A 70,369-nucleotide genomic window follows, 5' to 3' on the forward strand; every position below is an offset into this window, starting at 1 on the left:
GACAGATTAGAAGTTCCTGCTCATGAGAAAACAAACAGCGAACTGGGAATTAGGAATGAATAGAGGGGCGGAGGGCAGGGGTGTGTGGCAAAGGGAAAGTAGACCACCCAGAACAAACTTGAGATTTTGAATAATTCTTGGAAATCACCCATAAAGGGCATCTTTTCATTAGAAAACCTAAAGCCTTTGGCAGCACCATCCAGCCCTTTGTGAAACTATTGATTGTCCCTATAGCTGTTTTTTCTCCCTTATTTTTCTTCTACCACAAGGGTCTCCAAGTTTGACCGTTGTAAGACTTTGTGGACTTCCCCAGTACGGCTGGGGAATTCTGGGAGTGGAAGTCCACAAGTTGAATTCTAGGAATTGAAAGTCCACAAAAGTCTTAAAGTTGCCAAGTTTGGAGATCCCTTTTCTACAACCAAGTGTCAAATGTTTATGGGCTATTTAAAAAAAAAACAAACGCACATACACTTGTCCCTTCTACTTGCTTGGGAAAACAGTCCAATGTTTACATCAGGAATTTTTGCTCCTTTGATACGGAATTATGAATGTGATTTTGTTATTTTCGTACGGTATTTTGGGGAGAGGGGGTACATTTTTGTCTTAAGGCGCTTATGTCCTTGCATAAGGACCCTCAACTGGCTGACACTTATTAGGTTTTCTCCCTATCAAGGGAGATCTTGATTCAGACCTCAGTTTTTCCTTAAAAAGGAAGTGGGGGATATAGCTCTTAAAACATTGGACTAAAGATTCCTTCATTTGTCTACGTTGGTGCTCAGGTGGGATACTGGGTAATCTTTCCAGATTTGTAAATCTGGTTGGTAATCCCTTGAAGATTGAGCAGGAAATTTAGCATTTTCTTTCTTGGATTCCCCTAGGGCAGGGGTAGGCAACCTTGCCTTTTTTATGACTCGTGGACTTCAACTCCCAGGATTCCTGAGCCAGCATGAGGGAAACTTTGGCCCCTTCATGATTCGTAGACTTCAACTCCCAGAATTCCTGAGCCAGCATGGCTCAGCTTGGAAACCTCTCCCTTTCCCCTCAGCATGGCTGGCTCAGGAATTCTGGGAGTTGAAGTCCACGAGTCATAAAAGAGCCAAGGTTGCCTAGCCCTGGACTAGATGACCTACAACAGGGGTCTTCAAACTTGGCTCTTTTATGACTTGTGGACTTCAACTCCCAGAATTCCTGAGCCAGCCTGGCTCAGCTTGGAAACCTCTCCCTTTCCCCTCAGCATGGCTAGCTCAGGAATTCTGGGAGTTGAAGTCCACGAGTCATAAAAGAGCCAAGGTGGCCTACCCCTGTCCTAGGCCAGTATTTTTCAACCTTGATAGTTTTACATTATGTGGGCCTCAACTCCCAGAATTCCCCAGCAGGGCTGGCTGGGGAATTCTGGGAATTGAAGTCCACACAACGTAAAATTGCCAAGGTTGAAAAACACTGCTCTAGGACCCTTTATGTGATAAATCTTAAAAGAGATTTCCTGTTTACAATCAACAATATATAGGAATGATATAGTACCTGGCTTCTACTTTATCTACACAATGTGATTTTTTTTTCCTGGAAGTACTTAATTAAGTTATTAGGAAGGCCAAAATAAGGCATTTAAAATCTATTGTTTAAAACCGAGCGTTCATGGTTTTCTGTTCTGCTCAAATGATGGTTTCTAATTACCTTCTGTACTTTTATTTTGAACACTGTGAGAAAATTTTTTTCCTTTAAGTGCACGGTCTGTCCCAGCTTGCCACTTGCTTCCCCCCCCCTTTCTTTTATAATTATATGTTTTGAACAATTAACTGAGTAAAATGCATTAAAGAGCTGTTTCTGACATTGATGCTGTTATTTAAATCATAATTTCCCATATAAAAAAAAAAAACCGAGATGATCTATGGAGATACTCAGTCATCTGGGTCGTTGTCCCAAAGGTGCTTTTTTCAAGAGGCAATTGGATTTTCTTGTTTTTTCTTTGAAGACATTTCGCTTCTCATCCAAGTAGCTTCTTCAGCTCTGACTGGATGGTGGGGAATGGAAGGATTTATACTCCTTGCAGACAGCTAGTCATTTGCCTTCTTTTAGAGAGTCGTTGAGACTACCTGGAGGTACTCAAATGGTAATAATAATAATAATAATGATGATGAAAAAAAGTTGGAAGGGACCTTGGAGGTCATCTAGTCCAACCCCCTGCTCAGGCAGGAAACCCTATACCATTTCGGACAAATGGCTGTCCAGTCTCTTCATAAAAATGTCCAGTGTTGGACCATTCACTGCTTCTGGAGGCAGGTTGTTCCACTGGTTAATTGTCCTAACTATCAGGAAGTTTCTCCTTAGCTCTAGGTTGCTTATCTCCTTGATCAATTTCCATCCATTGCTTCTTGTCCTGCCTTCAGGCGCTTTGGAAAATAGCTTGACTCCCTCTTCTTTGTGGCAGCCCCTGAGATACTGGAACACTGCTATCATGTCCCCCCTCGTCCTTCTCTTTATTAAACTAGACATACCCAATTCCAGAAGCCGTTCCTTATATGTTTTAGCCTCCAGTCCCCTAATCATCTTTGTTGCTCTTCTCTGTACTCTTTCTAGAGTCTTTGACCAGCAAAGTCAATGGGGAAGCCCGATTCATTTAACAACTATGTTGCTAAATTAATAGCAGCAGTGATTCACTTAATAACTGTGGCAGAAATGGTCGTAAAATGGGGCAAAATTCACTTAACAACTGGCTTGCTTGGCAATAGAAATTTTGGGATCAATTCTGGCCGTAAATTGAGGACTACCTGAATTGAATTCTTCCCATGGATGTCTTATCAGTATAAGCTTTGGCAACCCTCTGGGAGTCCCCTGGGATTTGGCGGTATATTATACTAAGGAATAGAATTAGAATCTTTATTGTCACTTTAAATGTACACTAATCAGCATACATTAAAATGAAATGTCATTGCATTCAGCTCTCCAAAAAATACCATTAGACATATACTCACACGCTCAAGCACACATGCATGACACAGAGAAGCATTATCGTCTACTTCGAGTGTATACATATGGATGGCAGAAAAAAGACGAATAAGAGTTGGAAGGGACCTTAGAGGTCATCTAGTCTAGCCCAACCCCCTGCTCACGCAGGAGACCTGTACCATTCCAGACAAGCGTCTGTCCGGCCTCTTCTTAAAAGCCTCCAGTGATGGAGCATGGATGGATGAATGAATGACTGAATGAATGAGCGAATGAATGAAACAACTAACTACACCGACGTGCCTGGAAAATCTCCAGGAATCAGACCCGGGACTGGAAGGGTTAAATATCCGAGTCGGGAGTCCTAGAGAAGCCGGGGAGCGGGAGCTCAGCCTCCGAGTCTCTAAGCAACTTCCTGGCTCCGCCCACGGCATTGATCGCTCCTTCGGGGCACGCGAGCGCCCGGTTGCAAATGTGGCGCGCATGCGGCGTTCCCGGTATCGGCGATCGCGTACCCTCTTTTTGTGGGGCGGGAGGGGAAGCGGTGGAAGGTTCGTCTTTTCTGCATTTCCCAGCAGTGTGAAAAGGTTGGCGGGGCGACCCTCCCTCTGGAGTCCCGGGACGAGTTCATGCGGGACTGCAGCTCTGCTGGTTGGTTCTGGTAGTTGGGAGAGCACCGGCGCTGATTCCCAGGGGTGAATCAACCGTGGTTTATACTATAGCTTAGCCCGAGTGAATCCACCGACTGGGATTTGTAAATACAGTTTATAGCTCAGCTGGTGATGGGAATGCAGTCACTTGTCTGAGATGGTATATAGGTTCTCCTGCTTGAGCAGGGGCTGGACTAGAAAACCTCCAAGGTCCCTTATAACTTCTATTCTATTCTATTCTATTCTATTCTATTCTATTCTATTCTATTCTATTCTATTCTATTCTATTATTATTATTCTATAGTCAAGCTATTCTCCAAAGTGCCTGAAGGCAGGACAAGAAGCAATGGGTGGAAACTAATCAAGGAGAGAAGCAACCTAGAACTCAGGAGAAACTTCCTGACAGTTAGAACAATTAACCAGTGGAACGACCTGCCTCCAGAAGCAGTGATGGTCCAATACTGAAAGTTTTTAAGAAGAGACTGGACAGCCATTTGTCTGAAATGGTATAGGGATTCCTACCTGAGCAGGGGGTTGGACTAGAAGACCTCCAAGGTCCCTTCCAACTTTATTATTATTATTATTATTATTATTATTATTATTATTATTATTATTATTATTATTATTATTATTGATCATCGCACAGTCAGCCAGATGTTCAGACTGGATTTGGCATTTTGTCTACCTATCGAGTCCTTACCCAGGACCTGGGATAGGCAGATGTGGATGTTTGATGGTATTACAGATATCGTCGCAGGATGGAAGCAGTTCCTAGTAAATTGACTAATAGCGAATTTGTCAATGCCAATGGTGTTCAAGTGGTGCTCCAGTTGTTTTGGGATTGTACCCAAGGCGCCTATGACTATTGGTACTACCCTTGCTTGCTTTTGCCACAGTCTTTCTATTTCTATTTGTAGGTCTTTGTATTTTGTTATCTTCTCCAGTTCTTTCTCGTCTATTCTGCTGTCTCCAGGCACTGCCACGTCCACTATCCAGACTTTTTTGTCTTTCTTATCGACAATTGTTAAGTCTGGGGTGTTATGTTGCAGGTGCTTGTCTGTTTGAATTCTGAAGTCCCAGAGCAGTTTAATTTTATCATTTTCTATGACTTTCTCTATTTTATGATCCCACCAGTTTTTGCTTACAGGCAAATGATATTTTTTGCAGATCTTCCAATGCACCATTGTTGCTACTTTGTCATGCCGCTGCTTGTAGTCAGTCTGTGCAATCTTCTTGCAACAGCTTACCAAGTGGTCCACTGTTTCTTCAGCTTCTTTGCATAGGCGGCACTTACTGTCTGTTGCTGTCTTCTCAATTTTGACTTTGTATGCATTTGTCCTTAAGGCTTGGTCTTGTGCAGCCAGAATTAGTCCCTCGGTCTCTTTCTTCAATTTTCCTGCTCTTAGCCATTGCCAGGTCTTGTTATTATCTGCTTTCCCAACTATTTTTTTAATGTATTGGCCATGTAGTGCTTTGTCTTCCCATGCCTCTATTCTGTTCTTCATTTGGTCTTTCTTGTAGGCCAGTTTGGTCTCTCCAGTAGTTAGTAAGCCTTCCTGATATACTAATTTCAGTGCATCTTCATCATTGTTCTTCAGATACTCTTCCAAAGCCATTTTTTCTTCTTCAACCATCTGATGTACTTGTAGCATTCCACGCCCACCTATTTGCCTTGGTAGATAAAGTCTATCAATGTCACTGCGTGGATGAAGGGCATGATTCATTGTCATTATTTTTCTGGTCTGCCTATCCATTGCTTTTAGTTCTGCTTGAGTCCAGTCCACTATTCCAGCTGTGTATTATTATTATTATTATCATTCATCGCACAGTCAGCCAGATGTTCAGACTGGATTTGGCATTTTGTCTACCTATCGAGTCCTTACCCAGGACCTGGGATAGGCAGATGTGGATGTTTGATGGTATTACAGGTATCGTCGCAGGATGGAAGCAGTTCCTAATAAGGCCGCCTTTTGCAATTGACTAATAGCGAATTTGTCAATGCCAATGGTGTTCAAGTGGTGCTCCAGTTGTTTTGGGATTGCACCCAAGGAGCCTATGACTATTGGTACTACCCTTGCTTGCTTTTGCCACAGTCTTTCTATTTCTATTTGTAGGTCTTTGTATTTTGTTATCTTCTCCAGTTCTTTCTCTTCTATTCTGCTATCTCCAGGCACTGCCACGTCCACTATCCAGACTTTTTTGTCTTTCTTATCGACAATTGTTAAGTCTGGGGTGTTATGTTGCAGGTGCTTGTCTGTTTGAATTCTGAAGTCCCAGAGCAGTTTAATTTTATCATTTTCTATGACTTTCTCTATTTTATGATCCCACCAGTTTTTGCTTACAGGCAAATGATATTTTTTGCAGATCTTCCAATGCACCATTGTTGCTACTTTGTCATGCCGCTGCTTGTAATCAGTCTGTGCAATCTTCTTGCAACAGCTTACCAAGTGGTCCACTGTTTCTTCAGCTTCTTTGCATAGGCGGCACTTACTGTCTGTTGCTGTCTTCTCAATTTTGACTTTGTATGCATTTGTCCTTAAGGCTTGGTCTTGTGCAGCCAGAATTAGTCCCTCGGTCTCTTTCTTCAATTTTCCTGCTCTTAGCCATTGCCAGGTTTTATTATTATCTGCTTTCCCAGCTATTTTTTTCATGTATTGGCCATGTAGTGCTTTGTCTTCCCATGCCTCTATTCTGTTCTTCATTTGGTCTTTCTTGTAGGCCAGTTTGGTCTCTCCAGTAGTTAGTAAGCCTTCCTGATATACTAATTTCAGTGCATCTTCATCATTGTTCTTCAGATATTCTTCCAAAGCCATTTTTTCTTCTTCAACCATCTGATGTACTTGTAGCATTCCACGCCCACCTATTTGCCTTGGTAGATAAAGTCTATCAATGTCACTGCGTGGATGAAGGGCATGATTCATTGTCATTATTTTTCTGGTCTGCCTATCCATTGCTTTTAGTTCTGCTTGAGTCCAGTCCACTATTCCAGCTGTGTACCTAATGACTGGGATTGCCCAGGTGTTGATTGCCTTTATGGTATTTCCTCCATTGAGTTTGGATTTTAAGATCTTCTTCACTCTCTTGATGTATTCACCTCTAATCTTTTTCTTGACTTCAGTGTGCTTGATGTTGTCAGCTTGAAGGATACCCAAGTATTTGTAGTATCTTCCTCATCCAGACTCTTAATGTTATTTTCGTGGGGCATCTTGATTCCTTCAGTTTTCACTATTTTTCCTTGTTTGATAGTAAGTGTGGCACATTTGTCCAAGCCAAACTCCATTACAATATCTTGGCTATATATACGGACAGTGTTGAGCAGCGATTCTATTTCAGATGATGTTTTTCCATACAGCTTCAGATCATCCATATAAAGGAGGTGGGATAGTCTAGCAGATGTTTTTGATGTTTGATAGCCATGTCCTGAGTTATTCAGTATTGTTGACAGAGGAAACAGTGCAATAACAAATAGTAATGGTGATAATGAATCTCCTTGAAATATTCCTCTCTTGATATTAACCTCTCCCAGCTTCTCACCATTGATCTGCAACTGTGTCTTCCATTGTGCCATCGATCTTTGCACAAATTTTCTGATGTTTCTACTGACTCCTGTTATTTCTAGGCACTTGATTATCCAATCATGTGGCAGAGAGTCAAATGCCTTTTTGTAGTCAATCCATGCCACATTCAGGTTGGTCTTCCTTCTCTTGCAGTTTTCCAAGATCATTTTGTCTATTAGGAGTTGATCTTTTGTTCCTCTGCTATTGGGGCGGTTTCCTTTCTGCTCAGGTGGAAAGAGATTGTTTTCAACTAGATGCTGTTGTACTGCATCAGCTACCACACCAGTTAGTAATTTGAATGTTGTTGGTAAGCAGGTAATTGGCCTGTAGTTACCTGGTGTTGCCCCTTTTGCTGGATTTTTCATTATTAGGTAGGTTTTCCCAGTTGTTAGCCACTTTTCAATTTCTCCTCCTTGTAGTATATTGTTGAACTGTTTGGCAATGAGTGGGTGTATAACAGTTAGATGTTTCAACCAAAACCCATGCAGTTCATCTTCACCTGGTGCTGACCAATTTTTGATTTTCTTTGCTCTTTTTTTTACCATTTTTGTTGTTATTACTAGTTCTTTCATTTCAACTTCTGTTTTATTTGCATCCACCTCTTTTAACCAAGCTGCATCCTTGTTGTATTTCTTTGGGTTATCCCATATCTGCTTCCAGAACTGCACTGTTTCTTCCTTGTCAGGTACTGACTGATTCCTTGCAGTTTCTCCATTGATGGATTGGTAGAAACGTTTCTGATTGGATTGAAATTGGAGGTTCTGCCTATAGTTTGCAATTCGAGCTTCATATCTACTGATTTTCCTGGCTATAGCTGTTATTTGTTGCTTTATTATTTCCAGTGGCTGCTATTATTATTATTATTATTATTATTATTATTATTATTATTATTATTATTATTATTATTCTGTTTTCTATTTTCTATGCTATATTCTATTCTGTTCTGTTCTATTCTATTCTATACTCTTATTCTATTCTATTCTATATTCTATATATTCTATATTCTATTCTGTTCTATTCTGTTCCTATTCCTATTCTACGTGTAAGCCAGGATTTGGGGTTTGATATGTGATGGGATCTTGGTTGGGGAGTGTGAACTAGGATTTATAGATTTTGGCTGTGGCATGTCCTCCAAGTTTGTTTCAATATAGTTTCTGAATGTTTCGCTGCCAAACTAGATAACATCACCAGCAGGATTTAATTGTACTATCCTCCTTAACTCATAAGCATCTCGTGTGCCAGTGTGGTCAGTTGTTTGGAGCTATATGACCACATCCCTTAAAAATTTTGGTTATGAGGCTGGGCCTTGTTGTCACACAGAACGACGCTGCTCTGAGGTTGAATGGTGAATCTCGAACTCTTCTGGGTGACTGGGCTCCGAAATGTAACATTGCCAGATTTGAGGAAATGACTTTTTCTGTCCTTGATTTCTTAGTATGCAGCAATGGCTGCGGAAGAGATGGAAGTCCCTTTGGATCCTTTGTCCCAGGATGCTAGCACACAACGCTGGATCAAAGAGGAACCGGCTGAGGAGACGCACAACTGCTGGAGTCCCCTGGGACTTATCAAAGTGGAGCAGGGTTTTCTCCTGCCCCATGAATGCCCACAAACAGAGAGAGATGTTGCGAACTCTCTCGTTGGGGAACCGCCTGCTGGTGGTCAGTGGTCTTCAAGAGAGCAAAGGATGCTGGTTCTGCCCAGCCCCCCAAGAGAGATCCAGCTGGCGTCTCCTGATCCCAGGTCTGCAACATCGCAGGTGCACGAGAGCCTTGGATCCTATGGAGCATCCAGGCCGGTGAAGGAGGAGGTCCTCAGCCCGGAAGGACAGCGCCAGCTTTTCCGCGGATTCCTCTTCCACGAGGCCAAGGAACCGAAAGAGGTTTACCAGCGACTCTCCGGACTTTGCAGGCGTTGGTTGCAGCCCAAGAGGAGCACCAAGGAGCAGATGCTGGAGCTGGTGGTGCTGGAGCAGTTTGTGGCCATTCTGCCCCCGGGGCTCCAGGGCTGGGTGAGAAGCGGTGAGCCGGACACCTGCCTCCAAGCGGTGGCCTTAGCCGAGGAGTTCTTACGGAGGCCGGAGCAGGTGAGGACATCAGGCTGCCTTTGAGGGGGGGGGGTTTGAAGGAGTAGGGAGGAGTCAGCCTCGGGATGCAGATCTCGTATTGAATGCCGAGGGTCCTGGGTTCAGCCCCTGGCAGGCAGGCAGGGGAAAGAAAAGAATCCGGGTGCCGGGTGGGTGTGGCCCATTGGCTGGGTGTGGCCCATTGGCTGGGCGTGGCTGCGGTGGTAACGGCAGACTGGGTGGGACTAAAAAGTTCAATCAATCAATGCCAACTTTGCAAGATCTTTTTTTTTCCCCACGAGAAGTTAAAATTGATTGATTGAACCTTTTTTTTTTTTTTTTTTGCACACGGCGGCAGAGGCCTAAAGCGAAAAGGTTTTATAAAACCCAGCTGAAGGCCTAGGACTGGGGCGACGGGGCGCGTGCCCACAGAGAGGGCTCTGAGTGCCGCCTCTGGTACCCGTGCCATAGGTTCGCCACCACTGGAGTATGGTCTACTCCTGCTTCCCATGCTCCTAGTCCTCTTGAGGTTTGGGTTCCTGTTATTTTGTGTGAATTCCATTTACCTGTAAACCACAGGTTCTCTGTTTAACCCTGGCCTGCCACTGAGAAGCTCTATCCTTAGTATAGGCAATCCTTGACTTACGACCACAGTATTCCTGTTAGTGAGCTAAGACAGCTGTTTTGACCCATTTTACGACCTTTCTTGTCACGCTTGTTAAGTGAATCCCTGCGGTGGTTAAGTTAGTAACACGGCTGTTAAGTGAATCTGGCTTCCCCATAGACGTGGCTTGACTGAAGGTTAGTAAAGGAGATCAGGGGACACCAGGACACTGCGACCGTCATAAATATGAGTCAATTGCCAAGGGTCTGAATTTTAGTGACCACGGGGGGGAATGCTGCAACGGTCGTTGAGTATGAAAAATGGTCATACGTCCCTTTTTTCAGTACCGTTGTAACTTCGAACAGTCACTGAATGAACTGTTGTAAGTTGAGGACCACCTGTATGCCGTACAGAGACCAAGGAGACTTGGCAAAAATGGTGCACCTGACAGGCAATGCATCTTTCCTCCTTTCCTTACTAAGGGATAAAGCCTGCATCCTTCCCATCAGTTTTAAGAGGTGGGCCAGACAGGAAGCGCCACCCGGATAAACTAACCCTACTTTATTTTAAACCTACATGAATAAAAAATTTTCAAGACTGAAAGTACAATTTTTGTGCCATCTCCTTTATAGCCGTCCCCCAAGGTCAGAGGTAGGCCACCTCGGCTCTTTTATGACTCGTGGACTTCAACTCCCAGAATTCCCGAGCCAGGCTGGCTCAGTTTGGAAACCTCTCTTCCCCTCAGCGTGGCTGGCTCAGGAATTCTGGGAGTTGAAGTCCACGAGTCATGAAGGGGCCATAGTTCCCCCATGCTGGCTCAGGAATTCTGGGAGTTGAAGTCCACGAGTCATAAAAGAGCTAAGGTTGCCTACCTCTGCGCCAAGGTCATTTCCAAATAGTGTTGCACTTCTGAATACAATATGGCAACGATCCCCAACCTTTGTGGCTTGGTGGCCTGGCTGGGGGGGGGAGTGGAGAAGAGAACTGGGCCATGCAAGCAGCGGGCCGGTGCACACACACATGCACACATAGTTCGACTGCAAGTTGAGCTACATGGGCACGCGCACCTGCACACTGGCCTGCCTCTCTTTTGGCCCAGTTCTGAATAGACCATGGCTTGGGGTTTAGGAACCCCTGCAATATGGGCTGGACCAGGGGTAGGCAACCTTGGCTCTTTTATGACTCGTGGACTTCAACTCCCAGAATTCCTGAGCCAGCATGGCTCAGCTTGGAAACTTCTCCCTTTCCCCTCAGCATGGCCGGCTCAGGAATTCTGGGAGTTGAAGTCCACAAGTCATAAAAGAGCCAAGGTTGCCTACCCCTGGGCTGGACTTTTGGCTGGGTCAAGAGATGCCTTTTGGACACAGCCACAGCTTGGCTCTGGGGAGATCCTATGATCTGATCATAAATTAGGACTGAAGCTGGAAAGCTTATAACAGCCTCCCTGCTTATCCTTCTACCCCCGTCCCTTTCCAGAAGCTGTTCTCTGAAGTATCCAGTAACCTTGCAGAAGGGCCAAGTGACCTGCTGGATACCAGTCCGCAACAATTGTACAACCAGCCCACACAAGAGGATACCATGGACGTTGGCATTATGGGTGAGACTTTGTTTTTTGCACTGTTCACATTCTTTTTTATATAAGATTTTTATTGATTTTTTTCATACATTCAATACCACTTGTTCAACAAACGTGCTGTATGAGTTTACATTCACTAATACAAATTTAATTCCTAATCCTTTATTCTTTCCTCTAGCCATTGATAAAATAAGTCCCACGTTTGATAATATTCCGTTTCTTCTTTTTCTTTCAACCTCAAAGTCGGTCTATCCATCTCCGTACATTCTAGTATTTTTTTTTTTAGTTATTTCTTCCTCTGATGGTACTTCTTCATTTTTCCAATACTGTGAGAATATAACTCTTGCCGCTGTTTTACATGTAAAATCAAATATATGCTTTGTTTATCAGTTTTTTCTGGCATTATACCTAATAAAAAAAAGTTCAGGTTTAAAATCTACATATTTTCCCAACATCTTTTCTAGCCACGTATGTATTTTTTTCCAATAACTCTTTGCTTTGGCACATGTCCACCAAACATGGTAATAAGCACCTGACTTACGTTTGCGTTTCCAACATCTGTCTGACATGTTTTTAAACATTTTTGCTAATCTTGCTGGCAGTTTTCTTTCTTTATTAGTCATATCTCTGTGCCACCAGCATCCATGGCTGTTCTTTGCAAACAGCTGTACACAGGCACTGTGATGTCCCACTTTTTCATCTCTAGGACAGTTCTGCAGTCTTACAAATTACAGGTACAGGTAATCCTCGAGTTACGAATGTAATGGAGCCTGCCAATTACATTTGTAACCCGAGGATTTGTAGGAGTGAATCATGTAAATTGAGGAAAGGCTTTTGCTGCCGTGAACAGAGGCCCAGAGGGACGCCCGTGCCCCTCCCGGCCTCCGTTCTTGGTGGCGAAGCCTTTTTTGCAAAGATGGCAAAAGGCTCTGCAAATGGAGGCAAGGCTTTGGTGCTTCAGGCCTTCCCTCTTTTGCTGCAAATCTCATCCAGGCCTCCGTTTGCACAGAACAGTGGCCTAAAGTACCGTGAGATCAGACGAGATCAGTAGCATGAGGTCTCGCGCTACTGATCTCGTCTGATCTCGCGGTACTTTAGGCCTCTGTTCCATGCGAACGCACTGAAGGCCAAGAAATGGAAGGTTTGCAAGGTGCGTTTGACAGGCTCGGTGCCTGTCGCTAAGTGAACCTTCGCAACTCGAGGATTGCCTGTAGTCCTTGACTTAAGATGGTAATTGCGCCTGGAATGACAGTCGTAGTCACGGCATTCGTTAAGCGACAGTTGGGCCTGTCAGACTGGCCACAGCCCGCTCCCTGAGAAAGAACGGCCCCTGACTCCATAGGACGGTGTTAGAGAAAAGGTACTTTTACTAGAGATGGTGAGTGCAGGGTGAGTGGGGCAAGTTCTGAAGAAAAACCGGGCGAACGTCATATATTGAAAGCGATTCCCAATGTCCAAAACCCTCCCCCCTGTGGAAATCGTCCAATCAAGCTCTGTTCCGATGTTATGGGAAACCGGGGCCTCAGACGCCGCCGTCCGTTCCTTTCCCAGGGCCAGCTTCCTTGAAGGCAGGCAGATGGCTCGGTTCAATATCCGGTCTGGTTCCCGTTAGTGTCCGTACTCCCCCAAATTCCCACAGCGTCCTTTCACACCTCGAGCACTCCTCCTCCTCCTCTCCCAAATGCGCCCTCCCCCTTGGTGATGGCAGTCGCTAGCGAGCTCAAAGAAAGCAACAATGGACATCTGACAGGGCCCAGTTTTATGACCTCTTTTGGCGGTTGTTAAGCAAATCCATTGTCCACAGTGGGTGTCTTTTGCCATAAACTGGAAATAAACACTGGTTTCCAGCAAAAAAAACCCACCAAATATTGTAAATTGTGGTCAGGTGACTGCAGGACACAGCAAATGTGACTGTGGGGAGGAGGGGGGGAGCCATTGAAAGTTTATGTTGGGTTGCAAGTAATCCTGGGGAGGACCATCGTAACTTCAAATCGTCATTAAGCGACTGATCTTAAATCAAGGACTTCCTCTAAACCAGTGGCTCCCAACCTTGTCTATACCCCGCACCCCTAGAACGCTTCTGATATATTCTCGCACCCTTTACAAAAGTTGGAAATAACAGCAATTATGCATATACACTATAATTTTGAAAAACCCAAGTTTTCGCGCCCCCTGGAATATAGTCTCACGCCCCCGGTTGGGAACCCCTGTGTCAACGCTGTTAATATAGGATATTATTGCTTTGACAAGATATACAGAACTGTCTGGTATTTTTAGAGTTAATTCAGATGACAGAGTGAGGGAGGAGATTCATAAGGAAAGCCCGGGAAAAAGGAACGGAAGTGAATCTTTGCCCTCCGGGCTAATTGGAAGATGTGACTTATGACTGCAAAATAAGGGAGGGGTTTAGAAAGAAAAGCTAGACGCAAGCAAGAGATTCTGGCATACATCCATGATGTGCCGTCGATTTGTTACACTGTTAATAAAGACTTTAGGATAAACATGCCTGGAAGTTCTTTGAAGTGTTTCATTAGTCGGAACCATGACACCCTGCTGTAAACAATTCAGCAATTAGTCTTGTCTTCTCAATTTCTTGCTGTTATTGTTATCATTTTTTTGCTTTCCGAGTGTGATGCTTTGTTGTATATTTCCAGCTGGGTGCCTTCAGGATGTGGGAGAAAGGAACCCATGCGTGGAACTGGCTGATCCCGTCGAACACCAAGGACTGGATGCTGAAAACCCTTCCTCGTGTCAGCCCAGCGGAGAGATTTCCGTAAATCAGCCTGAAACGAAGCAACAAGAAGGCGACGCCGTTCCTTCTTGGAGAAATGATTCCTGTAAAAGAAAAGACGGAGTCCGCAGGGGCAAAGAACCCAATTTACATCCTCTGGATGGGAAGTCCTTGAGCTGGATCCCAGATTCTATTTCCCCAAAAAGAAAGCAGCCAGGAAAAAAAGGACACAAAGGTTTGGGGTATATTTTGAGATCCAGCCTCGTAACTCACAGAGGCCTCATCCAGACGACTGGAAAACTCCATTCCTGCTCGTATGGCGGTCAAAAAGGTGGTGAGAGCTCGGGCTTTGGTCTTCCTTTCAAAAGCCACTCCAGAGAGAAGCCTTACAGATGCTCCGAGTGCGGGAAACGCTTCCAACACCCCAGCGGTTTCAACAGTCACCTCAGAAGCCATAGGGAAGAAAAGCTGCCTCAGGACGTGTGCAAGGGGAAGAGCATCAGTACCCACTCGGACCCGCGCAGGGCTGGTCTATCCCCAGCTGCCGAAAAATGTGGGACATCGTTCTGCCAGAACTCCCAGCTCCTGGCCCACCAGAGGGTGCGCTCGGGTGAGCAGCCCTTCCGGTGCTTTGAGTGTGGGAAGATCTTCAGCTCAAGCGCGCACCTCAACGGGCACCAGTGTGTCCACATGCATGTGAAAGCCTTGATCTGTTCCGATTGTGGAAAGACCTTCAGTGGGAAGTCACATCTCAGCCGGCACCAACGGATCCACACCGGAGAGAATCTGTTTAAATGCCCGGAATGTGGCAAAAACTTTTGTGTTACTTCGGACCTCGCTGCGCACATGCGAATCCACACCGGCCACAAACCCTACAAATGCCTAGACTGTGGGAAGAGTTTCACCCAGAAGCAGCACCTGACCAGCCACCGGCGGACTCACACGGGCGAAAAACCCTACGTGTGTGCGCACTGCGGCAAAGGCTTCAGTGTGAGCTCCAACCTCAACACCCACGAGCGGACCCACACGGGAGTCAGGCCTTTTCAGTGCTCCGAATGTGAGAAACGCTTCAAACAAAAATCACATCTCATCGTCCACCAGAGACACCACACAGGGGAGAGGCCTTATTTGTGTGTTGATTGTGGGAAAGGTTTCGGATCCAGCTCAAATCTTGTGGCCCACATGTGGACCCACATTGGAGACAAAGTTTAGATACCCTCTGATAATTTGATGGGAGAGAAAAATGCAAAGCTCATCTGTCTCTTACTCTCTTCAGTTCAATATTTATCTGCAGAGTTTCAACTTTAGCTTGACACATTGATACAGATATCAATGTGAGTGAAAGTTAAGGAACTGTAAAAAAAAAAAACAACTTTGCATGTAGGAGAGATTGGTGTTTTGTATAGAAATATTTGTATTAAAAGACCTGTAAAATTTGTCAAGCTAAAGTATTAGAAATCAGCGTAGATTGCTTACCTGAAAACCATGTTTTATTAACAATAAAACATCATTGTACTAGTTTAGAGAAGTGTAGATTTGTGTTTGAAATGTTCCTTTTCCCATCTCTCCAACAACTTCACCACTCATTTTGGTCACAGATGTGCTCCTAAATTGTACTACCCTGGAAAATGGATTCATTCAATAGAATCCTATATAAGCGGGTGGAGAAACAATATTTTGAGGAAGTTTTATCCTTTTTTTTATTGCTCCATTCCTCTTCATTTTTTCCCTAAGAGGATATGCTTGAATGACTCTTCTTATTCCACTCTTTTCAGAGAGTCAAACACATTCTGTGTCTTTTTTCACACAGCAGGCTAACACCTATTGTGACTGGCTTGGTTTTAAGTTGATGTTAGAGTAACTGTGCGAAATCCAGCCGCTTTAGGTGTAAACCAACATCATGGCTCAATATGTTGTGTGAATCCAGGCAATAATGGTTTATTAGAATAATTGTTGGCTGGGAACTGCCCAAAATTTGATATAAAATGGGCAGCTGTGCAAATAGCCCTCGACTTACAACTGGTTGCTTAAAAACTGTTCAAAATTACAATGGACCTCCCCAGAGCTACTTACGATCCATTTTCGGAGTTATCATGGCTATAACCCACGTCCTGCAGTCCACGATTGCATTTTGCGTGCCTGGCAACTGACACATCTTTATGGCTGTTTGCAGTGTCCCATAGTCAAATAACCATAATTTGCAACATTTTCTGCTGGTTTCTGGTGTTTTATTTCTGGTTTTTGGCAAAAAACCCCAAACCACCCTAGGAGAAAATAGATTTGCACGATAGCCATGACAATTGCTTAACAACTGTCATAAGAATCATAAACAGATTTAATAGTTTAGTAGTTTAACATTCGTTTGGCCTGTTTCACAAGTGGTGGGAAACTAACGTATAATATTAATCAGAACTAGGGAAGACGTGCATATGTGTTAGTCTTTTTTTAAGACACTTTAATGTTTGCTGTGTTTTTTTTCTTCTTTTGTCCACTTTTTAAAAAAATACGTTGGTATTTTCTATTTTAACTTTCGCTGAATAAACTTTGAGGAAAAAACAACTGTTGTAAAAAGTTGTAACTTCAGAGTTAATCCTATAATGCAGACATGTCAAACACAAGGCCCGGGGGGCCGGATGCGGCCCGCGAAGTAGTTTCATGTGGCCTGCGAAGCCATCCTGGAAACAGTGAGGAAATGGCCCCCGCTGCCTTGGCCCTGGCTCAAGCCGGCCAGGAATCAATGTACAATTTTGTGGTGGCCATCTATGCTAAAACACATTCAGTCTTAGCTCCAGAAGGCCATCTGGAAACAGCAAGGAACCAGCCCCTGCCACATCAGCCGCCGGGTGCATGATGGGGAGGTGTCACCCTTTGTGAGGAATGAAGAAATGCACCATCGCCTGGAAGTGGCCAGCAAATGGCCCTCGCGTACTTCACAGATCCGGCTTGATGGGCTCTGCCCTGGTCCCCCCCCCCTTTCTGCCAGAGACCCTCAGATCTGTCCCACTCCTGCCCAGGCCCCCACAGGCCCCCTTGACTCCAATGATGTAGAGCTGGCCATGCCCACCCAGTAGGCCACACCCATTCCATCCACGCCCACCCAGTAGGATGCACCCCCCCTGGCCACCCCCCCTGAGGGCAACCACAATGCTGATGTGGCCCTCAATGAAATTGACTTTGACACCCCTGCTATAATGCCTCAATGTATGACAGTGATGACTTACAACCATAATCCCAGGCTCAGTTCCCATCATACATTGAGGAATACCAGTATAAATGTTTTGAAACAAAATAATCAGTAGATGAAAGTGGACAACCTGAGGAAATTTATGCCTGAATTTAGGTTTCAATCCTGATTCAGTTCTCTATAAAGATATTAAAACCTTGACAACCATCTCAGGGGGCTGAATGGCATTTGAAAAGTTCTACTTTGGCTTTCCTGAAATAAATTTGGATGAAATTTCTTCCAAACGATGGGCAAGGTCTCAAGCACTCAACACTTAACTTTTTGTATAGATATATATTTTATTATCATTTTTCATACTTACAAGAAATGTACGAAGAAGTTACACTTCTTTAATTTTGGCAAAGTGTAAAGAGATTTTTCTTTCCTATTCAAGGGGCATGGCAAGGAGAGTCTGGTTTTAGTTGCATATCGTTCTTCCTTTGCAGAAAGATAAGGCGATATAACGTAATACCGAATCTTCGGGAGCATCCATAAAACTGTCAGTTTTCTGAGTCTCCCTCTTCTACAGCTGCCCCATTCTTGTTCCATACAGCATTTTAGAAACACTTTATTCAAAGTAACGGACGCAAAACAGCCCATCTTAAACTGTGTCCAATGTTCAGGAAAGGTAAACAATTCTAATGGAGAAACAGTCCAGTCTGAACTGCACTTCCTATACTTTTACGGTATTTTTCAGTATTTCTTTGAATTCTCCTTCACAGTCACTTCCTTCCAGCGCCCATTTTGTTCTTAAACAGAGCAATTTGTTTCCATTTCAAATGTCTACTCCAGGGGTAGGCCACCTTGGCTCTTTTAGGACTCGTGGACTTCAAATCCCAGAATTCCTGAGCCAGCCACGCTGAGGGGAAAGGAAGGGGTTTCCATGCTGACCCATGCTGGCTCAGGAATTCTGGGAATTGAAGTCCACGAGTCATAAAAGAGCCAAGGTTGCCTACCCTGGACTCTAAGCAGACCAAAAATTGCCCAGAGATCTATTTCTAGATCTTGATCACCTTTGGCCTATCTTTTTTTCCTATTCCAGGGCTAGGCCACCTTGGCTCTTTTGTGACTCGTGGACTTCAACTCCCAGAATTCCTGAGCCAGCCATGCTGAGGGGAAAGGGAGAGGTTTCCAAGCTGAGCCATGCTGGCTCAGGAATTCTGGGAGTTGAAGTCCACGAGTCATAAAAGAGCCAAGGTGGCCTAGCCCTGGTCTACTTCAAAGGCATTTCAAAATCGCAAGCAATTCCTACTCTTAATTTTCCCTTCCTTTTTACCAATTCCCTCCCCCTCTATTATTTAACATTTTGCTCCCTACGGTGACCTTATTAACAATAGTCATTTCTCTTTGGTTGTTGCCTGGTGGACAGGAGAGGGTGTTGCCGTTACCAAGACATGGCCCACCTTTGCATCTCAAAGGTTTTTAATATCCTAGAAAGGACCAAAAAAAAAAAAAAGGCTTGGTAGTGATGCTACTTACATGTCCCAAGTGGAAGACCTCTTTCCCCATTTATAAAGGAGGAAAGACATTTCCCCAATATATGCCTTGTCTCAAAAAGTCCTTTTCCTAACCATTGTTCCAATTCGTGCCTTCTCTCTCTCTCTCTCGAAACCATCACAACGCAACTCCGAATTCGTAAGCTTTGTCTAGGCCTGGGAGAAACGTTTATATAAAGGGACCTGTCTTAAGATTTCCCCAGATGTCACCCACAGTGATGATTCCTTGCCCCTTTTTTGAAACCAAAATTCTAAGACAGAACAGAGCTGGAAGGGACCCTTGGAGGTCTTCTAGACCAGCCCCCTGCTCAAGCAGGAGAACCTATACCAGTGATGGCGGACCTTTTAGAGACCGAGTGCCTGAACTGCAACCCAAAACCCATTTATGTATCGCCAAGTACCCCACTGGGTAGGCGTGGCTGTGGTGGTCATGGCAGACTGGGTGGGTGTGGCCAAGGTGGGCATGGTCACCTCGATGTTGCTCGTGGGGAGGGATGCCTGTGGGGGCCGGGCAGGGTTGGGGGAGATCCAGGGGGTTTCTGGCAGGTGGGGTGGTGGGCAGGAGGCTCGTGCTGCGGGGTGAGGCGAGGCGAGGCAAGGCAGGGGTGCCACTGTCACAGGGCAAGGTGAGGCAGGGCCTGGGGTGGCTGCTGCCTGACACCATCAGCCCCCGCACACAGAGGCCAGCAAGCGCATGGGGGCCGACAGTGTCCGTCAGCAGCCACAGCCTGCCGGCCCCTCGACCGGCGCACTCTGGGGGTCCACAGCCCGCCACCAGTTCAGAGAAGTGCCCACAGAGAGGGCTCTGAGTGCCGCCTCTGGCACACCTGCCATAGGTTCGCCACCACTGACCTATATCATTTCAGACAAGAGACTATCTAGTCTCTTTCTTAAAAATATCCATTGATGGAACATCCACGATTTCTGAAGGCAAAGCTCTTCCACTGGTTAGTTGTCCTCATTGTCAGGAAGTTTCTCCTTAGTTCCAGGTTGCTTCTCTCCTTGATCAGTTTCCAACCATTGTTTCTTGTCCTGCCCTCTGGTGCTTTGGTGAATAATGTGATTCCTCTCTTCTTTGTGGCAGCCCCTCAAATACTGGAATCACCCCTATTTCTTCTTTTCTTTAGATTAGCCCAGGGGTAGGCAACCTTGGCTCTTTTATGACGCGTGGACTTCAACTCCCAGAATTCCTGAGCCAGCCATGCTGAGGGGAAAGGGAGAGGTTTCCAAGCTGAGCCATGGCTGGCTCAGGAATTCTGGGAGTTGAAGTCCACGAGTCATAAAAGAGCCAAGGTTGCCTACCCCTGGACCAGCCAAACCCAAGTCCTGCAGCAGTTCTTCATATGTTTTGGTCTCCGGGCTTTTGATCATCTTAGTTGCTCTTCTCTGAATTTTTTTCCAAAGTCTCAACATCTTTTTTGTAGCATGGTGACCAAAACTGGTTGCGGTATTGGTTGATGTGACATCCTGCAGGGGTTACAAGAGAACCAGGCCTAGACAAAGCTCACTATCTCTTATTGGACGGTGCCTTTGTGACATCACATCTGGGTGTGTCCAGCCCCCACACGATTTCTCTCTGTATATGTGCCTTAAGATTTCACCACTTCCAATTAAAACCCGGCATTTTTGGCTGCCTCCATTTTATAGGAACAAAAGAGGATATTACATGGCTGAACTCCACCCCACCCCTACCCCTATCCCCCCCAAAATACAAGAATACGTTGTTTGCTAAGACTTATTTTCTGTTCTTTGGGAGGCAGTGAACACAGAAGGCTGGATGATCATGTCAAAACGCACAAAATCAAGAATTTCGCCTCCTTGCTTATGAAAGCAGCTTGGTGACCTACACACATTTCCAGAAGATAAGCAGGAACCGGGGTTGGGGCGGTCTTCTTCAATTAGCCCCAAGTCACTCATCTCGCAACCATTTTCTTAACTGCAGAGTCCAGGTGGTGTTGGTTGGCTCAACAGGACTCTGATTTCGTTAATGTATTGAAAAATAAATAATTTTGGGGAAAACACTCAAGAGGCTGAAAACCTTCAGCTGGTCAGTGGGCTGGTGTTTAAACCAAAGACCATTTTAAAAATCCAGTTTCTTGCGCTCTGCACCAATTCTAAGACATCTGGCCAAAAACACTAGGCCTTGTGGCACCTGAAAATCCACCAAGAACCGCCAACGATTTGTGGCTTTTCTCCTGGGCTGATCCTACCACCTTCTATAGAGGAGCTTAGGAAGTCCCATGCTTCCATTTTTCAAACTTGTGAAAAAAGAAATCTCCTCAGAGCTTGGGATAAGAATGTCTCCGTGAAGATGACCCAAACTGAATCCATTTTTTTAAATAACAAAAGGCGGCAGATAGACTTGGTCAACCTACGATCTAGAGAGTGATGCTAGTCAGAAGGAATCAAGGCTAGGCTCCAGCCCCCCCCATCTTTGATGTGATTTAAACCACCACCCACCATCTTTGCACATATGGAGAACGCTGGATTGCCTCTCTTTAAGATAAACAAAGACGAACGAAAATTTCTAGCTTGCAGAAGAGACTCCCAAGATCAACGCAGGGTGGTGATTATGGAGGCAGAGCAGGACAATGGGGATCCAGCTAGTCTTGAAAACTCGGAAGGCCCTTGAAGGCCCTGGACTTTCTCTCAGTTGAACCTTCCTGGCAGAGTCATCGTTTGTGGAGATAAAATAAAAAGAAATCCCTTCACAGGCCTGAAGAAAAAGTCGGAGATTAGTCTAATTAAAAGAAACTCATCTGGAGTGACTACTTAACGGACGTGACCTGGAAGCTTTTGTCAAGAGATGGCTTGGCTGGTGGTCCTTAAGAATCATTCTGAAGCCGGCTGACGGATGCAGAACAACATTCTCTGGCCACTCTTAGCTCCTCAGTTTAGAAACAGTACTGAGTTCAAATTCTGAGTAAAGGCTTCCAAATACATGGGAGAATCGCCCTCCCCCCGGGAGACTTTCTCCATTCCTCTGCCTTGACATGATTCATCTCTTCCACTGATGCTCGGATAAGCAGCAAATTCTCGTGTCGTGACAGCAAAACGGCAATGTGGCCTTCTGTTGTAGTGTAGTCTCCCCAACGGACACTTGGCTAATACAATGCAATGGTCCATAACATTGTTTCTCGACCTTGGGGATTTTAAGATGCACGAACTTCAACTCCCAGAATTCCCCAAGGTTGGGAAACACTGGTCCATAACCTCTTATCAACAGCTCGTTCAGGGTTTTAGGTGTGGATTCTCTGGTGTTTAATCAGATTCTCGTGCGAACAGAAGCTTTTCCCGCAGTCCGAACATTTGTAGGGGTTCTCCCCCGAGTGAATCCTCTGATGCCGTATAAGATTGGAGCTCTGGCTGAACCCTTTCCCACAGTCCAAGCACTTGTACGGCCTCTCCCCTGTGTGGCTTCTCTGATGGATGATGAGTTGCGATTTGGTGACAAACGATTTCCCGCAATCCAAGCACTGGAAGGGATTTCCTTTCATGTGGATCCTCTGGTGCTTCAACAGCTTCATGTGGGAATTGAAACTCTCCTCGCATTCGGAGCACTGGAACATCTTCACGCGGCGGTGCGTCTTCTGATGGACCGTCAGGTGCGAACTCTGGCTGAAGCATTTCCCACACACCAGGCATTTATAGGGTCTCTCGCCGGTGTGGATCCTCTGATGGATGATCAGGTAGGACTTGGAAATAAACGTTTTCCCGCAATCCAGGCATTTATTGCTATTGCTGTTGTTGTTACTACTATTGGTATTGCTGTTGCTCGTCGGGCTGGCATAAGACTTTTTGGCCACGTGCATGGTTTTGTGGGCCAGGAGCTGGGAACTCACACGGAAACTTTTCCCGCATTCGGAACACTGGAACGGCTTCTTCCCCAAGTGCGTCCTTTTGTGAACGTTCAGGTGGGAACTCTGACTAAAACTTTTCCCGCACGCCAGACACTTGAACGGTCGCTCACCCGTGTGCATCCGTTCGTGGATGATCAGATACGACTTGAAGACGAAGGACTTGTGGCAGTACGAGCACTTGTGCGGCTTCTTGGTTTCGTGGATTTTCTTGTGCGCAAGCAGGTGCGAACTCACCTTGAAGCTTTTCCCACAGTCCGAGCACTGGAACGGGTTCTTGCCCGTGTGGGTGCGCTCGTGCACCGTCAGGTTGGAGCTCTGCGTGAAGCTCTTGCCACAAGCCAAGCATTTGTAGGGCCGCTCCCCGGTGTGGATCCTCTGGTGGATGATGAGGTAGGACTTGGCGAAGAACGACTTCCCGCAATAGGAGCACTTGTGGGGCTTTTTGGCGGCGTGCATCCGCTTATGCGCAATCAGGTGGGAATGCACCTTAAAGCTTTTCCCACAGTCGGAGCAGATGTACAGGTTTTCCCCTGTGTGGATCCTCTGATGCTTGAGCAGGTTGGTGCTCGAGCTGAAACTCTGCCCGCAGTGAGAACACGGGAACGGCTTCACCCCGGTGTGGGTGCGCTTGTGGACGTTCAGGTGGGAGCTTTGGCTGAAACATTTCCCGCACGTCAAGCACTTGAACGGCCTCTCCCCGGTGTGGATCCTCTGGTGGATGATGAAGTAGGATTTGGTAAAGAAAGCTTTTCCGCAATAGGAGCACTTGTGCGGCTTTTTGGCGGCGTGATTCCGCTTGTGAGCCATCAGGTGAGAGTTGAGGCGGAAGGACTTCTCGCATTCGGTGCACTTGTAGGGGTTATCGGCGAAGTGGAGGGTTTGATGCTGGCTGAGGTTCAACCTGGAGAGGAAGCTTTCTCCGCAGTCAGCGCACTGAAACCTCTTCCCCTTTTTGTGGATTTTCTGGTGCACTTTGAGGTGAGCGTTCTGGCTGAAGCTTTTCCCACACTCTAAGCATTTATAGGGTTTCTCTCCGGTATGAATTCGCTGGTGGATGATGAGATGCAAGGCGGCGAGGAAGGATTTCCCGCAGTCCGGACAGGAGTGGAGTTTCCGCCGGGCGTGGATTCTCTTGTGCGCGATAAAATGGGCGTGGATCTTGAAGCTTTTCCCGCAGGCTAAGCATTTGTACGGGGCCCCTTTCACATGGACGCTCTGGTGTTTGCTGAGGTTGGTGCTGGAGCAGAAACTTTTCCCGCAGTCTGCGCACTGGAAGGGTTTCACACCCGTGTGGATGCGCTGATGGACAGTGAGGTTTGAGCGCTGGGTGAAGGTCTTCCCACAGGACAGGCATTTAAAGGGCCTCTCTCCGGTGTGGATCCGCTGATGGATGATCAGGTGTGCTTTGGCAATAAAGGACTTGCCACACTCGGGGCACTGGTGCGGCTTTTTCTCCTCGTCGTTCTCGTTGCTTGAAGCGCACGGGGAAATCGCTTTGAAGCTCCTCCCACCGTCGGAGAATTTGTAAAGATCGTTTTTCTCGAGTTTAATCAGATCGGCTCTCTGCCTGAAGCTCCACCCGCCCACCAGATAGGCGTCTTTTCCTTCGTGGAACTGCTCGTCATCGCCGGGACCATCCAGCAATTCCTCGCCCTCCCAGAAGGGGGAGCCTTCCTCCCTGTCTTGCAAGCCACTTCCTTTCTTCCTCTCAGCTCGGTACCACCCGTGCAAAATGTCATCCTGCTCCCCAAAGTGGGAAACCTTGTTTTCCAGTCTCCCCCGTTTCAGGGTCCTGTTGAAAACTTGGTCAAAACTTTCGGCGTGGGCCATCTTCTCATTAATGCACGTCCATCCTGTGCCCACAAAAAAGCCAAGAGGACAAATTGAATATGGCATCCACATAAAAAATAATAAAAAGAGGAGCAGTGTTAGCTTGGCTCCTTGTCTATCATCCCTCTATCTCTCTATCTCTCTATCTACCTACCTATCTACCTACCTTCCTACCTACCTACCTATCTATCATCTTACTATATCTATCTATATCATCTATCTCTATATCTATCATCATTCTATCATCTATCTATAATCTATCTATCTATCTATCATCTATCTATTTCCATCTATCCATTCTATCATCTATCTCTGTCTCTCTCTCATCTATATCTATCTATCTATCTATCTATCTATCTATCTATCTATCTATCTATCTATCATCTATATTTCCATCTATCATTCTATCTATCATCTATTTATTTATTTATTTATGAGATTTATATACTGCTTTAAGTGCAAGCACTCTCTAAGCGGTGTACACCAGTAAGCAATGTATACATTGCCCCCAACAATCTGGGTCCTCATTTTACCTACCCCGGAAGGATGGAAGGCTGAGTCAACCTTGAGCCGGTGAGATTTGAACTGCTGACCTGCTGAACACAGTCAGCTAAAGTGGCCTGCAGTACTGCACCCTAACTGCTGCGCCACCTCGGCTCTTATATCTATCTATCTATCTATCTATCTATCTTTCATCTATCTCTATCTATCATCTGTCCTATCATCTATTTCTATTTCCATCTATCATTCTATCTATCATCATTCTATCTATCATCTATCATTTCTATCTATCTATCTATCTATCTATCTATCTATCTATCTCTATATGTATCTCTATCATCTATCATCTATCTATAATCTCTCTATTTCCATCTATCATCATTCTATATCTATCTATCTATCTATCTATCTATCTATCTATCTATCTATCTATCTATCTATCTATCTATGTATCTACCTACCTACCTACCTACCTACCTACCTACCTACCTATCTATCTATCTATTTCCATCTATCACAATTCTCTCTCTCTCTCTCTGTCTGTCATCTATCTATCATCTTACTCTATCTATCTATCTATCTATCTATCTATCTATCTATCTATCTATCTATCTATCTATCTCTATCATCTTTCTCTATTTCCATCATCTCTCTCTCTCTCTCTCTCTCTCTCTCTCTCTCTCTCTATATATATATATATATATATATATATATATATATATATATATATATATATATATATATATATATCAAAAGATAAAGACGAGCACCAGGAGATAAAACAATTAAATGTTTAATAAATAAATAACCTAGCTTTCGATGGCTGTATTGCTGCCATCATCATCAGGGTGTTAAAAGCCAGAGGGTGGGGGAGCTCGTTTATAGGCACAAACGCGCCTGCACACGGCTCATAGACCTCGTTATGGAGCCCGGTCGATTAATCCTCCCATCACTCATATCAGATGTATTTCTGAGTTCTAAGTTCTTGCAGCTGATTACTTCTCTATTGCGCGCGGCTCCTAAGCTGGGAGGCGAGCATTCCATGTTATTTCGCACCAGAGTAACCTGTGTAACTGCAGACCGATCCTGCGATGAAATCCCAGATCCGGCTGTCTCCCTCCCCCAGACAGCCGGATCTGGGATTTCATCGCAGGATCGGTCTGTCGTAAATGTATCTCTATCATCTATCTATAATCTATTTCCATCTATCATCATTCTATATCTGTCTGTCTGTCTGTCTGTCTATCTCTCTCTATCTATTTATATCTATCTATCTATTTATTTCCATCTATCACAATTCTATCATCTATCTATCTGTCTCTCTCTCATCTATTTCTATTTCCATCATCATTCTATCATCATTCTATCTATCATATCTATCTATCTATCTATCTATCTATCTATCTATCTATCTATCTATCTATCTATCTATCATCTATCATCTATATTTCCATCTATCATCATTCTATCATCTATCATCTATCAATCAATCTATCTCTCATCTATCTCTATCTATCATCTATCCTATCTGTATTTATATCTATCATTCTATCATCATTCTATCTATCATCTATCATCTCTATGTATCTATCTATCTCTATATGTATCTCTATCATCTATCATCTATCTATAATCTATCTCTATTTCCATCTATCATCATTCTATATCTATCTATCTATCTATCTATCTATCTATCTATCTATGTATCTACCTACCTACCTACCTACCTACCTACCTACCTACCTACCTATCTATCTATCTATTTCCATCTATCACAATTCTCTCTCTCTCTCTCTGTCTGTCATCTATCTATCATCTTACTCTATCTATCTATCTATCTATCTATCTATCTATCTATCTATCTATCTATCTCTATCATCTTTCTCTATTTCCATCATCTCTCTCTCTCTCTCTCTCTCTCTCTCTCTCTCTCTCTCTCTCTATATATATATATATATATATATATATATATATATATATATATATATATATATATATTCAAAAGATAAAGACGAGCACCAGGAGATAAAACAATTAAATGTTTAATAAATAAATAACCTAGCTTTCGATGGCTGTATTGCTGCCATCATCATCAGGGTGTTAAAAGCCAGAGGGTGGGGGAGCTCGTTTATAGGCACAAACGCGCCTGCACACGGCTCATAGACCTCGTTATGGAGCCCGGTCGATTAATCCTCCCATCACTCATATCAGATGTATTTCTGAGTTCTAAGTTCTTGCAGCTGATTACTTCTCTATTGCGCGCGGCTCCTAAGCTGGGAGGCGAGCATTCCATGTTATTTCGCACCAGAGTAACCTGTGTAACTGCAGACCGATCCTGCGATGAAATCCCAGATCCGGCTGTCTCCCTCCCCCAGACAGCCGGATCTGGGATTTCATCGCAGGATCGGTCTGTCGTAAATGTATCTCTATCATCTATCTATAATCTATTTCCATCTATCAGCATTCTATATCTGTCTGTCTGTCTGTCTGTCTATCTCTCTCTATCTATTTATATCTATCTATCTATTTATTTCCATCTATCACAATTCTATCATCTATCTATCTGTCTCTCTCTCATCTATTTCTATTTCCATCATCATTCTATCATCATTCTATCTATCATATCTATCTATCTATCTATCTATCTATCTATCTATCTATCTATCATCTATCATCTATATTTCCATCTATCATCATTCTATCATCTATCATCTATCAATCAATCTATCTCTCATCTATCTCTATCTATCATCTATCCTATCTGTATTTATATCTATCATTCTATCATCATTCTATCTATCATCTATCATCTCTATGTATCTATCTATCTCTATATGTATCTCTATCATCTATCATCTATCTATAATCTATCTCTATTTCCATCTATCATCATTCTATATCTATCTATCTATCTATCTATCTATCTATCTATCTATCTATCTATCTATCTATTTCCATCTATCACAATTCTCTCTCTTTTTGTCTGTCTGTCATCTATCATTTTACTGTATCTATCTATCTCTCTATCTATCTATCTATCTATCTATCTATCTCTATCATTTTCTCTATTTCCATCTATCATCATTCTCTCTCTCTATATATATATATATATCATCTATCTATCTCTCACCTATCTCTCATCTATCTCTATCTCTCTATCATCTATCTATTTCCATCTATCATCATTCTCTATCATCATCTATTTCTCTCTATCTCTATGTCTATCTATATCATCTATCATCTATCTATAATTTATCTATTTCCATCTACCATCATTCTATCTCTATCTCTCTATCTCTCTATCTATCTACCACCTATCATCTATTTCCATCTATCATAATTCTGTCTGTCTGTCTGTCTGTCTGTCTGTCATCCATCTATCTATCTATCTATCTATCTATCTATCTATCTATCTATCTATCTATCTATCTATCTATCTATCTTTAATTAATGTACAGGTTATCCTTGACTTACGGTCAGAATGTCTGTTGCCAAGCAAGGTGCTTGTTAAATGAGTCAGGCCAGATTTTATGATCTCTTTTATCACTGTTGTTAAGCAAATATTGCAGTTGTTAAGTGAACTAAATGGTCGTTAAACAAATCCAACTTCTCTCATCGACTGTGCTTGTTGGAAGCCAGCTGAGAAGGTAAAAAATGGGGATCACATGACCCCCAGAATGCTGCAACTGTCGTAAATGGATGCCAATTGTCAGAGTGGTCATAAATTGAGGACTACCTTCATGGTAGATAAGAGTATATGGTTCTTTCCTCTTCCCCGGTTACCTAACCGACAGGTCTCTGGCTCAGATTCTTCTAAGCAGCTTTGCACTGAGCAGAGAACTGAATCTGGATTTCCCACATTTGAGTCTACTACTCTAACTACTATACCATACTGTTCCAGTAGCTGGATAGGTAGCTCAGCAGGCAGCAACACTAAACTTCATTTCTCTAGATCAGGGGTAGGCAACCTTGGCTCTTTTATGACTCGTGGACTTCAACTCCCAGAATTCCTGAGCCAGCATGGCTCAGTTTGGAAACCTCTCCCTTTCCCCTCAGCATGGCTGGCACAGGAATTCTGGGAGTTGAAGTCCACGAGTCATAAAAGAGCCAAGATGGCCTACACCTGCCCTAGGCTATATAAATAACACTTAGAATAGCCCTTAGACCAGGGGTAGGCAACCTTGGCTCTTTTATGACTCGTGGACTTCAACTCCAAGAATTCCTGGGTGAGCATGGCTCTTCTTGGAAACCTCTCCCTTTCCCCTCAGCATGGCTGGCTCAGGAATTCTGGGAGTTGAAGTCCACGAGTAATAAAAGGGCAAAGATGGCCTACCCCTGGTCTAGGATCAAATTTTAAATGGCAAACCACACAGGGAAATCCCAGGAGTGTATATAGATTGTCTACTCTGCGTGCTAGATTATGCTAGTTCACCGCTCTAACTACAGGTAGTCCTTGACTTACAACAATTCATTTAGTGACCGTTTGAAGGTTCAACGGCATGAAAAAAGTGACTTATGACCATTTTTCACACTTGTGACCGTTGCAGCTTCTCCAGGGTCACATGATCAAAATCAGCTACTTGGCAACCAACTCAGATTTGTGACGATTGCAGAGTTCTGGTGTCACTTTTTGTGAGCTCCTGAAGGGCAAAGCCAATGGGCAAGCTGGATTCACTTAACGACTCTGCTACTAACTCAACAACTGTAGTGATTCACTTAACAACTGTGGCAAGAAAGGTCGTAACATGGGGCAAAATTCACTGAACCGCTCTCGCTTAGCAACGGAATTCTTGGGCTCAATTATGGTCGTAAGATGAGGACTACTGTATATTATGATTATATGATGACCTGCTTAACAACCAGCACCTCTTACAACTGTAATTTCTGGGCTCATTTATGGTCATAAGTTGAGGGTCTGTATCCCTGTAAAGTTTATGGGTTACTACAGAAAAAAAGTTTTTTTTTCTTTTCGAAGGGAAGGTAAAATTCATTTATTCTCACCCAAGGATCCAACATCTTTCTCCTGAATGTCCCCATCGGCCTCATTTGATGGTGACTCTTCTCCCTCGGAGAAGTCCAGCGCAATTTCTTCAATGGGTCCCAGCTCCTGGAAGGAAAGGGGAGACGTCACTTCGAGGAAAGATCTGGAAGCAGAGGCACTGAGGGGAAAGAGAAGAAAATGGAGGCTCCAAGCAGGGCGTCAAAGGACAGGAACTGAAGCTATCTTTGACCCCTGAGTCTTAGCTGGGCCACAAATCCATTTTATGATGAGCAATTCCAAGAAGCAACGGATGGAAACTAATCAAGGAGAGAAGCAACCTAGAACTAAGGAGAAACTTCCTGACAGTTAGAACAATTAACCAGTGGAACAACCTGCCTCCAGAGGTGGTGAATGCTCCAACACTGGAAGTCTTTAAGAAGAGACTGGATGGCCACTTGTCTGAAATGGTATAGGGTTTCTTGCCTGAGCAGGGGGTTGGACCAGATGAGCTCCAAGGTCCCTTCCAACTTTATTATTATTATGGATCATTGCACAGTCAGCCAGATGTTCAGACTGGATTTGGCATTTTGTCTACCTATCGAGTCCTTACCCAGGACCTGGGACAGGCAGATGTGGATGTTTGATGGTATTACAGATATCGTTGCAGGATGGAAGCAGTTCCTAGTAAGGCCGCCTTTTGCAATTGACTAATGGCAAATTTGTCAATGCCAGTGGTGTTCAAGTGGTGCTCCAGTTGTTTTGGGATTGCACCCAAGGCACCTATGACTATTGGTACTACCCTGGCTTGCTTTTGCCACAGTCTTTCTATTTCTATTTGTAGGTCTTTGTATTTTGTTATCTTCTCCAGTTCTTTCTCGTCTATTCTGCTGTCTCCAGGCACTGCCATGTCCACTATCCAGACTGTTTTGTCATTATTATTATATTATTATTATTACATGACAGGAGAAGTGATGAAACTGGGGTGCAGACTAAGATGGAGCAGGGTTGACATCTGAAGGACACCCCCACAAGTCTTTCTCCCTGAAAGTAGGGCTATATACACCAATAATTAGTAACCTAATTAAAACAGGCACCACCGTTCAGTGACCAGTTAGACCAGCTCAATCTCTATGGAGGTTCTCAATCATCCAGGTCATGGTTGTCCCAAAGGTGCTTTTTCAGGAAGCAAGTGGATTTTCTTATTTTTCTTTGAAGATGTTTCGCTTCTCATCCAAGAAGCTTCCTCAGCTCTGACTGGATGGTGGGGAATGGAAGGATTTATACTCCTTGCAGAGAGCTGGTCATTTGCATTCTTACAGAGTCGTTGAGGCCACTTGGAGGTTTATCTGTGTCCTCAGGGTCATCTGAGTGGTACAAATGGATGTGGAGCCTTCTTGGAACTTCTGAAAGGACTGTGTTGTAGACGGGAGATAGATGTTGTCATACCCTCCCTTCCCCTCATTGAGAGAAAGCTGTTCAGTCCTTCCATCTCCCCACCATCCAGTCAAGAGCTGAAGAAGCTTCTTGGATGAGAAGCGGAACGTCTTCAAAGAAAAACAAGGAAGTCCAGTTGCCGTCACTGATGCAGTTGTGTGATGTCATGCTTTATGACTGCATTGCTTAGCTATGGAAATTCCGGTCGCAATTACCGTTGTTAAGCGAGGACTACTTGTAGCTTACAACAGGAATTTCCGTTATGGGTCACACATTTTTTTTTCGAGCCGATCAAGTGTACATAAATAAAACAGGAGCAGAGTCAAAACTTACTTCTACTTTGCTTCAGCCAGCCCAGGGTGGCCAGCTGGGCCACCATAACATGTGACAACACTTTTGATACGTAGCTTAATTTTTAATCACCAACCTAATATTATATTCATTTCTTCCCAATCCATTCGTTTTCCTGGATGAGGCGGGAGGGGGCTCACCACATTAATTTATCATTTTGGGGGGTTGCATTCTCACAGGGTTTTTGAGGGCTCCTGCAAAACAGGGCTCTTATTTCAGCAAGCTGCAAAACCCCAGCCTTCATTTCACAACCATTGTACAGTACGGAACTGAACTCTTAATCCAGATGTGTAGCTTGGCGTATTGGGCGAACCGAGCCACGGCATCTTGCTGCAAAGAAGGCCCGAGGTGTCCCAAGCTCACCTGTTCTTCCCAACCCGCCTCGGCTGGTTGCCTTTGCAGGAAATCCTCGGCCAGGGACACCGCCTGGGAGCAGGTTTCCGGACCGTGTTCCCGGACCCAACTTTGCATCTCCGGGGGCAGGATGGCCAGGAACTGCTCCAGGATCAGCAGCTCTAGGATCTGCTCTTTGGAGTGTCTCTCCACCTTCAGCCAACGATGACAAAGTTTCTGGAGCTGGCAGTAGACACCCCTCGGGCCTTCAGCCTCCTGGTAACAGAACCGTCGGAAGTTCTGCCGCTGGCGCTCCCTGGCAATGGCGTCCCCCCTCAAGATGGCCGCCTTGACCTTGTCATAGTCCACCCGGTCTCTGGTGTCCAGATTGCTGAAGATCTGCTCTGCTTCCCCGCTCAGGGCAGGCAAGAGACGGGCCATCCAGTCTTCTCTGGGCCACTGGCAGGCCTGGGCCACTTGTTCAAAAGACGCCAGGAAGGCCTTGGTGTTGTCCCAGGGGGTGGGCTCGTCCAGCAACTGGGGCGTCTCCCATTCTGAGTGAGGGTACTCCAGTTTCTTCAGAAAATCCTGCCACTGGGCCTCCCACCGCTGGAGGAGCCCATCTCCAGCTTCCTGGTCTCCGGGCGGTCTTTGCAAGAACTCCCGAATGCTTCCAGGCTGAAGGAGGTGAGGAGCTTCCTCCAAGCCTTCTCCAGATGTGGAGGAATTCGCCGGCTCCTCTTCCTCCATCTTAATCCGCTGATGCATTCCTTGCTCCAGCTCGGCATGAAACCGGAGGCCGAAGCTTGACTGGGTCCCTTCCTTGGCAGCCATTTTGTCCCAAGTCTGTTTGGGCCTCATCCGTGGTCAGCCAGCCCCTTCCTTAGGAGACTTCCCAGTCCTCAGCATGGGCTGGATCAAACATATGGCCTAAGGCTGTCGATCCCTGAACAGATTCTCATGTAAGGTTGGTTGGTTAAGTGGCAGGCACGCTCCAGGCTTCCCTAGTTACGCCACTAACTCTAGTTTAGAGGGAGATAGGCCGTCTCTGCAGAGGAACTGGAAAAAAAAAAACAAAAACAAAGGAAGGAACCAGGAACGAATGGAAAAAAGGAACCACGATATTAAACAAGCTTTTACAGAACTCCCAATTCCATTTGGCACACAGATAAAACCTCACAGATGGCCCTCGACTTACAATCGTTCGTTTAGTGGCGATTTCCGAAACAGCACTGAAAAAAGTGGCTTATGATCATTTTTTTTTACACTTACAACCATTGCAGCATCTCCATCCAAATTCAGACGCTTCGCAACTGACCCCTATTTATGACGGCTGCAGCATCCCGGTGTCACGTGATCCCCTTTTGCGATCTTCGGACAAGCAAAGTCCACGGGGAAGCCCACTTAACAACCGCGTTGTTAACAACTGCAGTGATTCACTTCACAAGGCCGTAAAATGGGGCAAAACTCAACAACTGTCTCACTTCACAACAGAAATTTTGGGCTCCGTTGTGGGTCATAAGTCGAGGACTACCTGTCGTCGCTCTGAAAAAAAAAATAAAACTTTGGGGTTTGAACCCAGGAAGATTGTATAAGTCTGGAAACCCTAAATGGATAAATGCATTTGCATGCTCTCTCCGTAAATAATATTAACCACCCACTCGCCACACCATGAGCAAGTATTGACTGCATTCCGGCTTTGCTGGAGAAAATCTGATAGGCTTAAAAAAAATTGCTTGAATGTGCATAGACACATAGAGAAGGCGGGAAAACCACAATTGGAGAATCCTTTAGTGCAGGGGTGTCAAACTCAATTTCATTGAGGGCCACATCAGCATTGCGGTTGCCCTCGGGGGGGGGGGTGGCCAGGGTAGGTGCGGCCTACTGGGTGGACGTGGATGGAGTGGGTGTGGCCTGCTGGGTGGGCATGGCCAGCTCTACATCATTGACATCAAGGGTGCCTGTGGGGGGCCAGGGCAGGAGTGGGACAGATCTGAGGGTCTCTGGCAGAAGGGGGTGGGATCGGGGCAGAGCCCATCAAGCCAGATCTGTGAAGTAGGTGAGGGCCATTTCCTGGCCACTTCCAGGCGATGGTGAATTTCTTCATTTCTCACAAAGGGTGACACCTCCCCAGCATGCACCCAGGGGACTGGGCCGATGCGGCAGGGGCTGGTTCCTCGCTGTTTCCAGACGGCCTTGTGGAGCTAAGACTGAATGCGTTTCAGCATAGAAGGCCACCACAAAATTGTACATTGGCTCCTGGCCGGCCTGGGCCAGGGCCAAGGCAGTGGGGGCCGTTCCCTCACTGTTTCCAGAATGGCTTCGCGGGCCACATGAAACCACTTCGCGGGCCGCATCCGGTCCCCGGGCCTTGGGTTTGACATGTCCAGATTAGGTGAAACCTGGCTTCATAGCAGAAACTGTGTAAGGGAGTCCTAGTGGACGATCATTTAACCACGAGCCAGCAGTGTGTGACAGCAGCCAAAAATGGCAATGCAATCCTAAGTTGCATGAACAGAGAGACTGAATTAAGATCATGTGAGGTACTAATACAGCTCTACAGACCCTTGGTAAGACCACATCTGATATACTGCATCCAGTTTTGATCACCACACTATTAAAAAAAGATGTTGAAACTCAGGAAAGAGTGCAGAGAAGAACAACAAAGATGATTAGGGGCCTGGAGGCTAAAACATGTGAAGAACGATTGCAGGAACTGGGCATGGCTAGTCTAGTGAAGAGAAGGACTAGGGGGGACATGATAGCAGTGTCCCAATATTTGAGGGGCTGCCACAAAGAAGAGGGGGGGCAACCTATTTTCCAAAACACCAGAAGGCAAGGCAAGAAACAATGGATGGAAACTGATCAGGGAGAGAAGCAGCCTAGAACTAAGGAGAAATTTAATAATAATAATAATAATAATAATAATAATAATAATAATAAAAGTTGGAAGGGATCTTGGAGGTCATCAAGTCCAACCCCCTTGCTCAGGCAGGTAACATGAGAACAATCAACCAGTGGAACAGCTTTGCCTTCAGAAGTTGTGGGTGCTTCATCACTAGAGGCTTTCAAGAAGAGACTGAACAGCCACTTGTCTCAAATGGGATAGGGTCTTTTGCTTCAGCGGGGGGCTGGACTAGATGACCTCCAAGGTCCCTCCCAACTCTTGTTATTCTGTATTCTTCCTGATGCAGATACTAGGAACTTGCGATCCTTCAAATCTTGTTTGATTACATCTCTCTGAACCTGGGCAACATCAGCTGGACTGATGAGAAAAGAAATATATGACACATCATTGGTTGCCCCAAGCAGGGCAGTTAAGCAAGTTAAGCATCCAGTTTTATGACCTTTTTTGGCACAGTTAAGCGAAATCACTGCCGTTCTTAAGTGAATCACATGGTCGTTAAACGAATCTGGTTCCTCTCATTGGACTTTGCTTGTCGGAAGCCAGTTGGGAAGGTCACAGAGGGCCATCACATGACCTTGAGACACTGCAACTATCGTAAATTCACGCTGGTTGGCCAAATGCCCAAATTTTGGTCATCTGACGGTGAGGATGCCGTGACAATCATGAAGTGTAAGGAGCGGTCGTGATCATTTTTTTCAATGGCACTGTAACTCTGAATGGTTGTTAAACAAATGGTTCTAAGTTAAGGACTACCCCGCATGGGTTCAAAGTATATAGTATATGGTTTGGAGAAGATGGATTGATTATATTCAAAAGAAATATCAGACTGAAAAATATTATCTTGCTTATGAGTAATTTTTAGATTATTATTAATAGTTTAATATGATTGAATTTATATTATTTGATTTTATATTATATTATTTTTAGTATTATGGTTTAATTATATAATCATATAATAATTTTTGTTTTCAATTTGTTAATATTTATTTTGAAGAGGGGTTAAAGTATGTTATGGATTTGATTAATAGTATAGTTGGGTAATGTTATTTAGATTATGTTTGTTTATTTGTAACCCTGTAATCAGCTCTGGGAAGTGGGGGGGGGGAGGGATTGGGGATATATATTGTGTGAAATTTTTAAAACTTTTAATTAAAAAAAAATGTATATAGTATATGGTTCTTTCCTCCTCCCCAGTTTCACAACCAACAGATTCTTTCAAGGAACTTTGCCCTGAGTGGGGAATTGAATCACGATTTCCCACATCCTACTCCATCACTCTAACTAACAGAACAGCAGAGTTGAAAGGGACCTTGGAGGTCTTCTAGTCCAACCTCGTACTCAAGCAGGGAAACCCTATACCATTTCAGACAAATGGCTGTCTGGACTCTTCTTAAAAACTTCCAGTGTCAGAGCATTCACAACTTCTGGTGGAAGGTTGTTCCACTGATTAATTGTTCTCACTGTCAGAAAATTTCTCCTTAGTTCTAGGTTGCTTCTCTCCTGGATTAGTTTCCATCCGTTGCTTCTTGTCCTGCCTTCAGGTGCTTTGGAGAATAGCTTGACTCCCTCTTCTTTGAGATATTGGAACGTTGCTATCATGTCACCCCTCGTCTTTCTCTTCATTAAACTAGACATACCCAATTCCAGCCACCGTTCCTTATATGTTTTAGCCTCCAGTCTCCTAATCATCTTTGTTGCTCTTCTCTGCACTCTCTCTAGAATCTCAATGTCTTTTTTACACTGTGGCGACCAAAACTGGATGCAGTATTCCAAGTGCGGCCTTACCAAGGCATTGTAAAGTGGTATTAACTCTTCACCTAATCTTGATGCTATCCCTCTGTTAATGCAGCCCAGCACTGTGTTGGCTTTTTTGGCAGCTGCAGCAGGCTGCTGTCTTATATTTAAATGTGATTATCCACTAGGATTCCAAGATCCCTCTCAAAGTTACTATTGAGCGAGGTACCACCTGTATTATTCCTGTGCATTTGTTTTTTCTTGCCTAAATGTAGAACTTTACTTTTTTCACCACTGAATTTTATTTTGTCAGATAACGCCCATTTTTCAAGTCTGCCAAGATCCTTCTGTATCTTAAGCCTGTCTTCTGGAGTGTTGGCAATTCCTGCCAGCTTGGTGTCGTCTGCAAATTTGATGAGTTCCCCATCTATTCCCTAGTCCAAATCATTGATGAAGATGTTGAAGAGCACTGGGCCCAGAACAGAGCCCTGGGGCACCCCACTACACACTTCCCTCCATGTAGATGCAATTCCATTGAGGACCACACGCTGAGTGCAGTTGGTCAGCCAGCTACGAATCCATCTGTTGGTGACTACTATACCATACTGTCCAATAGCTGAATAGGTAGCTCAGCCGGTTGCAACCCTAGATTTCTTTTCTATAGGATCGAAAGCTAAGCAAGATCAGACTAGACCAGGGGTAGGCAACTTTGGCTCTTTTATGACTCGTGGACTTCAACTCCCAGAATTCCTGAGCCAGCCATGCTGAGGGGAAAGGGAGAGGTTTCCAAGCTGAGCCATGGCTGGCTCAGGAATTCTGGGAGTTGAAGTCCACGAGTCATAAAAGAGGCAAGGTGGCCTACCCCTGGGCTAGACACAATGGAGATGTTTAGGAAGTTGCTGTAAAAGGGCTCAAAGCATCACTCTTTGAATCTTTACTACACATTGATTGCTTATAATTTTGAATTTCACTCTGAATTTTGGAGATAAGAGTTGACATCAAGTTGTTGATGCCAACTAGCCATATGCTTAGATATTTAAAATGGCTGAATTATATTCTGATCCAAGACAGGCTGTCAACCAATTGTTAAAACAATAATCTGAAAACATTAATATTTGTACAAATCAAGGATAATTGATGGTAAATGAAATAAGAATTAAGGAAATTAAAGCTTAACAGGGACACAAGCACTGTTAATAAGCATTAATATTCAAATGTCTATGGTTTGTCAACCTTGGGCACTTTAAGACGTGTGAACTTCAATTCCCAGGTTATGTTTGCTAGAGAATTCTGGGAGTTGAAGTCCACAAGTCTTAAAATTGCTAAGTTTCCAACTGGTCTAGGCCAGGGCTTTTCAACCAGTGGTACGGGTACCACCTGTGGTACATTGGCACCTGGCAGGTGGTATGCGACCATCCTAGAAAAGTGGTAGCGGGGGAGGGGAATGAGCTGAACCGGTGGCAGCACCGCACAAGCCTGAGCAAGACTGGAGCTGCAGGGCTGTCAGGACTCAGCGGAAGCGCCAGGATCAATGCCGCTTTCCAGCTGATCGGCGCTTCTTCAGGACTGTCAGGGCTCAGTGGAAGCACCAGGATCAGCGCCAGGCTCCGGCTGGAGCCCGGTGCTGATCCTGGCGCTTCTGCTGAGCTCAGAAGAAGCGCCGATCAGCTGGAATGTTGCAGCATCTCCAGGGTCTTGTGATTTACATTGAAATGCTTGGCAACTGATTCATATTTGTGATGGTCACAGTGGCTCAGGGTCATGTGAAGTGACCAAAATCTGCTGCAACCACCCAGCAGACGGGGGGGGGGATAAAAACCAAACACCCCCCCCATCCCACCCCCGCTGCCAATCCTCAACAGAAATGCTCACAACAATGAAAACCTCGGACAGGAGGAAGAGCGCCACCGGGTGGGCAGGCAGGTGTCTTCCTCGGCTGTGGCTTGGGGGGCACAGTGCCATTGTAACTTCGAACAGTCACTAAGCGAACTGTTGTAAGTCTAGGACTACCTGTACTTTATCACTTTTTTCCTTTTGGGAGGGGGTCATCAGGTTTTTGACACCTTGCTAGGCGACTGGTGGTACTCAGATGTTGCCATATCCTAAAAGTGGTACAATGGGTGAAAAGGTTGAAAAGCCCTGGTCTAGGTGACCATCTTCCATATGAACCTTTATCATATTGCACAATTTTAATCCAGTTTCCTTGTTCCTGTTTTTCCTCTTAATGTGAAAATTCCAAATCCAAGGAAACATGCAGCATTTGGCGAAGCAAATATTTATTACATTTATTGATCAAATTTCTACACTGCTCATCACACTGCCTCTGGACAGTTTACAGATAAAAGAATAAAATGATACCAAAGCTAAAGTTAAAAACCAGATTAAAACAAAGTTAAAGGAATCATTGTAAAGTTAAAAGGCGGGGGGGGGGCACCTTCAGCCCACTACCCACCTGTGGGTACACACAAATACAGGTAGTCCTTGACTTACGACCACAATTGGGCCCTACATTTATGTTGCTAAGCGAGACATTGGTCAAGTAAGTTTTGCCCCATTTTAAGACCTTGCTCGCCACAGTTGGTAAGTGAATCACTGCAGTTGTTAAGTTAGTAACACGGTTGTTAAACTAATCTAGCTTCCCCCATTGATTGCTGGTCAGAAGGTCACAAAGCAGGATCATAGGACACCAGGACAGTGCAACCGTCATAATTATGAGTCAGTTGCCAAGTGTTCATATTTGGATCACACGACCACGGGGACGTTGCGGGGGGGTTGCAGGTGTGAAAAAATGGTCGTTAAGTCCCTTTTTTTCAGTGCCGTCATAACTTTGAATGGTCACTAAATGAACTGTTGTAAGTCCAAGACCAGCTGTGCTTTTGCACAAGGATTCCACGACCTGAATGGACAGCTGCATTCTTAAAACAAAAAAGGGAACATTTTTCACCCTGTTTTCACACACACCGTGTTATGATTTATTATTATTTAAAAAACAACAATACAAAACCAACCCAGGTCTCACACACACCCCCCCAACAAAAAGTTCAGGACCGGCTTGAGAATCCCGGGAGCGAGCTGCTCAAAGAGAGCTATTTAAAAAAAAAAAAATGACCCACAATTTTTGAAATTTCCCCACAAGGCTCCCCCCAAATGCATCCCCATCCTCTGGCTTCCTTCAGCAGCGGTTCAGATAGACTGCCCCGGAATAAAGCGTCTTTTCTGGGCAGTGGGACCCTGCGACTCTCCCCTTCTCTCTTTCACCCTGTCTTAAAACTGAGGTCTAGCCACATGCCTTGCGGTTTTAAGGGGTCCTTATGCGCCCCGCTCCGCGTCGGCTGGCTTGCCTCGCTCCCCGGGGACGGTGGAAAAGGGAAGGACAGGCAGAGATGCTGCAAGGGAGGGTTCTCCGCACTACTGCCTGGGATGCTGGACAAGCTAGCCCGGTTGGATTTCTGCCTGCCCTGCATCCCTTCAAAGCCAAGCGGTGCAGAGGGAAGGCGGCCTTCCCCTTTCCCCCTTGTTGGAGCCCAGGGCTGCGCTTACCCCATTCCCTCTGCGCGCGTCGGCGGCAGCAGTAGCAGCGCCTTCTCCCATCTTCCATTCAGCAGCTCCTGCAGGAAATTAAAACAGGAAGGAACTTTTATTTTTTTTTAATATATTTTTTTTTTGGTTAAATGCCTCTAAACTCGCAGCCCTTTCATCTTCCGGAGCCCCTCTAGGAATCGCCCCTTCTTCTCCTTAACCCGTGGAGTGCCAGAGGGGAAAGAAAAAAAAAAAAAAAAGGAGCTAAGGATTTATTTATTCTTTTTCTGAGGCGGTGCTTTTCTCCTTTTTCCAGAAAAACAAAGATGCCGGAGAGGAAGGAGGAAAAAGACGTCCAGAATAAAATGGACAAGGTTGCAAAGGAAAAGGAACTGGGTTGCGGTGGCAAAATATCCTTGAGCCGGGATTTGGGACCGACAGGCTAACACTGTTTAAAAAGCAATCAGTCTTCATCAACCTTGGGCAACTTTTAAGATATGTGGACTTCAGTTCCCAGAATTCACCAACCAATGCCGGGAGTTCAAATCCATGAAGTCCAAGGGTTGCCACAAAGAAGAGGGAGTCAAGCTATTCTCCAAAGCGCCTGAAGGCAGGACAAGAAGAAACGGATGGAAACTAATCAAGGAGAGAAGCAACCTAGAACTAAGGAGAAACTTCCTGACAGTTAGAACAATTAACCAGGGGAACAACCTGCCTCCAGAAGCAGTGAATGCTCCAACACTGGAAGTTTTTAAGAAGAGACTGGACAGCCATTTGTCTGAAATGGTATAGGGTTTCCTGCCTGAGCAAGGGGTTGGACTAGATGACCTCCAAGATCCCTTCCAACTCTATTATTCTATTCTATTTCTATTCTAAATTCTAAATTATTCTAAATTCTATTCACTTTGAAGTTATTCAATTTGAGAAACACTGTTTTTAAGGTGACCAACTTTTTTACAACAAAAAGGAGGACACAAATAAATTGAAGAAAAAAATATTGTAAATAAAAGAAACATTGTATTTATTGCAACAATAATACAGAATACACTATAATATGATCAATGCATAATAAAAAACATTTGTAACAATAACATTTTACATTGTAATTATGCTTTATGTTATTATTAATTGCGAAGTCGTGTCCGACCCGTCGCGACCCCATGAACAATGTTCCTCCAGGTCTTCCTGTCCTCTACCATCTTCTGGAGTCCATTTAAATTCACACCTACTGCTTCAGTGACTCCATCCAGCCATCTCATTCTCTGTCGTCCCCTTCTTCTATTGCCCTCAATCTTTCCCAACATTAGGCTCTTCTCCAGTGAATCCTTCCTTCTCATTAGGTGGCCAAAGTACTTGAGTTTCAACTTCAGGATCTGGCCTTCTAAAGAGCAGTCGGGGTTGATCTCTTCTAGGACTGACCGGTTTGAACGCCTTGCAGTCCAAGGGACTCGCAGGAGTCTTCTCCAGCACCATAGTTCAAAGGCCTCAATTCTTTTGCACTCAGCCTTTCTTATGGTCCAACTTTCACAGCCATACATTGCAACTGGGAAAACCATGGCCTGGACTATACGCACTTTTGTTGGCAGGGTGATGTCTCTGCTTTTTAGAATGCTGTTTAGATTTGCCATAGCTTTCCTCCCCAGGAGCAAGCGTCTTTTAATTTCTTGGCTGCAGTCCCCATCTGAGGTGATCTTTGAGCCCAGAAAAATAAAATCTGTCACTACCTCCATTTCTTCCCCATCTATTTGCCAGGAATTGAGAGGGCCGGATGCCATGATTTTGGTTTTCTTAATGTTGAGTTTCAAGCCACTTTTGCACTCTCCTTCTTCACCCGCATCAAGAGGCTCTTTAGTTCCTCTTCACTTTCTGCCATTAGAGTGGTATCATCTGCATATCTTAGGTTGTTGATATTTCTCCCGGCAATCTTTAATTCCAACTTTTGATTCATCTAGCCCTGCCTTTCTCATGATGTGCTCTGCATATAAGTTAAATAGGCAGGGCGACAGTATACAGCCTTGCCGGACTCCTTTTCCAATTTTGAACCAATCAGTGGTTCCGTGTTCGGTTCTCACTGTTGCTTCTTGACCCGCATATAGGTTTCTCAGGAGACAAATGAGATGGTCTGGTACTCCCATCTCTTTAAGAACTTGCCACAATTTGTTGTGATCCACACAATCAAAGGCTTTTGCATAGTCAATGAAGCAGAAGTAGATGTTTTTCTGGAACTCCCTAGCTTTCTCCATGATCCAGCGTATGTTGGCAATTTGATCTCTAGTTCCTCTGCCTCTTCGAAATCCTGCCTGTACTTCTGGTAGTTCTCGATCCACATACTGCTGGAGTCTAGCTTGTAGGATTTTAAGCATAACTTTACTAGCATGTGAAATGAGTGCAATGGTGCGATAGTTTGAACATTCTTTGGCATCATTGCCTTTCTTTGGAATTGGAATGTAAACTGACCTTTTCCAATCCTGTGCCACTGTTTTGAGTTTTTCCAATAAATTTGCTGGCAAATTGAGTGTAGCACTTTTACTGCATCGTCTTTTAAGATTTTGAATAGCTCAGCTGGAATACTGTCACCTCCACTAGCTTTGTTGTTGCTCAGATTTTCTAAGGCCCACTTCACTTCACATTCTAGGATGTCTGGTTCGAGGTCAGTGACCATCTCATTGTGGTTATCTGGGATGTTAAGCTCATTCTTGTATAGTTCTTCTGTGTCGTTTTGCCATCTCTTCTTAATCTCTTCTGCCTCTGTTAGGTCTCTGCCATTTTGGTACTTTATCATGCCCATCTTTGCATGAAACGTTCCCTTCATATCTCCAATTTTCTTGAAGAGATCTCTGGTCCTCCCTATTCTGTTGTTTTCTTCTATTTCTTTGCACTGTTCATTTAAGAAGGTATTCTTATCTCTTCTAGCTATTCTCTGGAATTCTGTATTCAATTGGGTGTATCTTTCTCTTTCTCCCTTGCCTTTCGCTTCCCTTCTTTCCTCAGCTATTTGCAAAGCTTCCTCAGACAGCCATTTTGCTTTCTTGAATTTCTTTTTCTTTGGGATGGTTTTAGTTGCTACCTCTTGTACAATGTTGCGAACTTCCATCCATAGTTCTTCCGGCACTCTGTCTATCAGATCTAATTCCTTAAATCTATTTGTCACCTCTACTGTATATGCATCAGGAATATGATTTAGTTCATACCTGAGTGGCCTAGGGTTTTTCCCTACTTTTTTCAATTTAAGCCTAAATTTTGCAACGAGACGCTCGTGATCTGAGCCACAGTCAGCTCCTGGTCTTGTTTTTACTGACTGTATAGAGTTTTTCCATCTTGGGCTGCAGAGCACATAGTCAATCTGATTTCTATGTTGACCGTCTGGTGATGTCCATGTGTAGAGCCGTCTCTTGGGTTGTTGGAAAAGAGTGTTTGTTATGACCATCGTATTCTCTTGACAAAATTCTATTAGCCTGTGCCCGGCTTCATTTTGTACTCCAAGGCCAAACTTGCCTGTTATTCTGGTTATCTTTTGGCTTCCTACCTTAGCATCCCAATCCCCCATGATGATAAGGACATCATTTTTTGGTGTTAATTCTATAAGGTGCTGTAGGGCTTCATAGAACCGGTCAATTTCATCCTCTTCAGCACCAGTGGTTGGGGCATAGATTTGGACTACTGTGATATTGAATGGTTTGCCTTGGATTCGAATTGAGATCATTCTGTCATTTTGGGGATTGTATTCCAGTATTGCTTTTCCTATTCTTTTATTGACTATGAAGGCTACTCCATTTCTTCTGAGGGATTCTTGCCCACAGTAGTATACCTGATGGTCATCTGAGTTAAATTCACCCATTCCTATCCATTTTAGTTCGCTGATTCCTAAGATGTCGATGTTCAGTCTTGTCATCTCTTTTTTGACTACGTCTAGCTTGCCTTGATTCATGGATATTACATTCCAGGTTCCTATGGAGAAAAAATCTTTACAGCATCGGACTTTCCTTTCACCACCAGATATATCCACAGCTGAGCGTCCTTTCGGCTTTGGCCCAGTCGCTTCATTCTTTCTGGCGCTACTAGTACTAGCCCTCTGCTCTTCCCCAGTAGCATATTGGACACCTTCCGACCTGAGGGGCTCATCTTCCAGCGTCAGATCTTTTTTCCTTTTAGTACTGTCCATGGGATTTTCATGGCAAAGATACTGGAGTGGTTTGCCATTTCCTTCTCCAGTGGATCACATTTTGTCAGAACTCTCTGCTATAACCTGTCCGTCTTGAGTGGCCCTGCACGGCATAGCTTATAGTTGCATTAAGTTACGCAAGCCCCTTCGCCACGACAAGGCAGTAATCCATAAAGGGGGTAATTATGCTTACATGCCTATTAATTATTTAAATGAGTACTTTTCCATTGAATGAATATTTTTTTGTCTCATCTTCTAACAATATATTGGAAATATCTGAACAAGAAATATCCTTCATATTGAATTTTACGGCAAGTGCTACAGCTAGAGTATCAACATTCAATCTCGATTTCTCACTTGTCCAAAAATCTACCCGGCTGGACTGCGCGGGGGGTGGGCGGCGGAGGCAGGTGTTGTGAGCCAGGTGCTCCAGGACGGCCATGTAGATGCGCAGGGTGAGGTGGTGGCAGCGCAGATCAGCACTGCGTAGACCACCAGCTGGCGCAGCCCATGGAAGGTCAACTGCCTGCCGCGCCCCCGCCCACAGCCGCCCCACCAGCACCGCTGCCCTGCCATGGAGAGCCGGCCCCGCGGCTCGCAAAGCACCAGCCGAGCCAGCTCCGGCCCTGAGCCGCCCCCCAGCACCACCGGCCACCCTGTGCATCCCTATAGAGCCGGCCCCATGGCTCGCAAAGGCAAAGCACCGGCTGCGCCAGCTCCGGCCCTGCAGCCACCCCCCCCCAGCTGCCCCCAGCACCACCGCCCACCCTGCGCATCCCCGTAGAGCCGGCCCCATGGCTCACAAAGCACCAGCCGCGCTGGCTCCGACTCTGTAGCCACCCCCCAGCACCACCGCCTGCCCTGTGCATCCCCGTGTAGAACCAAACGGCGAAGATCAAGAGAAACTTACCGCTCCAGTCTCCTCCAGCTATCTGCGAAACTAAGTAAGAGATGGTGTAGTTGGGTAGCAGTGAGGGGTGCAAAGTTCCTGCAACTTGCACGTGCAAAGTTTGCCGCCTGGGTGTTTTGGCGCGCTCAGCAGCAATTCCTATTGTCTTTTGAAAGCCAATAGGGGGAGTAGCACAGCTCAGGCAAAAGTTGAAAAAAAACCATCAAAAAAAGGTCCCGGAACGCCTTCTGGGCATTCTATGAGGAAAAAAAAGCCCTGCAGATAAGTCTTCAAATATAGAAAAAGAGGACATTTAGGAGGACATTTTCGAGGGAGGACAGAACTCACAAAAGGAGGACTGTCCTCCCAAAAGGAGGACGGTTGGTCACCTTACTGTTTTGCAATATGGAAGGGTTTTCTTTTAATTTAGAAGGGGAAAATAAATCCAGAATCCTTCCTTGGGTCTGATGGTTGGCTGGCGAATTCTAGACATTGAAGCCCATCCATTTTAAAATTGCCAAGGTTGAGAAATGCTGCTCTACAGTGTGAGAGTCAGTTGGTTAATTTATTGGGAGGAGAAAAAAAAAAACGTCCATTTTTTTCCCTCTTGGATCTGAAGGCTGGCTGGGGAATCCTGGGAGTTGAGGTCCATACATCTTAAAGTTGCCAGTTCAAGAAACTCTGCTTTACACCATGAGAGTTAGTTGGTTAGCTACTTTATTTATAGGGAGGGGGAGGAAAATAAACCAACTTCCTTCCTTGGATCTGAAAGCTGGCTGGGGAATTCTGGGAGTTGAAGTGCACGCAGGCGCCACCTTTGAGAAATACTTCTTAAAGAAAGTTGAATTAATTAGTTCTCACAATGGGGCTAAACTGCAAGTTGTGATTTGCAAAAACAGAATGACTTACTTCTACCATTTGTCTGAAATGGTACAGAGGTCTCCTGCCTGAGTAGTGGGTTGGACTAGAAGACTTCCAAGGTCTCTTCCAACTCTGTAAGTCTATGTTCTAAGTTACTTCCCGCAGGGCGCTGAAGCTACACAAATCAAATCACATTCAGGGTTCATGTCTTGTATCAACTGTGGTCACAGAGTCTTGAAACAAGCGTTCTGTTGGCATCTGTCAAAAAAACTAAGCAAAATCCTGTCACCCATATAATAATAACAATAACAACAACAATAATAATAGTAATAATAATAATTTGCCATCAATCAATTGCAAAAAGCAGCCTTATTAGGAACTGCTTCCATCCTGCGGCGATATCTGTTTTACCATCACATCTGCCTATCCCAGGTTCTTGGGAAGAACTCAATAGGTAGACAAAATGTCAGATCCAGTCTGAACATCTGGTTGACTGTGCAATGATCAACAATAATAGTAGTAGTAGTAGTAATAATAATAATAAAAAAACTTGGAAGGGATCTTGGAGGTCATCTAGTGTCCAACCTTGATTCAGAGGCTTTCCTTTAAAGCTCAGGAAACTGCAGACAAGCCCAATCAACATATGAAGGAAATCTCAGTTTGAGGCTTTTAGCTTGATTGGTAAGAAAAGTGGACAAAGGAATGGGAAACAGTGGAGGATTTTAAAAGAGGGTGAAACTCCCCCCCCCCCAAAAACCTAGCACATAGGGGGAATAGTCCACAATAGTTATATATTAGTTTCAGGAATTGATCGATGCCAGTAAGTTGAAGGGTATAAAGCTGTACACATATCTTGCCAGCATTTAAACAGTCCATCCAATCAATCTTGCAAGAGCTTCCTCTAAGATCCACTCACAGGTCCAGTGAAATCAGTGGGACTAAGAACTAGCAATGTTCCAATATCTCAGGGGCTGCCCCAAAGAAGAAGTCAAGCTATTTTCCAAAGCGCCTGAAGGAAGGACAAGAAGCAACAGATGGAAACTAATCAAGAAGAGAAGCAACCTAGAACTAAGGAGAAACTTCCTGACAGTGAGAACAATTAATCAGTGGAACAACCTGCCTCCAGAAGTGGTGAATGCTCCAACACTGGACGTTTTTAAGAAGAGACTGGACAGCCACTTGTCTGAAATGGTGTAGGGTTCCTGCCTGAGCAGGGGGTTGGACTAGATGACCTCCAAGGTCCCTTCCAACACTGTTATTGTGTAAAAATCCATTATGGTTATGAAGTTTCATCAGTGTTGACAAGAAAAATGAAAGCAACTTTTTTTATTCAGGCTAGTCAGCAATGGAGTTTTTAAGAACACAGCATACAAAGCAAGAGAAACACATGGGTTTTGTTTAGCATAAATTTTATTTTATTTTCATTCTCACAAACATCTGCATGTACCGATTATATCTAATGCAACCTCAGTGCCTCGAAGTCTCAGCTTTCTTCAACTCCCAGAATTCCTGAGCTAGCATGGCTCAGCTTGGAAACCTCCCTTTCCCCTCAGCATGGCTGGCTCAGGAATTCTGGGAGTTGAAGTCCATGAGTCATAAAAGAGCCAAGGTTGCCTACCGCAGATCAAGACCTTTTCCAGAATCTTAGTTCTTATGCCTTTTTGTCATGAGACCACATGCCAAACCATAATGGCAGTCATCCACTAAAAATTCCACCTTTTTAAAAATATAGTGCATGCTTTTTAAAAAAGGTGGTGAGACTTTGATCATAGCCATTGTCTTGAATGTTATTTTACTACCCCCTTCTCCTGCTGGCTTTTATTTAACCAGGCCACAATGCCCACTAGATGGCAACAGATAGTCAGACAACTAACAACCCCAGCGTTCTAAAGGAGCTGGCAGATATTATCTCCAGAACCATTGTATCATATCTCTCAAAAATCTTGGAACACTGAGGAATTAACCTGAGGATTGGAAAACAGCTGATGTGATTCCAATCTTCAAAAAAAGGGGGAAAAAAACAGATGCAGGAAACTGTAGACCAATCAGCCTAACAATCAATACGTGGGAAGATACTGGAGAAGATAATCAAAAAAGATATCTGCGAACATCTAGAAACAAATAAAGTTATAACTAAAAGCCAGCATGGATTTATTAAAAACAGATCATGGCAAACCAATCTTATTTTATTCTTTGACAAAGTGACTAAATTAGTAGACCACACCTTCAACAAAGTAGATCACAACCTTGCTGTTGTTAATTGTGAAGTCGTGTCCGACCCATCGCGACCCCATGGACAATGTTCCTCCAGGCCCCCCTGTCCTCTACCATCTCTGGAGTCCATTTAAGCTCACACCTACTGCTTCAGTGACTCCATTCAGCCACCTCATTCTCTGTCGTCCCCTTCTTCTATTGCCCTCCATCTTTCCCAGCATTAGGCTCTTCTCCAGTGAGTCCTTCCTTCTCATTAGGTGGCCAAAGTATTTGAGTTTCAACTTCAGGATCTGGCCTTTTAAAGAGCAGTCAGGGTTGATCTCTTAAGGACTGACCGGTTTGATCGCCTTGCAGTCCAGGGACTCGCAGGAGTCTTCTCCAGCACCAAGTTCAAAGGCCTCCATTCTTTGGCGCTCAGCCTTTCTTATGGTCCACTTCACAGCCATACATTGCAACTGGGAAAACCATGGCCTGGACTATACGCACTTTTGTTGGCAGGGTGATGTCTCTGCTTTTTAGTATGCTGTCTAGATTTGCCATAGCTTTCCTCCCCAGGAGCAAGCGTCTTTTAATTTCTTGGCTGCAGTCCCCATCTGAGGTGATCTTGGAGCCCAGAAAATAAAATCTGTCACTACCTCCATTTCTTCCCCATCTATTTGCCAGGAATTGAGAGGGCTGGATGCCATGATTTTGGTTTTCTTAATGTTGAGTTTCAAGCCAACTTTTGCACTCTCCTTCTTCACCCGCATCAAGAGGCTCTTTAGTTCCTCTTCACTTTCTGCCATTAGAGTGGTATCATCTGCATATCTTAGGTTGTTGATATTTCTCCCAGCAATCTTAATTCCAACTTTTGATTCATCTAGCCCTGCCTTTCTCATGATGTGCTCTGCATATAAGTTAAATAGGCAGGGCGACAGTATACAGCCTTGCCGGACTCCTTTTCCAATTTTGAACCAATCAGTGGTTCCGTGTTCGGTTCTCACTGTTGCTTCTTGACCCGCATATAGGTTTCTCAAGAGACAAATGAGATGGTCTGGTACTCCCATCTCTTTAAGAACTTGCCACAATTTGTTGTGATCCACACAATCAAAGGCTTTTGCATAGTCAATGAAGCAGAAGTAGATGTTTTTCTGGAACTCCCTAGCTTTCTCCATGATCCAGCGTATGTTGGCAATTTGATCTCTAGTTCCTCTGCCTCTTCGAAATCCTGCCTGTACTTCTGGTAGTTCTCGATCCACATACTGCTGGAGTCTAGCTTGTAGGATTTTAAGCATAACTTTACTAGCATGTGAAATGAGTGCAATGGTGCGATAGTTTGAACATTCTTTGGCATTGCCTTTCTTTGGAATTGGAATGTAAACTGACCTTTTCCAATCCTGTGGCCACTGTTGAGTTTTCCAAATTTGCTGGCAAATTGAGTGTAGCACTTTTACTGCATCGTCTTTTAAGATTTTGAATAGCTCAGCTGGAATACTGTCACCTCCACTAGCTTTGTTGTTGCTCAGATTTTCTAAGGCCCATTTCACTTCACATTCTAGGATGTCTGGTTCGAGGTCAGTGACCATCTCATTGTGGTTATCTGGGATGTTAAGCTCATTCTTGTATAGTTCTTCTGTGTAGTTTTGCCATCTCTTCTTAATCTCTTCTGCCTCTGTTAGGTCTCTGCCATTTTGGTCCTTTATCATGCCCATCTTTGCATGAAACGTTCCCTTCATATCTCCAATTTTCTTGAAGAGATCTCTGGTCCTCCCTATTCTGTTGTTTTCTTCTATTTCTTTGCACTGTTCATTTAAGAAGGTATTCTTATCTCTTCTAGCTATTCTCTGGAATTCTGTATTCAATTGGGTGTATCTTTCTCTTTCTCCTTTGCCTTTCGCTTCCCTTCTTTCCTCAGCTATTTGCAAAGCTTCCTCAGACAGCCATTTTGCTTTCTTTTTCTTTGGGATGGTTTTAGTTGCTACCTCTTGTACAATGTTGCGAACTTCCATCCATAGTTCTTCAGGCACTCTGTCTATCAGATCCAGTTCCTTAAATCTATTTGTCACCTCTACTGTATATTCATCAGGAATATGATTTAGTTCATACCTGAGTGGCCTAGTGCTTTTCCCTACTTTTTTCAATTTAAGCCTAAATTTTGCAACGAGAAGCTCATGATCTGAGCCACAGTCAGCTCCTGGTCTTGTTTTTACTGACTGTATAGAGCTTCTCCATCTTTGGCTGCAGAGCACATAGTCAATCTGATTTCTATGTTGACCGTCTGGTGATGTCCATGTGTAGAGCCGTCTCTTGGGTTGTTGGAAAAGAGTGTTTGTTATGACCATCGTATTCTCTTGACAAAATTCTATTAGCCTGTGCCCTGCTTCATTTTGTACTCCAAGGCCAAACTTGCCTGTTATTCCGGTTATCTTTTGGCTTCCTACCTTAGCATTCCAATCCCCCATGATGATAAGGACATCATTTTTTGGTGTTAATTCTATAAGGTGCTGTAGGGCTTCATAGAACCGGTCAATTTCATCCTCTTCAGCACCAGTGGTTGGGGCATAGATTTGGACTATTGTGATATTGAATGGTTTGCCTTGGATTCGAATTGAGATCATTCTGTCATTTTGGGGATTGTATCCCAGTATTGCTTTTCCTATTCTTTTATTGACTATGAAGGCTACTCCATTTCTTCTGAGGGATTCTTGCCCACAGTAGTATACCTGATGGTCATCTGAGTTAAATTCACCCATTCCTATCCATTTTAGTTCGCTGATTCCTAAGATGTCGATGTTCAGTCTTGTCATCTCTTTTTTGACTACGTCTAGCTTGCCTTGATTCATGGATCTTACATTCCAGGTTCCTATGGAGAAAAAATCTTTACAGCATCGGACTTTCCTTTCACCACCAGATATATCCGCAGCTGAGCGTCTTTCGGCTTTGGCCCAGTCGCTTCATTCTTTCTGGCGCTATAGTACTAGCCCTCTGCTCTTCCCCAGTAGCATATTGGACACCTTCCGACCTGAGGGGCTCATCTTCCAGCGTCATATCTTTTTGCCTTTTAGTACTGTCCATGGGGTTTTCATGGCAAAGATACTGGAGTGGTTTGCCATTCCTTCTCCAGTGGATCACATTTTGTCAGAACTCTCTGCTATAACCTGTCCGTCTTGAGTGGCCCTGCACGGCATAGCTTATAGTTGCATTAAGTTACGCAAGCCCCTTCGCCACGACAAGGCAGTAATCCATAAAGGGGGTAATTATGCTTACATGCCTATTAATTATTTAAATGAGTACTTTTCCATTGAATGAATATTTTTTTGTCTCATCTTCTAACAATATATTGGAAATATCTGAACAAGAAATATCCTTCATATTGAATTTTACGGCAAGTGCTACAGCTAGAGTATCAACATTCAATCTCGATTTCTCACTTGTCCAACAATCTACCCGGCTGGACTGCGCGGGGGGGTGGGCGGCGGAGGCAGGTGTTGTGAGCCAGGTGCTCCAGGACGGCCATGTAGATGCGCAGGGTGAGGTGGTGGCAGCGCAGATCAGCACTGCGTAGACCACCAGCTGGCGCAGCCCATGGAAGGTCAACTGCCTGCCGCGCCCCCGCCCACAGCCGCCCCACCAGCACCGCTGCCCTGCCATGGAGAGCCGGCCCCACGGCTCGCAAAGCACCAGCCGAGCCAGCTCCGGCCCTGAGCCGCCCCCCAGCACCACCGGCCACCCTGTGCATCCCTATAGAGCCGGCCCCATGGCTCGCAAAGGCAAAGCACTGGCTGCGCCAGCTCCGGCCCTGCAGCCACCCCCCCCCAGCTGCCCCCAGCACCACCGCCCACCCTGCGCATCCCCGTAGAGCCGGCCCCATGGCTCGCAAAGCACCAGCCGCGCTGGCTCCGACTCTGTAGCCACCCCCCAGCACCACCGCCTGCCCTGTGCATCCCCGTGTAGAACCAAACGGGGAAGATCAAGAGAAACTTACCGCTCCAGTCTCCTCCAGCTATCTGCGAAACTAAGTAAGAGATGGTGTAGTTGGGTAGCAGTGAGGGGTGCAAAGTTCCTGCAACTTGCACGTGCAAAGTTTGCCGCCTGGGTGTTTTGGCGCGCTCAGCAGCAATTCCTATTGGCTTTTGAAAGCCAATAGGGGGAGTAGCACAGCTCAGGCAAAAGTTGAAAAAAAACCATCAAAAAAAGGTCCCGGAACGCCTTCTGGGCATTCTATGAGGAAAAAAAAGCCCTGCAGATAAGTCTTCAAATATAGAAAAAGAGGACATTTAGGAGGACATTTTCGAGGGAGGACAGAACTCACAAAAGGAGGACTGTCCTCCCAAAAGGAGGACGGTATATGGAAAAGGAGGACATTTAGGAGGACACTTTTTGAGGGAGGACAGAACTCAAAAAAGGAGGACTGTCCTCCCAAAAGGAGGACGGTTGGTCACCTTACTGTTTTGCAATATGGAAGGGTTTTCTTTTAATTTAGAAGGGGAAAATAAATCCAGAATCCTTCCTTGGGTCTGATGGTTGGCTGGCGAATTCTAGACATTGAAGCCCATCCATTTTAAAATTGCCAAGGTTGAGAAATGCTGCTCTACACTGTGAGAGTCAGTTGGTTAATTTATTGGGAGGAGAAAAAAAAAACGTCCATTTTTTTCCCTCTTGGATCTGAAGGCTGGCTGGGGAATCTTGGGAGTTGAGGTCCATACATCTTAAAGTTGCCAGTTCAAGAAACTCTGCTTTACACCATGAGAGTTAGTTGGTTAGTTACTTTATTTATAGGGAGGGGGAGGAAAATAAACCAGCTTTCTTCCTTGGATCTGAAAGCTGGCTGGGGAATCCTGGGAGTTGAGGTCCATACATCTTAAAGTTGCCAGTTCAAGAAACTCTGCTTTACACCATGAGAGTTAGTTGGTTAGCTACTTTATTTATAGGGAGGGGGAGGAAAATAAACCAACTTCCTTCCTTGGATCTGAAAGCTGGCTGGGGAATTCTGGGAGTTGAAGTGCACGCAGGCGCCACCTTTGAGAAATACTTCTTAAAGAAAGTTGAATTAATTAGTTCTCACAATGGGGCTAAACTGCAAGTTGTGATTTGCAAAAACAGAATGACTTACTTCTACCATTTGTCTGAAATGGTACAGAGGTCTCCTGCCTGAGTAGTGGGTTGGACTAGAAGACTTCCAAGGTCTCTTCCAACTCTGTAAGTCTATGTTCTAAGTTACTTCCCGCAGGGCGCTGAAGCTACACAAATCAAATCACATTCAGGGTTCATGTCTTGTATCAACTGTGGTCACAGAGTCTTGAAACAAGCGTTCTGTTGGCATCTGTCAAAAAAACTAAGCAAAATCCTGTCACCCATATAATAATAACAATAACAACAACAATAATAATAGTAATAATAATAATTTGCCATCAATCAATTGCAAAAAGCAGCCTTATTAGGAACTGCTTCCATCCTGCGGCGATATCTGTAATACCATCACATCTGCCTATCCCAGGTTCTTGGGAAGAACTCAATAGGTAGACAAAATGCCAGATCCAGTCTGAACATCTGTTTGACTGTGCAATGATCAATAATAATAGTAGTAGTAGTAGTAATAATAATAATAAAAAAACTTGGAAGGGATCTTGGAGGTCATCTAGTGTCCAACCTTGATTCAGAGGCTTTCCTTTAAAGCTCAGGAAACTGCAGACAAGCCCAATCAACATATGAAGGAAATCTCAGTTTGAGGCTTTTAGCTTGATTGGTAAGAAAAGTGGACAAAGGAATGGGAAACAGTGGAGGATTTTAAAAGAGGGTGAAACTCCCCCCCGCCCCCCCCAAAAAACCTAGCACATAGGGGGAATAGTCCACAATAGTTATATATTAGTTTCAGGAATTGATCGATGCCAGTAAGTTGAAGGGTATAAAGCTGTACACATATCTTGCCAGCATTTAAACAGTCCATCCAATCAATCTTGCAAGAGCTTCCTCTAAGATCCACTCACAGGTCCAGTGAAATCAGTGGGACTAAGAACTAGCAATGTTCCAATATCTCAGGGGCTGCCCCAAAGAAGAAGTCAAGCTATTTTCCAAAGCGCCTGAAGGAAGGACAAGAAGCAATGGATGGAAACTGATCAAGGAGAGAAGCAACCTAGAACTAAGGAGAAACTTCCTGACAGTGAGAACAATTAATCAGTGGAACAACCTGCCTCCAGAAGTGGTGAATGCTCCAACACTGGACGTTTTTAAGAAGAGACTGGACAGCCACTTGTCTGAAATGGTGTAGGGTTCCTGCCTGAGCAGGGGGTTGGACTAGATGACCTCCAAGGTCCCTTCCAACACTGTTATTGTGTAAAAATCCATTATGGTTATGAAGTTTCATCAGTGTTGACAAGAAAAATGAAAGCAACTCTTTTTTTATTCAGGCTAGTCAGCAATGGAGTTTTTAAGAACACAGCATACAAAGCAAGAGAAACACATGGGTTTTGTTTAGCATAAATTTTATTTTATTTTCATTCTCACAAACATCTGCATGTACCAATTATATCTAATGCAACCTCAGTGCCTCGAAGTCTCAGCTTTCTTCAACTCCCAGAATTCCTGAGCTAGCATGGCTCAGCTTGGAAACCTCCCTTTCCCCTCAGCATGGCTGGCTCAGGAATTCTGGGAGTTGAAGTCCATGAGTCATAAAAGAGCCAAGGTTGCCTACCGCAGATCAAGACCTTTTCCAGAATCTTAGTTCTTATGCCTTTTTGTCATGAGACCACATGCCAAACCATAATGGCAATCATCCACTAAAAATTCCACCTTTTTAAAAATATAGTGCATGCTTTTTTAAAAAGGTGGTGAGACTTTGATCATAGCCATTGTCTTGAATGTTATTTTACTACCCCCTTCTCCTGCTGGCTTTTATTTAACCAGGCCACAATGCCCACTAGATGGCAACAGATAGTCAGACAACTAACAACCCCAGCGTTCTAAAGGAGCTGGCAGATATTATCTCCAGAACCATTGTATCATATCTCTCAAAAATCTTGGAACACTGAGGAATTAACCTGAGGATTGGAAAACAGCTGATGTGATTCCAATCTTCAAAAAAAGGGGGAAAAAAACAGATGCAGGAAACTGTAGACCAATCAGCCTAACAATCAATACGTGGGAAGATACTGGAGAAGATAATCAAAAAAGATATCTGCGAACATCTAGAAACAAATAAAGTTATAACTAAAAGCCAGCATGGATTTATTAAAAACAGATCATGGCAAACCAATCTTATTTTATTCTTTGACAAAGTGACTAAATTAGTAGACCACACCTTCAACAAAGTAGATCACAACCTTGCTGTTGTTAATTGTGAAGTCGTGTCCGACCCATCGCGACCCCATGGACAATGTTCCTCCAGGCCCCCCTGTCCTCTACCATCTCTGGAGTCCATTTAAGCTCACACCTACTGCTTCAGTGACTCCATTCAGCCACCTCATTCTCTGTCGTCCCCTTCTTCTATTGCCCTCCATCTTTCCCAGCATTAGGCTCTTCTCCAGTGAGTCCTTCCTTCTCATTAGGTGGCCAAAGTATTTGAGTTTCAACTTCAGGATCTGGCCTTCTAAAGAGCAGTCAGGGTTGATCTCTTAGGACTGACCGGTTTGATCGCCTTGCAGTCCAGGGACTCGCAGGAGTCTTCTCCAGCACCATAGTTCAAAGGCCTCAATTCTTTGTCACTCAGCCTTTCTTATGGTCCAGCTTTCACAGCCATACATTGCAACTGGGAAAACCATGGCCTGGACTATACGCACTTTTGTTGGCAGGGTGATGTCTCTGCTTTTTAGTATGTTGTCTAGATTTGCCATAGCTTTCCTCCCCAGGAGCAAGCGTCTTTTAATTCCTTGGCTGCAGTCCCCATCTGAGGTGATCACAACCTATTTCTTGGTAAACTAGAAAAATGTGGGAGAGACAACATCACCACCAGATGGATTTATAGCTGGCTGACAAACAGTACTCAACGAGTAGTCCTCAATAGTACTACATCCACATGGAGGGAAGTAAGCAGTGAGGTACTACTAGGTTCCATCTTAAGCCCAATACAACATCTTCATAAATGACTTAGATGAGGAAATAGAAGGGGAACTCATCAAATTGGCAGATGACACTAAGCTGGTAGGAATAGCCAACATCCCAGAAGACAAGCTCGGGATCCAAAAAGATCTCCAACATGAGAAATTTAATGTGAGAAAAGCAAGGTTTTACACCTAGGCAGAAAAAAACCAAAGGTACAAGTACAGACGAGGTGAAACATGGCTCAAAAACAGTAACAGGGAGAGGGACTGTGGAGCCTAGTGTACGATCAGTTAAACATGAACCAGCTGTGTGCGGCAGCAGCCAAAAAAGTGAATACAATCCTTGGTTATATAAACAGAGGCATAGAATCAAAATCACATGAAGTATTAGTACTGCTTTATAAAGCCTTAGTAAGGTCATACCTGGAATGCTAGAATCCAGTTTTGGTCACCACATTACAAAAAAGGATGTTGAGACTTTGGAAAAAGTGCAAAGAAGAGCAACTAAGATGATTAAAGGCCTGGAGACTAAAACATATGAAGAACAGTTTATTTATTTGTTTATTTATTTATGAGACTGATATACCGCTTTAAGTGCAAGCACTCTCTAAGCCAGTGGTTCTCAACCTGTGGGTCGGGACCCCATTTGGGGTCGAACGACCATTCATGGGGGTCGCCAAACAAGGCTGTCCGCCATTTTTCCCCCTTTTCTTTGGCCACGCCCCTGGCACCCGGTGATGTATAAGTGGTTGGGGGTCACCACAACACGGGGAACTGTATTATGGGGTCGCGGCATTAGAAAGGTTGAGAACCACTGCTCTAAGTGGTGTACACCAGTAAGCAATGTATATATATATATATTTACATTGCCCCCAACAATCTGGGTCCTCAGTTGCAGGATTTGGGTTTGACTTCTAGAGAAAAGAAGGACTAGGGGTGACATGATAGCAGTATTCCAATATTTAAGGGGGTGCCACAAAGAGCAGGGGGTCAACTTATTTACCAAGGAACCTGTGGGCAGGACGAGAAACAATGGATGAAAACTAATCAAAGAGAGAAGCAACCTGGAACTATGGAGGAACTTCCTAACAGTGATGACAATTAACCTGTGGAACACATTGGCTTCAGACATTTGGGTGCTTCATTACTGGAGGATTTTAAGAAGAGACTGGGCAGTCACTTGTCTGAAACGGTATGCTTATTCTGATTGATTGGTTGATTGACCTTCAAGGTTCCTTCCAACTGTTATTATTCTGTAATTTTTTTAAAAAATATCCTTTTAATAATAATAAAGTTGAAACGGACCTTGGAGGTCATCTAGTCCAACCCCCTGCTCAGGCAGGAAACCCTATACTATTTCAGACAAATGACTGCCCCGTCTCTTCTTAAAAACTTCCAGTGTTGGAGCATTCACTGCTTCTGGAGGCAGGTTGTTCCACTGGTTAATTGTTCTAACTGTCAGGAAGTTTCTCCTTAGTTCTAGGTTGCTTCTCTCCTGGATTAGTTTCCACCCGTTGCTTCTTGTCCTGCCTTCAGGTGCCTTGGAGAATAGCTTGGCTCCCTCTTCTTTGGGGCAGCCCCTGAGATATTGGAACACTGCTATCATGTCCCCCCTCGTCCTTCTCTTCATTAAACTAGACATACCCAATTCCAGCAACCATTCCTTATATGCTTTGGCCTCCAATCCCCTGATCATCTTTGTTGCTCTTCTCTGTACTCTTTCTAGAGTCTTCTCTGTTCCATAGTACAAACCCCAACCAAAGTTGGACCTAGCAATCAAGACAAAAGGTGGAAAAAAAAACTTTTCAATGTTGTTATCTCGCTGACCAAACAAAATCTTAGTAAAATAAAATAATTTGTCCACAAGTCTCCTGGAAGATATTTTTAAAAATTTATTTTAACTTTTAGGATAACAAATCAGCTCTATTTATCTACAACATGATGAAATTATCAGCCGATACTTTAGCTGTTGAAAAAAAACCTTGTAAAATAGCACGAAAGCTGAAAAACGGTTAATCAACAAACTCAAAATGCACTACTGTCTCAGAGAAGAGCCCGCATATATAGCAATTTAATGCAGTTGACTGAGTGGAAACCAGAAACAATTAACACCAAGAGGCTAATTATAAAACACAGAGAAAAATACAATTTTGTCCAACACCAACCAACAGCAGGGGTCTTCCAAACTTGGCCCTTTTATGACTTGTGGTCTTCAACTCCTGGCTGAGGAATTCTGGGAGTTGGTCCACAAGTCATAAAAGGGCCAATTGTAAAGACCCCTGGCCAACAGTATAAATTCTGGAAACAGATCCTCTCCCCCATTCACATACATTGTAATTTTCTTTAAGATCCGAGCAGGACTTGAGCATTTAGAAGGCGCTTGTTTTCTTGTCACATTACAAGGCATGCCAGGAGAATATTTATAAAATGTCTCCCATCTTTGTGACCTGGATTCTTACCATACTGTACATTTCTTTCTTTTTTTGAGACTTCTGCAAAGGCTGGACAGGGCTACCAGCGTTACGAAAAACTGAGGCCAGACAGGTACTTGTCATGTCTAAAAGAGGAAACCGCAACCAGTGTTGTGAGATTCCTATATCATATTGAGATTTTAATATATCTAAAGAGCTTCACACCTTTAAACCTCTGCTTTGCTGCCCTTTAATCTATCCCTGGCCCTGGGCAGGTAGGTTTCAGTTCCCCAAAGCCCATAAGCCACGCCGGGTAGCCATTTGGGGAGATGAAAGTTAAAATGTTAAAATGTACAGGGGATAAAAGACTGGGACGAAAAATTGCTAATCCTATTAATAGGATTAATGACTATCTCTTTCCTTTGGTTATTAGGCAGCAATTTATTCAATCAGTAAATTGCAAATAAGTTGGTTTCCTAGTATGTATACATTCTCAAGATCACTACGTGTGAAACCAAGTATTTTACACAAGAAGCATTATTCATCCGGAAAGCAGAGAGAACAGAATATAGAGGCAGTCCTCAATTTATGACCAGTTTCCAGCTGCTTAACAACCAGCACGATGTGGCACTGTAATTCTCGTCGTAAGTCAAAGACCAGCTGTATATTTCTCATTAAACCGCAAAAAGAGTCCCCAAGGTTTTCTTAAATCTCACGCCAAACCCGGGAAGCAGATCGACCGTTCTAGTCGTCATTTTTGCCAATAAAGCTATGAGCACAAAAGCAATTGGGAAGTTTCGTTTGCTCTCTCTCTCTTTTTTTTTAATGAAAAGCTGGCTCATTAAAAAACATTTTTTAAAAAACAAGATGGCCACCTTCGCATGGGATAAAAATTTCAAACCAGGGATCTGCGACCAGCTGCCAACAGATATTGGCAGCTCTGAGATTAAATGCAGCCTCCAGTTTCTGCCCGAAAAATATATCGGACACCTGAAATCTCAGGACATTTCAAAATTCTCCCAAGTAAGAGGGAGATTATTACCAAACCCTCATCAGAGATGCTGGTTTCTGGCCTGCTTTTCCCTTACACCAGTGGTTCTCAACCTGTGGGTCGGGACCCCATTTGGGGTCGAACGACCATTTCACGGGGGTCGCCAAACAAGGCTGTCTGCCATTTTTCCCCCTTTTCTTTGGCCACGCCCCTGGCACCCAGTGATGTATAAGTGGTTGGGGGTCACCATAACATGGGGAAATGTATTATGGGGTTGCGGCACTAGAAAAGGTTGAGAACCACTGCCTTACACCATTTTTATTTCCGAGAAAGGTAATGCTAAAAAAAGTGGATGAGGTACTATTGCCTGTTTGAATTCAAAGCTGCAGAAAAAAAAAATATGTTTTTTTCCTCTTCTTGTTGCTGTGCATCTTCCCGCTGGTCAAAGATTCGGCTTGCTTTGCAGGTGGGTCTGCTGATGTTTTACCCGTAACCACTTGCGGTCGAAGCCTTCTCCGCAGAAGGAGCACTCGTGCGGCTTCTTGCCGGTGTGTTGGCATTCGTGGCGGACCAGGTCAGACCGCCAGCAGAACCCTCTCCCGCAGAAACAGCACTCGTAGCGCTTCTCCCCCGTGTGTCGTATACGGTGGCGGAGGAAACTCGCCGTTCCGTTGAAATTTTTACCACAGTCCTCGCAGTGCTTGATCTGGTCCTTGGGGGTCTGCGGCACAGGAGGTGGCTGCTCTTTCAGCTTAGGTTTCACCTTGCGGGGAGTCGAAGACAGCATCTCCACCTGGATGGGCGGGTGGCTCTTCCGCAGCCTTTTGGAATAACGGCACGGTGAGACGGTGTCGATTCTTCCTTGCTTCCAACGGCAAGCATTGGCTCTCCCAGGAAATACCGCTCGGAGTTTCACGTCTCCGTAATAGGCCCACTGGATTTTTTTCTTCTTGCTCCCGTTGGGCTCCTTGTAACCTGCTGAAAGGAAGAGTAGGAATATTCTCAGGAAAGGTAATCCTCGACTTACGGACGGCAAGTGGCCCCCAACCTTTTGGGCACCAGGGACTGGTTCTGTGGAGAGAGGTTTTTCCACAGACTGAACGTGGGGTTCGCATGTTGCCTGCATCCTGCAGATGGGGCTTCGCTTGTTTGTGTGGACCGGTTTGTGGCATGCCACAGACTGGTGCCGGTTCTTGGTCAGTGTTCTGTCCCAGCCTATTTGAGCGCCTTGTGACGTTCAGAAGGAGAAAACCTCTTCAAATCAAGCAGGCAGAAACCGCAGGACAAACCCAAACCCCTTTTATTAGTCACAGACCTGAGGAAAACAAATACAGTTCATCGCAACTTGATTCTTAACCCGAACAGTTGCCTTTGGCAACCAGCACCTCCCACACCTTCCCTTTTATTATGCAGCCAAGGCCTGGCTTCCTAATGCCTTCTCCTTTGCCTTTCGAGCCGCCCCATTGCATTCCTCTGTCCTACTCTCTTTTCTTGCTGGCGTTTTCGTGCATCCTGGGTATCTCCCAGCTGCGATTCATCTCTATCCCCCTCAGACTCCCAGCTGTGTCTCAGCCTGAGTGCGAATAGAGGGGCCAGGCTCCTCGTCAGACTGTTAAGTCTTGGAGCTCCTCAGAGCCTTCCTCTGACTCTGATGTCACTCCAGGCCCCCCCTCCTCCTCTGATTCCCCGGACTCAGCTGCCAGGTCCATGGGCTGACGAGGAACCACAACAGTCAGGGGGTTGGGGACCCGGATGTAGTGACCAAAGTTGCAACGGCATTGAAAAAAGGGACTGATGAGCGTTTCTCACACTTACAACCGTCGTAGCATGGTCACACGATCAAAAGTCAGCGTCAGCTTGGCAACTGATTCGTACTTATGACGGTTGCAGTGTCTCGGCGTCATGCGATCCCCTTTCTGCTGAGTGAAATCATTGGGGAGGCCAGATTCACTTAGCAACTATTACTAACTTGATGCAGTGGTTTACTTGACAACTGTGGTGAGAGAGGTCGTAAAATGGGGCAAAGTTATCTTAGCTGCTGTCTCGCTTAGCGGCAGAAATTTTGGGCTCACTTGTGGTCGTAAGTCGAGGACCACCTGTATGAAAGGCTGAATTTCAACAGGGTGTCATGGGATGAGAGAATAACCTTGGGAGACAGGAGGGAGAATGGCAGCTTAGTGTCTATAGAGGTTTTCAGTCATCTGGGTCATAGTTATCCCAAAGATGCTTTTTCAAGAGGCAACTGGACTTTCTTTTTTTTCTTTGAAGACGTTTTGCTTCTCATCCAAGAAACTTCTTCAGCTCTGACTGGATGGTGGGGGGAATGGAAGGATTTAGACTCCTTGCAGACAGCTGGACATTTGCATTCTTTTTTTGAAGAAGCTTCAAAAGAGAAGCGCAAGGTCTTTAAAGAAAAATAAAGAGAGTCCAGTTGCCTTGTGGAAAAAAAAAATCACCTTGGGATTAATTGCAGCTTAGCAGTTTTTCTCCATCTTGGCAACTTTAAGAGGCGCGAACTTCAACTTCAACCAGGCCGGCTGGGGAATTCTGGGAGTTGAAGTCCATGCCTCTTAAAGTTGCCAAGGTTGAGAAACACTGGCCTAGACCTTTTCACCCATTGTACCACTTTTTGGATATGGCAACATCCGAGTACCACCAGTCGCCTAGCAAGGTGTCAAAAACTTGATGACCACACACACACACACACAAAAAAAGAAAAAAAGTGATAAAGTACAGGTAGTCCTCGACTTACAACAGTTCACTTAGTGACTGTTCGAAGTTAAAGTGGTACTGGAAAAAGTGCCCCCCAAGCCACAGCCGAGCAAGACACCTGCCTGCCCACTCAGGGGCGCTCTTCCTCCTGTCCGAGGTTTTCATTGTTGTGAGCATTTCTGTTGAGGATTAGCAGCGGAGGTGGGGGGGGGGAGTGTTTGGTTTTTATTCCCCCTGTCTGCTGGACGGTTGCATCAGGTTTTGGTCACTTCACATGACCCTGGGACAATACGACCATCATAAATATGTATCAGTTGCCAAGCATCTGAATATAAATCACAAGACCCTGGAGATGCTGCAACATTCCAGCTGATCGGCGCTTCTTCTGGGCTCAGCAGAAGCGCCAGGATCAGTGCCTCTTTCTAACTGATTGGTGCTTCTTCAGGGCTCAGCAGAAGCGCCAGGATTAGCGCCGAGCTCCAGCTGGAGCCTGGTGCTGATCCTGGCGCTTCTGCTGGGCCCTGATAGCCCTGCAGCTCCAGCCATCTCTCGCTCAGGCTCGTGCGGTGCTGTCACTGGTTCAGCTCATTCCCCCCCCCCACTACCACTTTTCTAGGATGGTCGTGTACCACCTGCCAGGTGCCAATGTACCACAGGTGGTACCCGTACCACTGGTTGAAAAGCCCTGACCTAGACAACGATCAGATAAGAGAAGAAATGGGGGTGTGGAAAGCGTTACAGAAGGGATCCTCTCCCTAAAGTAAAAAGAAGGTAGGGGAAGATGGGTTTTCAGCCTTGCAAGATTCAATTACGGTAACCTTAAAATAAAAGGAGTGTTAATATTCATGCTGTGGATTTCCTGTCTGGACTGCCCGACAAAGGTGAACGTCAAATCTGAAGTCCCGAAACAGCTGATCAAGCTTCCTCACCATTCACTTGAACAATATTTTAATTTTTATGTACTTTCTCGTGCTGCCAGCAGGCCGTGTTCTCCATCAGGTCGTACCCAGGCACAAACAGAAAGCCAAAGTGTACAGAATTTGATTTTAGGAAGCCAGCTAAAGTTATCTCTTCAAAAACCTGCAGTGTTTGCTTTGTTTTTTTAGTCCACCTTCACCCCATGGTTGTTTTAGAGCGCAACTCCCAAAACCTGGCACCTAATGTTATTTAAAACACATATTAGCCCCAGCAACTTCCAGTCACTATAGTTCATGATTGAAAAAAAAAGAAGTTTTCCACTATTTTAAAAAATAGTAATAAAAAGTTTCTTACAGGGATAAGGCTGCTGCTGACTGTCTGCGCTGGCTGGTCTCCGTGTTGATGCCACCTCTGGTTTAGCCTCTGGTGTTTCTGGCTCCTAAAAGGGAGGGGGGGGGAGAGAAATCAGATGCCACTAAAATATCCACATTGATTCCAAAATTGTTGACATGACACTGATGGCAAATGTTTTAGAGACCGAGTGCCCAAACTGCAACCCAAAACCCACTTATGCATCGTTGAGTGCCGGGTGGGTGTGGTCCATTGGCTGGGTGTGGCCCATTGGGTGGGCATGGCCAACTGGATGGGCATGGCTGCAGTGGTAATGGCAGACTGGGTGGGACTAAAAAGTTCAATCAATCATTTCCAACTTTGCAAGATCTTTTTTTTTCCCCGCGAGAAGTTGAAATTGACTGATTGAACCTTTTTTTTTTTTTTGCATACGGTGGCGGAGGCCTAAAGAGAAAAGGTTTTATAAAACCCAGGTGAAGGCCTAGGACTGGGGCGATGGCACGCGTGCCCACAGAGAGGGCTCTGAGTGCTGCTTCTGGCATCCGTGCCATAGGTTCGCCACCACTGATTTATGAATGCTCTTTTGCCTAAATAAAGGGTATACACAGACGCGTTTCGGTAGCATAATGAGCCGTTAGTGGCACATTATGCTACCGAAACGCGTCTGTGTATACCCTTTATTTAGGCAGTATTACAGGTGAACTCCTGTTTGGAGTTTGATCCTGACTCAAGGTTTGATTGTTGGGGGGGTGGTGGTAATGGTGTGTGGCAAAATGGCAACACTGTAGATTGCTCAGAGATAGCTGTAGCGCACTGTGAAGCAGGATATAAGTCTAAGTCAGGGGTAGGCAACCTTGGCTTTTATGACTCGTGGACTTCAACTCCCAGAATTCCTGAGCCAGCCATGGCTCAGCTTGGAAACCTCTCCCTTTCCCCTCAGCACGGCTGGCTCAGGAATTCTGGGAGTTGAAGTCCACGAGTCATAAAAGAGCCAAGGTTGCCTACCCCTGAACTAAGGGCTATTGCTATAATATTAGAACGGTAACACTTCAGAAAAATTCACGTTGGGAAGTTTTCACAAACAATAAGAAGCCTCCCTTCACAACAGGGGCAGAAAGGAGGTCAAAAACCCATCACGGTCTGGCGATGTCTCGCTTAAGGACCACGTTGCTTAGCAACGGGGTTGCAGGTCCCAATTATCATTAAGACTGGACAGCCATTTGGCTGAAATGGTATAGAGCAGGGGTAGGCAACCCAAAACACTCAAAGAGCCACTTGGATCCGTTTCCCACCGAAAACAAAACACCGGGAGCCGCAAAAGCCTTTTGATATCTAAAAGGAAGATAACACTGATATAACAAATGAAGATAAAGGTAAAAAAAGGATATAAGCCAGTGTTTCTCAACCTTGACAATTTTAAGGCATGTGGACTGCAACTCCCAGAATTCTGGGAGTTGCAGTCCACATGCCTTAAAATTGTCAAGGTTGGGAAACACTGATATATGCAGTGTTATCTTCATTTTAGATGTCAAAAGGGTCTCTCTCTCTCTCCCTCTCTTTCTCTCCCTCTCTCCGATCTTCTGCTCACCTGGCAAGCTGGCTTCAAGCTGTTCTCCAACCAGCTGACACACATTCTTATTGGGCTAGCTCAGGTGTAGGCAACCTGGGCTCTTTTATGACTCATGGACTTCAACTCCCAGAATTCCTGAGTCATCAGAGCTGGTCTAGCTAGCTCTCTCCTGCCCTTCCTGCTTCCTGCAGAGACGTAGCAAAGGGAGGAGCCTTGCCCAATAAGCTTTTGAGCTCCTCGGAGAACACCTTGAGTCCACTCTCTTTTTTACACACAAACACACAGAGAGAGAGAAGCAGGGAAGCACAAGTGCCTCTCTCTGTCTCTATCTCTCTCTGCAAATGGCAGAGGAGGCTGGGAGCCACAGGGGATTGCTCAAAGAGCCACATGCGGCTCCAGAGCCACAGGTTGCAGACCTATGGTATAGGGTTTCCTGCCTAAGCAGGGGGGTTGGACTAGATGACCTCCAAGGTCCCTTCCAACTTTACTATTATTATCTCTATAGCATTTCCAACAACCAACCAGAGGCAAAGAGGGCTTCTTCATCTGCTCTCCCCTCCGTTCGGGCGTTTGGAGCCGTCTCAGAAACTCCTCAGCCAGACCCACAGCTTCCAGGCACGTGTCCGGGATGCGTTCCTTGACCCAGTTCTGCATTTCCCGGGGCAGGATATTCAGGAATTGCTCCAGAAGCAGGAGCTCCAGGATCTGTTCTTTGCTGCTCCTCTCGGCTCGCAGCCATTGGCAGAAGAGGTCCCGGAGCCGAGCGAGGACTTGGCGGGGGCTCTGGGCTTCTTGAAAGCAGAACCGGCGGAACGCTTGACGTCGCTTCTCCCTGATGGCGGCTTCTCGGCGCAGCACGGCCGATTTCACCTTCCAGTAGTCTTCCCGGTCCTCGGCGGACAGGGCGACGAAAGCCTTCTCGGACTCCTCGCTGAGAGCTGGCAGCAGCCGCGTCACCCATTCTTTTTTCGGCCAGCGGCAAGCCGTGGCGACTTTCTCAAAGGAGGTCAGGAAGGCCTGAGGATCCTCCCAAAGGGTGAGATCCTCCAGCAACTGCTTCTCGGAAAAAGTGTCCCTCAGGAACTCCTGGTACTGCGTTTCCCACAGATTAAGCATGCTCTGGTCCTCTTGCTGGTGGGGCATCTCCAGGGATCCCCCCATCCCTCCAGCTGGGGGGGCGAGAGAGGGCTGGGGGCCTGCTCCTAGGCCCCCCTCAGCTTGCAAACTTGGAGTGCCGTCCCGTAGCCCTCCTTTCTTGGCTAGCTCCATCTTGTTTTCCAGTTTGAGACGGAGGTCCCTTTTCTGCAGCTTTGCCCTCATCATAAAGAACCTTTCAAAATGGCGGCCGCCGAAGCAACCGGAGTGCAGACGGAGCGAAGAACTTCTATTCTGGCTGCCTCACAAAAGTTTGGAGGGCTTGGCAGCTAAAAAAAAAAGAAAAGGAAGAAGGAAAATATGATGATCTTTTGCAGATTTTTGAAGGATTGAAAAACACTTGCAAGGAAACCACAAAGTCAAATTTGCAAAGGATTCTTCTGAAATGGTTCGCTTTGCCATCGAATCAAAAAAAGCAATGGGATTCACATCAGGACCAAAATGAAGGTGTTGGATGGAGCAGTGTTTCTCAACCCTGGATACTTGAACGGGTGTGATCTTACATGTATGGCCTTCACTTTAAGGCAGGGGTCTTCAAACGTGGCCCTTTTATGACTTGTGGACTTCAACTCCCAGAATTCCTCAGCCAGTGTGCCTGGCTGAGGAATTCTGGGAGTTGAAGTCCACAAGTCATAAAAGGGCCACGTTTGAAGCCCCCTGCTTTAAGGTGTAGACTTCAATTCCCAGAATTCCCCAGCCAGAACAGCTCTGAGGGATTCTGGGAGTTGAAGTCCACAGGTCTTAAAGTTGCCAAGCTTGAGACACACTAGTTTAGGTTATTGACTAAGGAGCCACCCCTTGCTCAATGCAGGAACACACTATTACAATAATTGTTTTGTTTATTAAAATATACTGTATTTAACTTTAATTTCATTTTATGCACCCAAGTGACTGATAGGCTTCTCAAAACCGTGTGCCAGATATGTAATCTCACTCCTCAGTTTGATCCTCCCAAGTAAAAGGAATCTCATCAGAAGGCAGAATCAAAAATATTAATTTTTAAAATGCCCAACCTATTTGGGGCGGTTTCATCCTTTCCCCAAAGACAGGTAATTTCTTCAGCTCCAAGGAAGGGAGTGTGGGCTAAGGCTGGCAACATATCCTCTCTTGAACCCAATCAGTTTCAGGATTAGCATTTCAACCTCTCCCCTGAGGCTCCACTACCACCAGGTGCAGTTAATCCAGGCTAAAACCATTTGTAAAGTATTTGTATTCGTTAAAGGTGGAGAAACCTGGTAAGAGAGGAACTATTTAGCAAGACAAAAGGCTGTCTTTCCCCTTTTAAATAGATTTAGATTGGAAAGCAGTCAGCCACAGGGCAGGGTGTGTTATCAGAATAACAGTTGGAAGGGACCTTAGAGGTCTTCTAGTCCAACCCCCTGCTCAGGCAGGAGACCTTTTACAAGTGGTGGGGTTCAAATATGTGAACAACTGTGGCTGTGTGTATGTTTGCTTCCGGAAGTCCATTCTGGGCCTGGGCAACAAAAAATTAGCTACCGAACTGGTGTGAACTGGGTTGAATCCCACCACTGGGCTTATCCCATTCTTATCCTTGCAGATGCACACACACAAACAATTTAGGGAAGATCTTTATTAGGTCATCCAAACATTTATCATACTTTGCAGGAACTTGGGTTTTAAATCTTTCAATCTTATCTGCAAAAATGTGCCCCCCTCCCAATTTAATAACAGAGGGCATTTTAAAAAGGCAAATTACTTGCCAGGAAAGATTATGGCATAATAATTAAATATAGCGTTATAAGCCATCATTAACTGGATTTATATTTTATACCGTACTCAAGTTGCAGAGGTTCCCAATGATTAGGCTTACAGAAGATAAAACTTACTTGATGTAGTCATGGTTTAAATTAAATTAATTGGTGGTAACACTAAGGCTATAGTATACCACTTTTGCCTGTTCTCTTTTCGCCTGCCACTCGCTCAAACCCAGCGGGTCTGGCTGACCCGATTTTACAGCCCAGGGAACTGAGTTAATGGAGTAAAGCACGTGTAAACGCGGCTAGGGCCAAGCCGCAGAATTTGTACTTGCCGCCAGCCGGCATTAAATAGGCAGCGGCAGCCTACGAAACTCCTTGCTACGTGATCCTACGAGTGATCCACACAAAAGAAACTGCTTTTAAAAAAGGGAAGGACACGGGTTCCCTTCTTAATCGGAGGCCGCCTCGATGTGGATGGAGGGAGGCCGGATACGAAAGGGCCCTAATCCAACCACGCGGGGCGGGGGGCGTCTTAATGCATGTTACCACTATTTCTTGCAAACCTCGCCTAGGGATTTCATAGAAACGTTACTGCAATATTTATAGAATTATGAAATTAATATGCCGCCCACTTTGCTATTCAAAGCGATGTTGCTCTTCTTCTCCTCCCGGGCCGGACTCAAACCCAATTCCAACCAGATTTAACTTTCTAGCCCAATTTTCCACGCGTGAAATCCCAGATCGTGGCACGGACGGGCGGGCAATCCGGCGGGGAACCCCTTCGAGGCACGCTGGCAAAAAGTAAAAAAAAAAAAAAAAAAGGTATTTTTAAAGATAGACTGCCCCGAGCCATGGAAGGGTTTTATCACGCCATGCTTCTTTCCTTGGCCTGGATATTGATAAACGGAAAGGAATAGCAAGCATAAAATAAAACGCATCCAAATAAAGGGTGGCGATGAGTCCCGCAAGCAGCCCTCCCAAGCCCAGAGAAAGCGACGATGATCATTTGCACAAACCACGTTTGCTCCCCAAGTTCACCTCCGCTCCCGGTTGCAGCTGAGTGGGAAGGAAAACTGGAGGGCGGGCGGCGTCCTCTTTCTATTTGCACGATGCCAGATCTGGGTGCGAATTGAGCCCTGCCCGTCTTAAACTTTTGCACGACCCCTTCCTTTTCTCTGGCCCCGCCCCTTTTTGGGAGGTGGGGAAAACCTGGGCGCGACCTTACCCAAAACCCTGGGGATGGGGGATGCCATTCACATGTTAATGGGAAAAGAGAGAGAGAAAAGATTTGGGGAAATAGGTTTGGGAGATTGCCTGGGGCAAGGCCGGGTTTAATACGTCCTCTGCGAGGCACCTCCGATTTGATTGATTGATTGGGGCTCTTGTTTTTCCCATGCCAACTGAAGACACTAGATATGTTTGGTAGAGAGAGCGTCATTGGGTCAAAATCCACCGAAAGACCTGGCTTGTATTACTCCATAGTAATATTTCTCAGCTTTAGTAAGTTTAAGCTATGTGGACTTCCTTTCCCAGAATTCCCAGCCAGCTGGCTAGGGAATTCTGGGAAATGAAGTCCATACAGCATAAACTTGTTGAAGCTGAGAAACACTGCTCCATGCATTGATTGGTATGATCAGTGGTTTGTAAACCATAGTTTAAGATTGAATATGTTTTAGCAAACCACCCCAATGTGATCACGGTGAAGCGGTCATTAACTGCTATATAATGCAGGTGGAACTGTGGCAAGGAGGCCAGCCCCAGCCCGACATATATTCCTGGGAAGCTTTTCGTGACTGTGGATGAGGGATGCTTGATTCCAAGATGTACATCAGGAAACTCAGGAACACGGTTTGACAATTTGCATTTTGCAGCTGTGGAAGGCCTCTTAATTCCTCAGTGCAAGAAATATGGAAACGGCTTGCCTGCATTTGTGCATCATTTAACCTGGTTACTAAATCAAGACATTTTGGGGACTTGCATTCTGGATTGAACCAGGAACTAATAGTACAAATGGGTTCGGCTCACAGTAACTCAGATTCGCCCAAAACAAAAATCTAAGTAAACGGACAACCATAGTATAGGGCAGTGGTGGCAAACCTATGGCACGTG

At 44.9% G+C, this 70,369-nt stretch overlaps 4 protein-coding genes across 7 annotated transcripts in view; 2 read left to right on the forward strand and 2 right to left on the reverse strand.

Annotated features, from left to right (window-relative positions):
- Positions 1–988, forward strand: part of LOC120319917 (zinc finger protein 397-like) — a 10,644-nt gene extending 9,656 nt beyond the window's left edge. For both annotated transcript variants that reach the window (XM_039369273.1, XM_039369274.1), the window contains exon 4: positions 1–988. This exon is cut by the window's left edge and continues 1,184 nt beyond it. In XM_039369273.1, coding sequence (XP_039225207.1) covers positions 1–63 — 63 coding nt within the window. In that variant the 3' untranslated portion in view covers positions 64–988.
- Positions 989–3,389: 2,401 nt separating this feature from the next.
- On the forward strand, positions 3,390–16,661 carry LOC120319910 (zinc finger protein with KRAB and SCAN domains 8-like). Its single transcript, XM_039369263.1, has 4 exons — positions 3,390–3,440; positions 8,586–9,233; positions 11,293–11,413; positions 14,047–16,661. The coding sequence occupies exons 2-4, from the start codon at positions 8,595–8,597 to the stop codon at positions 15,333–15,335; spliced, it is 2,049 nt and encodes a 682-aa protein (XP_039225197.1). The 5' UTR covers positions 3,390–3,440; positions 8,586–8,594; the 3' UTR covers positions 15,336–16,661.
- A 3,890-nt stretch (positions 16,662–20,551) lies between these two features.
- Positions 20,552–40,906, reverse strand: LOC120319909 (zinc finger protein 585A-like). 2 transcript variants are annotated; one of them, XM_039369262.1, is made up of 4 exons: positions 40,315–40,906; positions 32,163–33,191; positions 30,035–30,140; positions 20,552–24,555 (listed from the first exon to the last, which is right to left on the reverse strand). In XM_039369262.1, the coding sequence occupies exons 2-4, from the start codon at positions 32,991–32,993 to the stop codon at positions 22,082–22,084; spliced, it is 3,411 nt and encodes a 1,136-aa protein (XP_039225196.1). In that variant the 5' UTR covers positions 32,994–33,191; positions 40,315–40,906; the 3' UTR covers positions 20,552–22,081. The 2 variants fall into 2 exon arrangements, with proteins under 2 accessions (XP_039225196.1, XP_039225195.1); XM_039369261.1 differs by lacking the exon at positions 40,315–40,906 and having other exon boundaries at positions 32,163–33,465.
- Positions 40,907–58,407: 17,501 nt separating this feature from the next.
- Positions 58,408–69,626, reverse strand: LOC120319914 (zinc finger protein 500-like). Of its 2 annotated transcripts, none has more exons than XM_039369269.1 (4): positions 69,299–69,626; positions 65,910–66,811; positions 63,821–63,905; positions 58,408–60,811 (listed from the first exon to the last, which is right to left on the reverse strand). In XM_039369269.1, exons 2-4 carry the CDS (start codon positions 66,708–66,710, stop codon positions 60,279–60,281), a joined length of 1,419 nt encoding a protein of 472 aa, XP_039225203.1. In that variant the 5' UTR covers positions 66,711–66,811; positions 69,299–69,626; the 3' UTR covers positions 58,408–60,278. The 2 variants fall into 2 exon arrangements, with proteins under 2 accessions (XP_039225203.1, XP_039225202.1); XM_039369268.1 differs by having other exon boundaries at positions 58,408–60,814.
- Between the last annotated feature and the right edge of the window lie 743 nt (positions 69,627–70,369).

The sequence above is a fragment of the Crotalus tigris genome, unplaced genomic scaffold (assembly GCF_016545835.1).
Source record: "Crotalus tigris isolate CLP2741 ecotype Arizona unplaced genomic scaffold, ASM1654583v1 scf7180000020992.475769, whole genome shotgun sequence".
NCBI classification, from domain to species: domain Eukaryota; kingdom Metazoa; phylum Chordata; class Lepidosauria; order Squamata; family Viperidae; genus Crotalus; species Crotalus tigris.

What these genes read in the sequence shown, in the direction of transcription:
- LOC120319910 (XM_039369263.1), top strand. Translation starts at nt 8,595, where the DNA reads ATGGCTGCGGAAGAGATGGAAGTCCCTTTGGATCCTTTGTCCCAGGAT. An exon ending in TCTTACGGAGGCCGGAGCAG is followed by an intron (nt 9,234 to 11,292) that starts GTGAGGACATCA and finishes GTCCCTTTCCAG; the next exon opens with AAGCTGTTCTCTGAAGTATC. An exon ending in CATGGACGTTGGCATTATGG is followed by an intron (nt 11,414 to 14,046) that starts GTGAGACTTTGT and finishes GTATATTTCCAG; the next exon opens with CTGGGTGCCTTCAGGATGTG.
- LOC120319909 (XM_039369262.1), bottom strand. Translation starts at nt 32,993, where the DNA reads ATGAGGCCCAAACAGACTTGGGACAAAATGGCTGCCAAGGAAGGGACC. An exon ending in AGGCGGGTTGGGAAGAACAG is followed by an intron (nt 30,141 to 32,162) that starts GTGAGCTTGGGA and finishes CTTTCCTTCCAG; the next exon opens with GAGCTGGGACCCATTGAAGA. An exon ending in GAAAGATGTTGGATCCTTGG is followed by an intron (nt 24,556 to 30,034) that starts GTGAGAATAAAT and finishes TTGTGGGCACAG; the next exon opens with GATGGACGTGCATTAATGAG.
- LOC120319914 (XM_039369268.1), bottom strand. Translation starts at nt 66,710, where the DNA reads ATGATGAGGGCAAAGCTGCAGAAAAGGGACCTCCGTCTCAAACTGGAA. An exon ending in AGAAGCCCTCTTTGCCTCTG is followed by an intron (nt 63,906 to 65,909) that starts GTTGGTTGTTGG and finishes CCTCCCTTTTAG; the next exon opens with GAGCCAGAAACACCAGAGGC. An exon ending in TCAGCAGCAGCCTTATCCCT is followed by an intron (nt 60,815 to 63,820) that starts GTAAGAAACTTT and finishes TCTTCCTTTCAG; the next exon opens with CAGGTTACAAGGAGCCCAAC.